This window comes from Abrus precatorius, unplaced genomic scaffold, assembly GCF_003935025.1.
Source record: "Abrus precatorius isolate BTA unplaced genomic scaffold, Abrus_2018 Scaffold9, whole genome shotgun sequence".
NCBI classification, from domain to species: Eukaryota; Viridiplantae; Streptophyta; class Magnoliopsida; order Fabales; family Fabaceae; genus Abrus; species Abrus precatorius.
Genome location: NW_020874439.1, coordinates 12,911,165 through 12,983,253, shown reverse-complemented (window position 1 = coordinate 12,983,253; position 72,089 = coordinate 12,911,165). Strand labels below are relative to the sequence as shown.

Here is a 72,089-nt window from a genome sequence, read left to right as displayed (position 1 = left end):
CAGACTCAATCTTTAATAACAATAATTGAAGGATTAGAAGAAGGACCTTTAAAAGTAGAATTTATCAAAAAAACTTAATGAATTTGTAACAAGAGAAGAACCAAAAGAAGTAGTAATTAAGCCTATAGAAATGACAAAAGTCTTTGAAAGATTTCGAACTCCTAGTCAACAAACCACTATAAAAGATTTACAAAAAAAAATAGTAAATTTAAAAACAGAAATAAAAGAACTAAAAGAATATCAAAAAGACTTAGAAATTAAATTACTTTCTTTAGAAGGTAAGGAGATTCTTAAACTACAAGAAAATCAAACTGGCACATCAGGAACAAAGAAAGAAGAACAACCAGATATATTTAATTTAGAATTATTAACACTAATAACTTTACACAAATGGTGGTGTGAGATATCTCTAATTGTAGAACAAGAAAAGTTTAACTTAATAGCTCTAATAGACTTAGGAGCAGATGTTAATTGTATACAAGAAAGAATAATTTCTACAAAATATTATGAAAAAAACTATAGAACAATTATCAGCTGCAAGAAGAAATAAACTTAAAATAAATTACAAATTATCAAAAGGAAAAATTTGTAAAAACAAAATATGTTTTACCACATCATTTATCTTAGTAAAAGATATAGGAAACAAAATAATATTAGGAACCCCCTTTCTAACATTATTATATCCTTGTGAAATTAATAATACAGGAATTATTAGTAGGGTAATACCAGACAAAGAAATAAAATTTGAATTCTTACAACCGCCAAAGATTAGAGAACTAAATTTAGTACAAGAAGCATCAATGACAAGAATAAATCAAATAGAAAGAAAACAAAAATAAATTAACTTTATAAATAAAGAAATAGAATATAAAAGAATTGAAGAACAATTAAAAAATGAAAAATTAAAAAAATTATACAAGATTTTGAAAAAAGAATTACGAGAGAAATATGTAATCTAAATCCTATAGTATTTCATCATAGGAAGAAATATGAAATAGAGTTACCATATGAAGAAGGATTTGATGAAACAAATATTCCTACAAAAGCTAGACCAATACAAATGAATGAAGAACAGTTAAAATTCTATAAACAAGAGTTATAAGAATATTTGGAAAAAGGTTTAATTAGAACTTCAAAATCTCCTTGGAGTTGTACTGGATTTTATGTAAATAAAGCTTCAGAACAAGAAAGAAGAGTTCCATGATTAGTAATAAATTACAAACCTCTCAATAAAGTATTAAAATGGATTAGGTATCCTATACCTAATAAACAAGATTTAATTAAAAGACTAATAAATGCTAATATATTCTCAAAATTTGATATGAAATCAGGATACTACCAAATATCTGTAAAGGAACAAGATAGATACAAAACAGCTTTTGTTGTACCATTCGGGCATTTTGAATGGAATGTAATGCCTCAAGAATTGAAAAATGCTCCAAGTGAATTTCAAGAAATTATGAACAATATATTTTATCCATATATGAATTTCTCACTAGTTTATTTAGACGATGTATTAATTTTTTCAAAAGGAATTAATCAGCATATATAACATTTAAATAAATTTATAGAACTAATTAAACAAAATGGATTATGTGTTTCAGCCAAGAAAATAAAAATTTTTCAAGACAAAATTAGATTCTTAGGATTTAATATTTATCAAGGTACAATAACACTAATACAAAGGTCCATAGAATTTGCAGATAAATTCCCAGATCAATTAAAAGACAAAACTCAATTACAAAGGTTCTTAGGATGCTTAAATTATGTAGCAGACTTTTTACCAAATATTAGAACAATATGTGCCCCTTTATACAAATGACTTAGGAAAAATCCCCAACCATGTAATGAAGAAATGACAAAAATAGTCCAACAAGTAAAAGTATTGGTCAAAAGTCTTCCTTGTCTTGGAATACCAGATCCTTCAGCTTCCCTAATAGTAAAAACAGATGCCTCAGACTTAGGGTATGGGGGAATATTAAAACAAAAGTTACCAGAGTCTACAATAGAACAAGTTATAAGATATTATTCTGGAATATGGCATTCTGCACAACAAAAATATTTTACTGTTAAGAAATAGATTTTAAGCATTGTTTTATGCATTCAAAAATTTCAAGATGATTTATTCAACAAAAGATTTTTAGTAAGAACAGATTGCAAAGCAGCACCATCTGTTTTATAAAAAGATGTTCAGAATTTAGTTTCAAAACATATTTTTGCTAGATGGCAAGCATTATTATCTAACTTTGATTTTGAAATACAACATATAAAAGGTGAAAATAATTTTTTACCAGGTTATTTGACAAGAGAATTTTTACAGGAAAAATGTAAAAAATGACTAGTGCTGATTATGCCCTACCCAAAAAGAGTGAACCAGAAATACCAAAAACCCCTACCAGAGATAAAGGTAAAAAACCAATGACTTGCTTACAGGTATTACAAAATAAAGCTCAGATCCAATTACCAGAATTAACCAAACAATATATAGTTTTAGCCAAACCAAGACAAAATTCCCAGACAGCTACTACCCAAACCAGAAAATTACCATCATGGGTAGAATCTGCCTACAAAAGACCCACAATAACTGATAAGACTCCAGAGTACTTTGAAAAACCATATGGCCTTCCTATAATGGAAATAGAAGCAGAATGGTTTAAATTAAACCGTTCTGAAATAGCAAAAAGAGTATTTCTTCAAGATTGTCATATAGTTCCATCATCATCAGAACAAAAAAGAGAATTTTATGAGCTAATGAGCTAATCCTTATTGATTCAAAATCAATAGAATTAACTCATAAGAGAAATGAGAAAAAAGAAATTATTTTTTCAAAATGAGAAAAACCCTTATATATATATATATATATATATATATATATATTTATAAGGAGCAGTTGCTGGGATATAATAATAATAAGCAATATTAATAATTAAGAAACAATAATTATTCAAACCCTTTTTATCCTTTTTAGAAGAAGTCCCACCTTGCCAGAAGAGAATAAGGAAATAGGGGATAAAAGTTATACAGACAAGTCCATTAAGTGCAACACTTGAAAGCACATTAGAAGGTTTGTAACTTTTCAATAAAAAATTATAAAGTTCAGTAATAAAAATTTTCTTGAATAATAATAAGTGCACCACTTCAAAGCACTTTGTAGGATTTGTAATTTTTTCAATAAAAAATTACAAAGTTCAATAATAAAAATTTTGTTTAATAATAATGGTTAGTAATTTTTCCAATCAAAAATTACAAAGTTAAAATTATAATTTAAAATTTATTAAGATTAAAAAATTTTAAAGATATTTAGGATGAATTTTATAAAATGTATCAAATTATTAATTTAAAAATTAATTAAAATTATGAATTTAAAAAAGATATATTTCTTAAAAGTTGAAATTAACTAATTTTTAATTCATAATCTTAAATTTTAAATTTTTGTATAAAACTCCTTTTAAAAATTGAAACAAATTAACTAACATTTTCTAATTAATTAAGTTTCAAGAATATAAAAAATTTTAAATTTAAAAATTAATTTTTTTAGTTTAAATTAATTATTTTTGTTTAAAATCAACTTTAGAAGTTAGAAACATTAATCACTATAAATTATTAATAATAATTAAAATAATAAATTTAAAAATTAGTTAAGATTATGAATTTAAAAAATTATAAATTATTACAATTATGAATAATAATTAAAATTATAAATTTAAAAATTAGTTAAGATTATTTAATATATATTGTTAAAGATATTTTCTTTTGATACTCATTTTAGAGGAAATTATATTTTGTTTGAGGAACTCACTTTTGAGTATTTTAGTCAATATTAAGACTATTTTATGCAATTAAAAGTTGATAGTTGATTCTGCCAACTTACAATTTACTTCTTTATCAACAAAAAAGCAGTTCACCAATCAAATCACCTTCGTAGGATCATGTTTAACTCACTTGAAGTATCCACAAAATCAACCATACTCACTCACATAATTCACATTACAAGTTAATAACATCAACATTACAAATCAGTGACCAAATACTATTTTACAAGTGTATAGCTCTCATGGGTGAATGTTTCTCTCTTTTCCACTCATCATTTTTATGAACATAAACATTGATATCATCTCTTTACTTCTTTTTTTTTTTAACAAACTATTTTTGGATTTATTTGTACTGTAACACTAGAGAAGTAATTCTCATTTCAACATTTCACAACATGCTTTTTTTTTCATTTTTCTTTTTTTTAAACAACCCAGTCCTTTCACTCCCCCCAACTTAACCCAAATTTATTTCCATTATACTCTCAAAAGTTCAGTAAAGATGAGGAAATTTACAGTGTATAGGCTTTAAAGGTTGAACAAATTATAAGGTTCAAACAAGGTTTAAAATGGATTTTTCACTTTTATAGGATAGTTGTTTGGCTCTATGTTCAAAAATTTTCAATAAACACAATAAAATGTTGTAATCCTTTCCAAAATTTCTTACAAAAGCAACCATTTCAAGACTAAACAAATGCAAACACATATACTATGATGATGGCTCTCAACGATGTCATAATATCTATCAACTTAAGTACCCTCACTCACCAGCTTAACTAATTAATTCAATCACTAATCTTTCATGTCAAGTTAATGAAATGCTTATGAACTCCCCATGATCTCGCACAATCAATCAGAGTGCAACCACAAGATGAGCATTAAAGATGTTTTTTTTTATTTTTTTATTTAAAAACAAAAATTTAAAATTGCAAAAATGTAAATGGTAAAACTCTTTCTCAGAAGTCTCTGGTGGCTCAAAGCCTTCTTCCTGATCATCTCCTTCCTCATCTCCATCTTCTTGAAGGCTTGGTCTTCTTATTCATCCTCTACACCTTCCTCCTCCATCTGATCTCCAAGTTGTACAGTGTGGGTTTCATGATCTTGTGCTCCATGTTGTGTTCCACCTCGACAGTTTATATTGGATGGCTTATAGTAGTTGAAGGACGTGAGTATAGGATTAATCTTATTAATATCCCTATGGTGAGTTTGGATGTAATCCTAGGCATGGATTGGCTAACTGCCAATCATGTTGTGATCAATTGTGCCCAGCGATGTTTAATTTTCCCCGAACAGCATAATTTGCTAGAGACGATTCTTGTAAGTCGAGTGGAGGCGGATATTGAGGAAGGAGCCTCATGTTTTGTTCTCTTAGCTGTTATAAGTGTAGAGCGGAGCAGAAACTTCGGTTAATACTGGTTGTGCAGGATTTTCCAGATATTTTTCCTAATGGCCAGAAGTTCAAATGGATATTTTAACTCGTACCCCTACTTTTTATTGTATTGTTTTTATGGAAACCATAAACTATGAGCTCATTCCCTTGACTCGTATTGAAGATGATTTGAGTTTCCAAGAAATTGTAGACAAAGCTTTCAAAATAGGCAGATTCGTGGATGTACCCGTTTTCTTGATGTATCTGCTTTATTGAGGAGAATTTGACTCTACTAGATAAATTGCACAAAAAGTTGTAGAATTGTCCTATTTCTTGTGTGTACTGATTGAAATATTTATAGATGAGACGTTCTTTGGTTTCGAAATCTGACTATAATATTCATTACCTGAATTACTCCTTTTGATGAATACACAAAAGAGCACTTCGGGTAATTGCTTCGAATCTTAGCAATTGAGATCTTTTGAAAAAGCAGAAAAAATTGGGTTGGTAAGTAATATTACTCCTGGACTTCCTAATATAAGACCCGATCCCAGAAAGACTAAAAGAAAATCATGTATCGGATTAAGCAAATCCATTATATGTAAAATAAGAGATAAATAAATCAAAATTTCATGACCTTATTGACATGACCAGGAAAAAAATTATATACTAAATACTAAATTTCTCTCAGCATTGAATTCAATCAAATTCTAAGATAATAAGTGTGAATTGCTATAGGTACAGTTATAAGATCAATGTCATTCCATTCTTTCTATGAAAGAGTAGTTTGAAACTATACGAAAACTAAAGTATATATATATATATATATATATATATATATATATATAATATGTATATAATATGTATAGAATATTTCTACTAATAGAATATCTAATATAAAAATATCTACCTCTAAGATTTATTCTTTTTTTTTAATAACAATTTTTTTATTATCCAAATTTATATTATTTATATATATTATTCAAATACATATATTTATATATAGAAATATATAGAATATGATTTGATTTATATAATCTTTATTTTTAGAAAAAGATTTTATAATTATATTATAATTAACTTAATTTTATTTGAATTATTCGAATTGTATAATCATCAATTACTGACACTGGTAAACGATCCAAAGCAATTTGATTATAATTCAATTCGTGACGATCATAAGTCGAAAGTTCATATTCTTCAGTCATTGATAAAAAATTTATTGGACAATACTTGAAAAATTTCTACAGTTACGACAAAAATTAATACTAGTTGTGCAGGATTTTTCAGATATTTTTTCTAATGATGTTCCTGGAGTACTTCCATTTAGAGAAATTGAGTTTGGTATAGAAAATAACTTATATTTCTAAACTTTTATCTTAACAAAAATAATATGTGATAAAATTTAATATAAAAATTTAAACTCAATGCACTGTATATATATAATGACAATAATAATAACTATTAAATTAAAAAAATATTTATAAATCATTTAATTTTATTTGTTTTATTAATTTTCTATTTTAAATTAACAAACATAAGTAAAATCAACTATATTATTACATTAATATAATATAGAAAATCTTACTGATACAATACATTAAAACATATATTTATTTACTATATATAAATTGATAAATTATCAAAAAAATTATTTCAATAAAATTAAAACACGTAATAAGGTATAAAAAATATATATTATTATATATAATTTATTTAAAATTATATTATTTATATTATTTACTATATAGTCTTATTATATATATATATATTGTATATTAAATTTTTTATTTTATTTTTTATCATTTTTTTATAAAATTTTAGTTTTGAATAAAATATATTTCATATTTAAATAATTTATGTTTATTATAAAGAAAAAAATTAAACATAATATATTAATATAATAATTAAATAATTAAATATTAATAATAATAAAATTAATAATATAAAAAATATATTAATATAATATTATTATTTTATTTATAAATTTTATTTTGTTTAAGTTTTATTGCGTCTTGTTTCTGTTCAAAGTCTTAACCACTATTTAACTTTTTTAAATGTAATAAATATGATAATTTATTATATAAAAAATGTAATTATGTATAAATATTTTTAATTTTTAATAGAATATAATTTCTATTTATTTTAATTATAAATAAAAAATTATAACATAATATATTAATTTAATAATAACAGAATTAAAAATATATAAAATATATTATTAAATAACTTTATTATTTAACTATGTTTTGATAGATTTTTTTTAAATTATATATATATATATATATATATATATATATATATACAGGCTGGCCTGTCAAGCTTAACAGGTTTTGTAAACAGTTCAGGCCTAACTTATTTATTTAAATACAGTAGAAACTCTTTAAATTAATACTCGATAAATTAATAAACTCTCTGAAATAATAAATTTATCCAGTCCCGACTTGGGCCAATATAAAAAATTGAAAAACTTGATAAAATAATAAGATAATAATTTTTCGGGAGATCCCTTTATAATTTTTGGTCCCAAGAAAATCATAAATTAATAATTCATAGAAACTAAAAAAAATATATTACACTCTATTAAAATATGATTCAATAGTTGTTTATTTTCCTTTAAAGTTCAAGTCTATTTGGAGCTCATCTCTAACTTTTCTTATTGCATCCAATAGCTCAGGTGTTGTATTTTTGTATTGTATCATAAAGTTGTGAAGAGTGTTCGACGCCATAAGTGCTTCCTTTCGCATAACAGGCTCCAAAGACACTATATCATCTTCGTCGTTATCCTCTGCATTGTTCTCAATGATAGTACCCACAATATCTTCTAAACTCTGAACCTCCGAACATGCTTCATTTTCACCTGGGTAGTTCATTAGATTGTCGATATCCATCTTATTATGATAGCCACATTGATTGATCATAGTCTCGAGGTCTTGAGTTTCTTCATCAAAAGTGGATTCATCCAAATTTCTTGCAACGTCACTATCTGAACGAATTTTACAGTGTCGGAAGCAATTCGCTATTGTTTCTTTTCGAACATCTATCGTCCAAGCTGGGATTGCCAAATTGATAGCATCAATGACATTTATCTTCCCTGGATCAGATTGTCCTACCTCATAACCTTCCAATATTTTGCGATAAAACCTTCTACGGTAATGCATCTTGAAAGCTCTTATTATCCCAGCATCGCAAGGTTGAATCTTTGATGTCATGTCGGGTGGCAAGAAGAGCAACTCAACGTTTCTTAGCCCTTCAATATTTCTTGGATGTGCTGGACAATTATCCACCACAAGTAGAACTCTTCTACCATGCATCATTTGGTCAAATGAACGAACATATTCATCAAAAAGCACACTAGTCATCCATGCTTTTTTGTAAGCTCGATACTGACAATTCAAGCTATTCATGTTGACATTCTTGAAGCAATGAGGCTTTGCATATTTCCCAATAATCCATAGAGGGATTTTTTCATAGTCATCTTCATTGCAACAAATAACTACCGTCAGCCTTTCTTTATCTTGTTTTCTTCCTTCAAGTTGTTTTGTTGCCAGTGAATGATCAGCTTGTAGCCTATAAAACAACCCAGTTTCATCCATATTGAAAACATCTTTCATAGGGAACTGATCAATTTTCTCCCGAATCGATACCAATTTCTGCTCCATGTCTTGTATATCAACAGACCTACTCTCGCCAAAACGACGAAATGACTTTATGCCATGTCGGTGCTTGAATTTCCCAAGCCATCCTATAGAGAAGTTAAAATCTGAATCATCATGAGGGTACACGAGTTTCATTGTATCTCTTGCCTTCTGCAAAATTAATTCTCCTATGATATTCACACGTTCTTGATGCTGGAGAAACCACTCATAAACAACCTTCTCCATGTCAGGATATTTTGCTGGTTTGTGTTTTTTGATCTCTGCTCTTCCTTTTTCTATTTTAGCAGAGATAGTTATCTGACCGCTTAAGTGTGTTTGATATTGTTCCTTGACTAACTTTCAATTGAAATTTTCCCTCAAGCCATCTTTGCAAGTTTTTTTCTGTGCTTGCAGGATTATCTCTCTTATACTCACACAACTCCTTACGTATTTGATCTGATATAGTTGATTTTGCAACACCTTTTAGATGAGAAGCCATCTTGTGAGATATGGTTTGAATACTCTAACACATTCATGTAATTTATATATGCCAAACTTGCTTAAGAATACATTGAACACATTTGTTCCTCTTGTTTACATTTACTGTACTTCAAAAGTCATTAATGATTTCCAATGCATATGTAGTGTTGTTACTAATTTACTGTACGTTGAGTCCCAAGGTTCGCTGCAACGTAATTCTAAGAGGCATAGATTAATTTGCCTTTTTGTTTGGTATGTACAGTATAATTACTTAAAAACTCTTTAAATTAATAATTATTAATTTATCGATAAATTAATAACTCTCTAAATTAATAAATTTCTCCGGTCCTGACATTATTAATTTAAAGAGTTTCTACTGTAGACCTTAAAAAAAGCTTAGGCCTTATTTGTTTATTAAAAAGGTCAGGTCCCTATCTGTGAAATATAAGTTTATTAACATGTTTGATATTTTCTCTATTGGATATAATTTTATACATTCAAAGAATGTAGAAAGAAAGAAATCAAACAAGTCTCATAATTCATGAAGAAACAAATACACATGTTAAGAACTTATTAGGTAAAAACACAACATTGTTATTCCACATTTTCCAGTCTTGGTGCCTTCAGGTTACGCAACATTCTCATATAACCATCCTCGCCCCAGGAAGTGCTCTATGAATTTTTCAGTATCCAATATTCTTTACCATTTTTTGACCTATATCCAACCACCAGTACAACGTGATTTAGAGTTGTTCCACCCTCAAATATGCCCTGAAAAATAAAAAAAAATTATAAATTTAGTGACTTTCTAAATCTTAGTAATAAATAATAATTCAAAGTATTTGAAAAAAATACTAACCGTATATCGTCAGAATTCGGCAGAGGCATCAATGCAAGCACATATCAGTTGAACAGTGACAGCTTCTTGCAAGGCTTCCTCACTGTTTTGTGTAACAAATCTATATCCATCAATTCTAACATTCTTACCAATCTGATGAGGTTAGTGAATCAGATTTAGGGTTTAGGGTTTAAAAGAGGGTGGTGAAATAGTTAGTGAATCATCCCAATCTGAATACTCTAGTGAGGAAATGAGTGAAAGAGAGGATGAGGAAGTACTTGAGGGAGACATTTTCATAATTAGGAGAATGCTTGGGGGAACTGCAAAGGAAAATGAGGAGACTCAGAGAGAGAGTATTTTTCACACTAGATGTAAAATTGAAGGAACGGTATGTTCGTTGATCATAGATGGGGAAAGTTGCATTAATGTTGTTAGTACTAGGTTGGTCACCAAGATGATTTTGAAAACCACACCCCACCCTAAGCCTTATAAGTTACAGTGGTTGAGTGAAGAGGGAGAGCTAAAAGTGGATAGGCAAGTTGAGATAGAATTCACAATTGGGAAGTATACAGATAAGGTGCTATGTGATGTTGTACCCATGGAAGCAAGCCATGTGCTTCTTGGTAGGCCTTGGCAATATGATAGAGAAACACACCATGATGGGAAAACCAATAAATACTCATTTGAGTTCAAGAATAGAAAGGTGACTTTGGCTTCTTTATCACCCAGGGAGGTAAGTGAAGATCAAATCATTATGAGAAAGAAAAGAACTCAAGAGAGAAAAGAAAAAGAAAAAGAGAGGAAAGGTTCAAAAACAAAAGAGAAAGAGAGTGAGAAAAGAGAGAAGAAAGTGCAAAATCTGTTTATGAGAGAAAAAGAGGTGAAAAAGGCTATGTTAATGAAAAAGCCAATGCTTCAATGCATGATTTTTTCTGTGTAATTGTATATATTCTAGCTACTTATATTTACATATCCTTGTAGATGAATCTAAAAATAGTTTGATGAATAACTTACCGTATGAATCTCCTGAGATTTAATTGGAGTAACGACTCCTTTCAACAGCCAATCAACCGTGGTCTGTCAAATTTTTATCACTTACTTTGTAATAATTTTGATGATGCATTTAATTTTACCCAATTCTTGATAAATCCGATCATCATTTCTAAGGCCCAAGTATCTGTCACGAAATTCTTAGTGAGTCATGTACGCAAATTGATTCAACCCAAGCTTGTAGGATGTGTTTGAGCATTCTTTTCTTCTATTGCTCCTAGAGTATCTTTGAAAATTTTATATCTTTTTTCCTTTTCTGCGGATCCATCCTGCATTCTTTGGTGCTTGAATGTCCTTTGAACTTTTGCTCTCTTTAGCAATGTCATGCATTCTTTGGCGCTTGACTGACCATTCTTCAAATATAGCCTTCATTACCTCTTTGTGAGCATCAGTGATGGTGAAGGGATCCACGCATGACATTGCTAAAGAGAGCAAAAGTTCAAAGGACATCATCAGGAGCACTGTATCTTTGACCTTCTCCTTCCTCTCTTTCTTTCTTAATCAGAGATAACCGCCATGACATGTTGTAGGAGCCCAGTGTGAAGAGGAAAGATGATGTGCTCCCTTGGTGGAAGCAGCGAGCAGGGTTCTGTATACACAGTGAGCAAGGGTGAAAGGGGTGAAGAGAGATTTACATCTCAATCTCAAGATTGAGATGGCGGTACGCCGAGAAGTGATGGTTGTACGCATGAATCTCCCTGATGGAGATGTAGATATTATGTTTCATCACAATGACAAAGATGGCCAGTGTCATATGCTTACCATTAAGTCAGACCTTTTCAGTGCAGAGGAATCTATTCGATACACTTTTAAGCATGGGCGCTGTACCATCCCTTCAATTCCTATTCAAATAAGTGATGGGTCTTTTTGCTTTGAAGCTGCTCATTCGCAATATACAGGACTATCTATGATTGTTAAGGTAGCATTATCTTCTGAATTTACCAAATTTAGCATAGCTCTAAATCATAATTGATATGAACTCTCTATAGGTTCCTGTCATCAAAATGCCAATAGTAGAATATGTTTGTCAACCTCCATCCGCAGATGGAGTATCATGCACCTGGAAGAATTACCTGCTAGAATTTTAATTATAAAATTAAAGATACCATAATTATATCTAATACACGTCGTAACATTTCAATATAATTCCAACTATATATCATTGAATAATTGTTTTAAACGCGTACTTGATGAGAATCCATGAGTCAAAGTAATCTTGATGAGAACCCATGAGTCATAAGCAATCCTTGTTTTCGAGTGAGCGTGTACTACTCTCTTATGTGATTGCTATTATCCCAAACTAGTAACTGTCTAATGGGGCAATAGTTATATAAGCCTAATTAGATGAGAACAGGAACCTATCACTAGGCACATAAAATAGTCTAACCCATCACGGACCATTCACACTAAGAGCCCAATTACAAAATCTATATAATAATAATAATTATTATTATACACATTTATTTTATGTCATAATTAATAACAATATAACTATAATAATTTAATAATGCTAATCCACAAATTAATATAAATACTAATATTAATGTTAAAAAATCTAACATTCTCCCACTTGGATAGCATCATTAAATTATTAAATTGACAAATTATGTCATCGTAACAAGTTACTAATTATCACCAAAGAAATAATAAGCTTTCAATAGTATATAATTATATCTGATTGGGATATACATCACACACTACAAACAACTTATATTTCAATGACAATATAGATAAACAAAACATAAATATCATTTCCACAAAGGTCCAAGTATAAAAAAAATTGTCATAAAAGATATGTCAATAAAAGTGACGTCAACAAAACATATATCTCATAAAGAAACTAGACAATAATGCTAACAAGCAAATACAAATTTAACTCCCACTAATCCAAAATATTAAAAAACTTGACCAGACCCATATGAGCTACATGATTCTAAAAATCTCCAATGGTCAAGCCTTTGGTTAGTGGATATGCTAACATGTTCTTTATAGCAATGTACACAATTTGAGTCTAAAACTCAAGTACTTTCTCTCTAATAAACAAATACTTTAGATCAAAGTGTTTCGAATGAGTAAAACTCTTATTATTCTAAGAGAGAAGTATAGCAGCAGTAATATTGTCGCAATAAATCACAAGTGGTTTAGATATACTCTCAATAATGGGGAAGCTAGAAATCAAATTCTTTAGCCACATAGCTTAGCGGGTAGCCTCATAACAAGTGACATACTTTATTTTCATAGTAGAAATAGCTATAACTATCTATTTGACACTTTTCCAAGATACAGTTCCTCCCACCATCATAAAATTAAAGCCTGAAATAGATTTACGGTCATTAGGGCAACCTACAAAATTAGAGTATCCAATGACCTGAAGTTGATCAGACTTCGCATAGGTCAACATATAATTTTTGGTTCCCTGCAAATATCTCAAGACCTTCTTCACAACTTTCTAATGACCCAAACATGGGTTGCTCAAGTATCTGCCCAAAGCATTAACAACATAAGCAGTATCGGGACGAATGCATACTTATTAAGCATACATCAAACTCCCAACAGAGGAAGCATATGAAACTTTCTCCATTTTCTCCATTTTAAACAACTCTCTATCATCATGAAGACACTAAAAATTAGAGAGTTTTTCACCCCTTTGAACAGGCACGACACATGGGGAGCAAGAATACATATTAAACTTCTTGAGGATCCTATCAATGTACCCTTTCTAAGATAATCCAAGAGTACCACAAAACCTATCACGACATATCTGGATGCCTAGAATAATAGAAGCATTATCAAGGTCTTTCATATCAAAATGGCTACTCAACATATTCTTTGTCTCATTCAAAGATATCATCAACATGTACGACAAAGATGATAAAATTGCTCCCACTCATCTTCAAGTAAATGCACAGATCTCAAGCATTTTCCTTGAAGGCAATAGAAGTGACCACTTGGTCAAACTTCAAGTACAAGCTTACTTCAAACTATAAGTAGATTTTATTATTATTATTATTATTATTATTATTATCAAATTAAAAAAAACCATATGCTCTAAATTATTTTCAAAATAAACAGCATGATTAAACAATATAGTTGAATATTTTGGCATCTAAGTAATATAGAATTAAATTCAAGTTATAACAAAATTTAATTTATGTTAGTCCACACATAAAATATTCAACAATTTATCTCCCACTTGGACAACATAAATCAAAACATCATATTATTCTAGATTAATCAACATTATGTGGCCATAACAAGATGCCAAAATAAGCTAACACAAACTATAAGCATCTTAACAATGCAGAATATCATACTCGAAGGAGTAGTGATATATACATTATAAGATACCTATATCATGTGACTCAACAAGTGGTAGGACAATAAAATCTAAAATCCTTGGAGCATACACAATATCCTACAAAGAAACTGTTAATTATTTTTATGAACAATAAAGATAGTAAGCCTTCTCCGTCTTATAAAATTCCTTAAGTTTCTTGCCCAGAGACACAATTAAAATTTCACAATTTTGCAACGGATTTTTGCTAAAGAATTTGTCACTAATCTATTGGCCACAAATTTTGTGACTAAACTTACTTCTTAGTATTACTCATCTCAAGAACATTGTCTATAGTGAACTTCATAATTACTAGACATATTTTATTAGAATGAGTCCATTTAACATGTTTTACTATAACGGCAGCGAAAGATTCAACTGTGGAAACTTTAGACTTATTCTCAATAAGGGCAACATTAACACTAGAAAATGGGAAGGAACAATTTAACAGAGTCAACTCAGTCCTCATAATTAGTCCTATTCAAAGTTTTCACCGAAGTGGGCATGGACACTGATGTAGGAAACAACAAAATTTAATATGCGCAATTAGTTCAAGTGCAACAATAATATATCCATTACAAAATTTATTACTTACTATGATCCCGCCCAAGGGTCCCAGATAACAATTAGTAAGAAAGACGAACACGATGCACAAAACTTCATGTCACAAGAATCCTAACACCGATAGGGTATCAATACAAAATTGACATAAGCAAAACACAATTGCATGGTATTTTCAAATCACATTAATAACAACACATCGATAGGATATAATTATTACTAATGCAATATATAATTATATAATTTACACAAGTAATGTATAAATGGTCTCACGATAGGTGGGATGACATTTATACAGAATAATCATGCATTCAAAATTAATTTAAATATGTATATTATGCATGAAATCATAATTATACCACAATTACATCAAATAATTTATATAAAACAAAAAAAAATTAACATATATGACATTCAAAAGGAGAGTGAATAGTATAAAAATGTCATAAATATTAAATATTAGTATAATCATGTATATAAAAAAATTTGGATCATATTCCATCAATACAGTAATTATTTAATTAATTTAGGCACGGGTTAATTAATTAAAAAATTATGAAAATTGTCCCAAATAAAAAAATTTAATATCAAAATCCTCCACGCGACACTCTCCCAACCTCGCGAATGGGCTTTGTACACCTAAAAAAAATTCATCAGCTGCAAAACCGGTCCAACAAATCTAAACATCCGACCTAGTTCAATCTTGCATTCTAAAGCACCAATTCACACCGTTCCAAAGGGTGTATTTTGAATAACAAAAGAGAGTTTCAAAGGCTAAAACCCGCACAGCCATGGAGGTTTTGAAGTGAGAATTTGAGCAACCCAGACAGTTTCTTTCAAAGAGTAGGGTCCAATATGTTCTTTGTGATATGTACAACAAAGGCCATATGGCTATTTATTGAAAAAGGTTTTTGTTTAACGGAATTGAATCAAAACAAAAATAGGGCAATGATGAACACAAAAGGAAAGAAAGAACAAATTCTCAATCTAAATTGAACGAAATAATGAATTAATTATTAGGTTATGCTCATGTTCAATTTATTAACAAAAGCCCTTAATCTATTTTCAAAAAAAACTTTGCCCCTTTGAGAGAATTTGAAAGAGAACAATTTTAGGATTCATAGTTTCAAAAAATAAGAAACTGTAAAATTCTCTTTAACATACTCAATGAAAATTAACAATATTTGAATATATTTATGAATATAAGAGGAACAAAGCCCTAAATTATTTTCCAAATCCATACATAAAATTATAGCGTTTTGATTACTCAAAGTTGAAAAATTACGATGTGTATTAAGTTGGCTCTGATACCATTTGCTGGAATTTTAATTATAATTCCAATAATTATATCTAATACACATTGTAACATCTCAATATAATTCCAACTATATATCATTGAATAATTGCGTTAAACGCGTACTTGATGAGAATCCACGAGTCAAAGCAATCTTGATGAGAACCCATAAGTCATAAGCAATCCTTGTTTTCGAGTGAGCGTATACTACTCTCTTATCTGATTGCTATTATCCCACAATAGTAACTGTCTAATGGGGCAACAGTTATATAAGCCTAATCAAATGAGAGCAGGAACCTCTCACTAGGCACATAAAATAGTCCAACGCATCACGGACCATTCTCACAAAGAGCTCAATTACAAAATCTATATAATAATAATTGTTCCTGTTAGAGAAACACTCGTCTTCAAGTCTCTGCTCTGAAACAATGACGTCCCTCTGACTGTCGCTGACGTTGGAAGGGTACCTGCAAAAGGCACTCCGATGCTGAAGTCAGGATTCGGTTTTGAGTAATAAATGGTATTTTAATAATGAAAACTCAACCCTTTACCTGTACTTCCTACCTTCCTTTTATAGGCGCTATTATGGGCTAATGGGCCTGCTGAGTCAGCCCTTGATTTTGGCCCTTTTCTCAAAGTAAATAATACTTTGATTATTATTACTTAATTGGGTTAATTACCTTGAAATCCTGCCAAGAGGTACCCAGCCAAATTGGGCCGAATAGGTACTCGGTTTCCTTTTCCTATATGTAGGACCGAGCAGTTCCCTATCCAGTACACTAGCCCCCCAAGCCCGATGAGGTACGAGGGAAGGACTTTTAAATATAGACAAGTATCAAACACGTAGATGAGGGGGGTATTCGGTTAGTTGGGAGGGCAAGAATACCAAAGGGGGATATGTAGTTTAAATGGTAATCAGGAATACCGAGGGGGTATTCGGTTTGAAGAAATGCAAGTAAGCCGAATAGGGTATTCGGTTGAAGTACTTGAAACCTTATTTGGTGGGTCGGGGTGCATAAAGGGTACTCAGTTTTTCAAAAAAGTTGTGTAGATTGAAGAAGTAAAAAATTAAAAATAAAAGATAAATAATAAATAATAATAAAAAAGATCATTCTAGGGTTTTCTTGATGTGTGTGCGTAAGATGAAGGGGTGTCCCTTCTTAACCGTTGATCTGTAAAAGATCTAACGTTTCGAAAGGGAGATGACCCTTTGTATGCCCGACCACTCATCTCCTATAAGTATCTTGTGATTCAGGTCTTTTGTTCTCCACTTTTTCTCTAAGCCGAATAGTATACATTGTTGTTCCAAACTGAAAGGTACTCATTTCTGTCTTCCAAACTGACTACTTGTGAGGTACGCTTTGTTTTCTTTTCCTTTCCTTATTTTAACCATGGCCGGATCCTTAGAATGGGAGGACTCGTTGTCGGATTCATCTATGCCGACTAGTGTCGATGGACAGAATGCTGAGAGAACCAAAGGGGGATCGACTAGTTCTTCAAGGCCGAATAGGGTAACTGAAGAAATAGAAAGTCACCCTAGAGAATGTAGTGACGAGGTCGAATCATCTGAGTCAATCGATTCTGACTCTGCTGAGCTACTGCCAAGCATGAGTTCCCCTAGGGAAAACCCAGTATTCTCTCCTTGTACAATTCCTGGATACGAGTGGGTACACGGTGAAGTGGCCGCCTACTTCTCTCGGTTTAAAAAAAATAGGAATCTTCAATCTTTCGTAGACCATTGTGAAATTTCATTATGGGAACTGTTCGATCCCTACCCTATATCCATTGAGTCGTGCCGAGGAGATGAAACCTGGAACCCTGAATTTGTTTTTCTAGGGGGTGTTGGGATGGCCGACACCTTCTTTGTGTATGAAAATATGTTTAGGGAACTAGGAATAAAGCTACCCTTTGACGATTTCCAAATGGGAGTATTGAGGGTTTTAAATGTAGCGCCAACACAACTCCATCCGAATGGGTGGGCGGCTATCCAAGCATTTAGAGTACTTTGTAAATTTTATTATATAGAACCTAGTGTAGGTTTATTTCTTTATTTCTTCTGTACTTGTCCATCAGACTTAGCAAGATGGATATCTTTAATAAGGCAACCAGAATTGCCACTGTTTAAACCTTATGCTTCATCTTTTAAGGGTTTTAAGATTGGCTACTTCAAAGTAACCGTCCACCCTATAGGTAGAAACTTGTTCTTCGTAGTGACAATAATCCTCTCTTTCCCTTCCACTGGACCCGAGTGCCTCGTCAGTATGACTGGATTCCGGAGGACCTGTTATCAACTAGGGAGTTATCGGCGTTGGATTATTTGAAGTCTCTGCCCTGAGAACTTCCTGCCCGACACGTACTCTTAGTATTAAAATCTCCTCAGCCTTGGCTGGACATGGAGGGTACGTTTCATCCCCATATTTGATTTTCAATTCAAGTTGTATTGATTTGACTTATTATTTTTATTACAGGTCTAATGGCTCAACGAGGTGTTGACGTGCCAACTTTTTGGCATACTTTAAAGAAAAGGATACCGAAAGGTACACCAATTGAGGAACATTGACACCCTCAACTTGATCATCTTCCAAATGTGTCAGAGCCTCGCCCTCCTCCTCGAGACCTAGTCCTTGTGGAAAATCAACCCAAGAAGTGCAAGGACAAGGGCAAAAGCAAAGAAACCAAGAAGGAGAGAAAAAGAAAACATGCTCACTCGGGTGGGCCAAGTAGTGTAGAGGGGGTGCGCAAGCAAACCCGAACCGCTATTGTGGAAGGGGCCAGTAGTTCCTCCCACTCGATAGTTCCTATAGTGATGCTTACCGAGTCTTTCTTGGCGTCTGGGACATATACCAGCCAGGTAGCTGCTCCTGATTTGCTGTTTGATTCAGGGAAAGAATTAGTCGACAGCCTAGACCTCGAATCTCTCTGCGCTGCTTTGCAGAGCTTCAAGTGCGATCGACAACTATGCTCTGAAGGCTGGTTGTGGATCCTATCCTTGAGATGAAGAATATGCAGAAAGCGTATTCGGCTTCTCAACAAGCTTTGGCGGAAAGCAGAGAGACCCAATCCAGTCTTGGCGAGGCTATTCAATCGCTAGAAGCTAAGGTCAGCCGATATAAAGAGCACTTCCGTATTGTGGAGGGTCGAGTCCAGGCGGCCGAGGAGGCACTGAGGGCTAAGTAAGAGGAAATGGAGGCGTTAAGGGTAAAGTTTTCACAAATAGAGGAGGCCTTAAGGACTAAATCAACTGAGATAGAAGAAGCCCTGGCACGTGAAAGGCAGAGGGCTGAAACTGACATGAAGGCTTTTGCCGAGAAGTGTTCACAGCAAGTTGGTTTTGAACATGAGTCTGGTTTCAAACCATGCCATTCGTCAATGCCATGGATTCTGTCAAGTCCCGACTAATTTCCACTTCGATATTACTAAAGACTTCTTTGGCAGCAGGTTTATACCATACAATGAAGTAGATGATGATGTGGAACCTGATGCCGAAGCCCTTAGCCGAGCTATTAATAATGAAAACGTTCCTCTCTCGAGGCCTCCAGCCCTGATGCTGGAGAAGGGGAAACTTAGAACTCCCTTTTTTTATTTTCTTTGTGTTCATAGGCCGATAACACCCAAATTTTGTAATCTTTTTCAGATATGAATACAAGTTCACTTTTTTTCGTTTTCTAATAACATTGAATACTTAAATGAAAATTTTCTTACCAAAGTACAATATCTGATTTGTTTATTATCGGAAAGGTATTTGTAATGGTAACATAATTGTTCATCCTTGACCGAGTGGGGGTACTTGGGAGGAAATTTTAATAAGTGATTCATCCTTGACCGAGTAGGAGGGAATGTAATTAATTCAACCTTAGCCAAGTAACACTTGGGAGGTAATTTTAATAATGATTCATCTTTGGCCGAGTAGGGGTACTCGGGAGGGAATGTAAATAATGATTCATCCTTGGCCGAGTAGGGATACTCGGGAGGGAATTTAAATAATGATTCATCCTTGACTGAGTAGGGGTACTCGGGAAGGAATTCAATTCAACCTTAACCAAGTAACACTTGGGAGGGAATTTTAATAATGATTCATCCTTGACCGAGTAGGGGTACTCAGGAGGGAAATTAAATAATGATTCATATGAATTGCTGAAAGAAATCTTGACGCATTAAATCCATAACTGAGAAGGAGTATTTTATTGATAAGGTGCCTTATTAAAAACCTTCCCAAGAAAACTCCTTTTCACTTTCTTTTAAGAGGACAAAACCTGGGCGAGGAAAAGAGTACACCGATTACAAATTACAAGCCTTTAACTAAAGTAATGCTTCAAATGTGTAAAATTCCAAGTTCTTGGTATAAGCTTTCCTTCCAATGTCTCTAACTTGTATGCTCCATTATCTAATCTTGCCGATACCTAAAATGGTCCTTCCCAGTTAGTCGCCAATTTCCCTTCTCGTCGATCTCGTCGTGCATCTCCGGTTACTCGCCATACCAAGTCATTTTCATAAAATTGTCTTGAGTTGATTTTGAAGTTAAACTTCCTTGCCATCATTCTTCTGCTAGCCTCGGTCATAATTGCTGCTTGGCCACATACTTCATCTATCAAATCCAAATTGACGGCTAAAGATTCGTTATTGGCCGAATTCTCAAAGTTCTCCCTTCGAAATGAAGGTTCTCCAATCTCTACCGGCACCATGGCATCAGTACTATAGGTAAGTCGAAAAGGAGTCTTCTTTGTGGTGGTTTGTGGCGTGCACCGATACGCCCATAGTACCTCGGGTAGCTTCTCAGCCCATTCTCCTTTTGCCGACCCCAACCTTCTTTTTAACTCTCATAAAATGACTTTGTTTGTAGCCTCGACTTGGCCATTAGTTTAAGGATGTTTGACGGACGTGACCCTGTGCTTGATGTGAAGCCTTTCTAAAAATTTGTTGAACCGTCGATCTGTAAATTGCAGCCCATTATCTGTAACCAACGCATGAGGGAGACCGAAACGTGTAATGGTATTTTTCCAAGTGAACTTTTGAACATTATTAGCCATGATGGTAGCAAGGGGCTTGGCTTCAATCCACTTAGTGAAGTAATCCATGGCAACAATGAGGAACTTACACTGCCCTTTTGCTAAGGGGAAAGGGCTAAGGAGGTCCATACCCCAAATAGCAAAGGGCCAAGGAGAGCTAATAGGGCGAAGGGTGTCAGCATGTTGGTGTAAGTGAGGACCGTGTTGTTGACAAGGGATGCATTTCTTTACAAACACGTGGCAATCTTGGGCGAGTGACGACCAATAGTATCCGGGTCTAAGTATTTTTGCTGCCATGGTTCGTCCACCTGAATGGGTACCACAAATACCTTCGTGAATCTCCTTCATGACATAGCTAGCTTGGTCGTCGTCAAGACATTTAAGCATAGGTGTTGAAATCCCTCTTCTGTACAAGTCTTTGCCGAGGAGGAGGTATTTAGCTGCATGCATTCTTATTTTCTTAGCCAAAACTAAATCCTTTGGTAAGCTGCTGTTGGTAAGGTATTGGATGATTGAGGTCATCCAATTTTGAGGCGTATTTTCTATGTCCATGCACTCTTGTTTAGTGATGCTGGGTTGGAGGATTTCCTGATGAATCACGCTTTGCAATTGCCCAGGTTTCCTTTGGCTAGCCAGTCTAGCAAGCCTATCGGCTCGTTCATTCATATTTCTTGGTGTGTACCGAACACATATCTCATCAAATTCATCTTTCATTCTTTTGAATTCTTGATAATATTGGAGCATAATTGTTTCCTTAACCTGATATGTATCATTAACCTGTTCGGTCACTATTTTTGAGTCACTCCAACCAGTAATGCGTTTAACTCCTATTTCCTTTGCTAATCTGAGACCAGCAAGTAAGGCCTCATACTCGGCTTGATTGTTGGACACCTTGAATCTGAAGCAAATGGATTGTTCAATGGTGACTGTGTTCGGCCCTTCAAGTATAACTCCTACTCCACTACCTAATCTGTTTGATGATCCGTCAACGTGCAGATTCCACATATCCGAAGTGGTTTGTCTTTGTGCTGTGAACTTATTAACAAAGTCCGCTAGCACCTTAGCTTTAAGAGGACGTCAGTTTTCAAAGTGGATATCAAATTGAGAGAGCTCAATTGTCTATGCTACCAACTGACCGGCCAACTCTGGTTTTCTCAAAATTTTGGCCATTGGACAATCTGTGCACACAACCACCCGATGGCTTTGGAAATAATGTTTTAACCGACGAGCTATATGGAGTAGGGCCAGTACTACTTTTTCCATCAACTGGTAGCGGGATTCAGGACCTTGGAGTGTTCGACTGATGAAATATATAGGAGCCGGTTCAGGTATTTCCTGTAGTAAAATCGAACGGATGACGTTATCTAATACAGCCAAATAAACAATCATTTCTTGATTAGGCTTTGGTTTGGTCAACACAGGCGGCGCTGCTAGTATATGCTTGTATTGAACGAAGGCGGCCTCACATTCGTTAGACCAAGCAGATTTTTGAGATTTTTTAAGCAGTTCGATGAAAGGCCGAGACCTTTCTGCCATTATTGGTAAAAATCTAGTGAGGGCTACAATCCGACTGGCCAGGCGTTGAACTTCTTTGACATTCCGAGGGCTGACCATTTGTCGGGATTAGCCTGAATGCCCCTTTCAGATAACATAAATCCCAAAAACTTTCCCCCAGCTACACCAAATGTGCACTTCTCGGGATTGAACCGCATACCTTGCTTCCTAGCCTTCTTGAACACCTCCCCCAAATGGGCAAGATGTTGTTCCAATACCGTGGATTTAACCACCATGTCATCCATATATACCTCCAGGCATTTACGTACTTGCTTTTCAAAAATTTTATTCATAAGTCTCTGGTATATTGCATCTGCATTCTTTAAGCCAAATGGCATTACCCAATAACAAAAATTTGTCGAATCTGTAATAAATGCCGTCTTTTCTTCATTTGGAGGATACATTTGGATCTGGTTGTAGCCAAAATAAGTATCCAAAAAGTTGAGTACCTTGTGTCCTGCTGCACCGTCCACTAAGGTATCAATGTTTGGCAGTGAATATGCGTCTTTTGGGCATGTTTTATTGAGGTCAGTAAAATCTATGCACATTCGCCATTTCCAACTTGATTTTTTAATCATGACGACATTGGCTAGGCAGGTGGAATATCTGACCTCCCGGATAAAGTCGACTTGTAGTAATTTATTAGTTTCCTCCTCTACTGCTTTTGCTCTGTCTCCGCCAATATTCCTTTTCTTTTGTGCTATCGGTTTGGCTCCCTTATAAACCGACAGTGATGATAGAGAAATGCAGGGTCTATGCCAGGCATATCCAAAGCTAACCAAGCAAACAAATCAGCATTATGTTGCAGTATTTTTTGAAAAGCTTGCTTCTCTTGTATAGACAAACTGACTCCCAAATAAGTAACTTGTTTCGGCTTCAGTCCAAGTTGGAAAAACTGCTTGTTTTCGTTAGGCTCAACCCGATACCCCTCATCCATTCTAGGATCAAGTTCAAAATCCAACTCCTCTCCCAACTGAGGGGATACAATGTTGACATCTCGGCTGCTCCCATGGAAAGGCTTAAGACACAGGCTTGCAAACTAGCATTCTCTAGCCGTCTTCTGGTCAGCGTGGACTGTAACGATTCGGCCCCTTTCAGACGGAAACTTCATGGTTAAGTGCGGAATGGATAATATGGCCTTCAATTTGTTTAGGGATGGTCTGCCGAGTAGTATATTATAGGAAGTATTCGCATGTACTACAAGATAAGTGACTTTTATACATTTTCTCTCATGCTCTAACCCGAATGAGGTATACAGGTCAATACAACCCCGAGTCTCCACTTGTTCCCTCGAGAAACCCACCAGCGGTTCATGATATTCTCTAAGCTCTTCTTCTGGAATGCCTAACTGCTTAAAAGTATTCTAGTAAACAATGTCGGCTGAACTTACCTGATCAATAAGCGTTTTTCGTACGATGCAGTTATCACCATGGGATCGTCTTGCACTGGGTCAACTCCTTGAAAGTCTTCGTCAGTAAATGTAATAGGGGGAATCCAAATCCTACTACCCAGTGAGACATTGTTGACTGATCGGACTTGCCTCAAATGTCTCTTTCTGGCCGAATGGGTAGGTCCTCCACCGGCAAACCCTCCAGCTATGGTATTAATAACCCTTTTGGGATACTTCTCACGTTCCTCATATCGTCTAGTTGGGGGTTCCCTAGACCTACTCCTCTGTCGTTCAAGTCGTTTGTCATCATATCTCCTCGATGGTTCAGGGCAATGGTCTCTTCCTCTATTGGATTGACCGACGGGGTTTGTCTGCACAAAATCCTTTAAATGTCCTTCCTTGATTATTTCTTCAATTTTATCCTTCAACGCTATACACTCCTCGGTAGTGTGACCCCTGTTCTGATGATAACGGCAAGTCTTGCTTTTATTTGCCCGAGGAGGGGTGTTGGCGCGTCTAGGCATTCTCAGTATTTCTGTGGCTAATCCCTGATCAAGTACTTTGGACCGATTAGTGTTGAGCGTAGTGTAGGAAGGGCACGTGGGTCCCCTGGGTGGCCTTTCAAGTTTGTTCCTTCTCTCTTTATTTTCCTGCCTAGACTTAAAAGTTTCTTTCTTTTCTATATTTTTTAAATTGGACCCCAGGTCCATCCGTACCTGATTTCGGTATTCGGACAATTCTTCCATCTGCATATATTTTGCAGCTCGACTTCTCAACTCGTCTAGGTCAATAGGTGGTTTTTTGCAAATGTTGTTAACGAAAGGTCCTGGCTTAAGGGCCGTTGTGAGGTGGTGCATAGCCACTGCTGGTTCCAAGTTATGGATCGAAAGGGTCACTTTGCCAAAGCTTTCCATGAATACTCTAAGTGATTCTCCCTTTTCTTGCCGAATATTAACCAGCGCTAGGGATGTTAAGGGATGAGGTCTACTTGTGGCGAACTGCAAGCTGAATTGTCTTGTGAGAGTTGCAAAAGAGTCGATGGATGAAGGGGGAGCCAAGTGAACCAACTGAGGGCTTGTCCTCGGAGCGAGGTAGGAAAAATTCTACACCATAAAGAATCGTTCTCGGTGTACAAATTGACCTGGGTTGTGAATACATCCAAGTGTTCCCCAAGATCAGATGTGCCATCGTATTTTTCTATTGTTATGCCTTTCCAGTTATCGGGTAACTTTGCCTCCAAAATATGGTGAACAAATGGGCTTCGACTCAGAAGATCATCTCAACCGTTTTTGGCCTCAGATTGGTAAACCTACTTTGATTTCTCCTGCAAAGCCGAGGACTCCCCCTAATCCTGGACGATGGGTGTAGTTTGGGAAGGGATGTGTGTTCTTATTTCTTCTCTCAAATTAGTATTTTCCCTTCTCAAAGCTGAGAGCTCCAGGGCATCTTTTTCTCGCTCCCTCTTCATCTCCATCATTTCTGTTTTAAGCTGCCTTAGCACAGCTAAAAGGCTCTCGTCAGTTCCTCGTTGCATCACAACTTTAGGTATTGGTTCATCAGGTGTGATACCCTCCAACTGTTGCCAAGAGGTTCCTCCCTGTTGCGCATGTCCTTCCTGCTGGCTTCTCGTGAGTAACATAATGAATCTGAAAAATGAGGCTAATCGGGCCCCACGGTGGGTGCCAAAATGTTCCTGTTAGAGAAACACTTGTCTTCAAGTCTCTGCTTTGAAACAATGACGTCCTTCTGACTGTCGCTGACGTTGGAAGGGTACCTGCAAAAGGCACTCCGATGCTGAAGTCAGGATTCGGTTCTGAGTAATAAATGGTATTTTAATAATGAAAACTCAACTCTTTACCTGTACTTCCTACCTTCCTTTTATAGGCGCTATTATGGGCTAATGGGTCTGCTGAGTCAGCCTTGATTTTGGCTCTTTTCTCAAAGTAAATAATACTTTGATTATTATTACTTAATTGGGTTAATTACCTTGAAATCCTGCCAAGAGGTACCCGACCAAATTGAGCCGAATAGGTACTTGGTTTCCTTTTCCTATATGTAGGACCAAGCAGTTCCCTATCCAGTACAATAATTATTATTAGTATACATATTTATTTTATGTCATAATTAATAACAATATAACTATAATAATTTAATAATATTAATCCACAAATTAATATAAATATTAATATTAATGTTAAAATATCTAACATTACCATCTTTTTGTCACAAAAATAACTGGATGATTTCCTTTGCAAATAACGATGACAAGGTATCATACATGAGTTAGGTTTCATTTTTATTTCTTTGTTAAGCTATACATGGTTTGAATATGATCATGGGATATTTATATTTCAATCTTGCTTGAAAATTCATGATATGATAACAATAAATTTATTCAAGGATATTCCTAAAATCTTAAAATAGTTAAATCGTAAGGTGATAGCCCGAGTTGGTTTTATGCCCCTCTAAAATGTCCTCTCTTATGATGGATGACATGAAAGTCAATTAATGGTTTTTATTCTTGTGAAGTGGCAATACCTTTTTGTCACTTGAGTTTGACTTGATGTGCAATTTGATAGCATTTGCAGACTTGGTGAGAAAATTAAAAATGTAGAAAGTCGTCTTAATGAACTTAATGAGCAAAAGTCTGAAACTGAGCAAGAGATAGTGAAGTTGTTACATTACTTTCTATCAACCTAACTCTTCTCGAAGGGTTCGTCATCCTGATTCCCTGAAATGTTTGTAAGGATGAGCATCTACTTTGAAACACAATGTCCCACAATCATATATTATGATACAAATATCATACAACAATTTCATGCATATAGAACAATAAATTTCATACCAAATCATTACAGAAAACTTTCATATCACATACACACTCAGCAAATCACTCACTCATCCTCTTTTCTCATATTTCACTACGCACTCCCAGTGCACTGTGATCACAGAAACGATGCATCCAGTATTTCTGAGGTCTTACTCAACTAGGTAAATAGTCGCCGGTTAGCCCATATACAAGGATACAACATGTACAATATTCGGACCCCTTAGTAAAGGTATAGTCAGGAGTCTAGTCAGGAAATGAGTGTGAGGCCATGTGACGCATTCGCTCTCAGAAAGAGTGTGCACACAACGCGAATGTCACTCACCACCCTTATTTCCCCGAGATTCTCATCGTCTCCAGACTCTATACTTCCAGTGTATCTCTGTAACTATCCACACTAGATTTGTCCATATTCGAATCTTAGAGTCATTCTCAGTATTTCTCTCTCTCTTTCACAAGTTCGTGCTTAGTAAAGCACTTTCAGACTAAATCTTTTCCCACTCATTCGCACATGCATTTCGCATATAAGTCTAACAACATATTGCCCGTAATCACACAGAATCTGGAGGGGTGCAGCCACTCAAAACAAACTGCGAAGGCCATATCTTTCAGGTCTAAGATCTGTTTTCTGCACCGGACTCCAGAGTAAAGCCCTGGAAGAGATCTTCGAAATAAATCAAGAACCGGCTCAAAATTTGTCCCGCGGCTCGAGATATTGCCGAAACAGTAAAATAGGGATGAAAGTGTAGCCGTGTGAAACAAGTTGCGAGGGCCATAGCTTTTATCTGCGAGCTCCGTTTCCTACAAAATCGGACTCCATAGTGAAGCCCAAGAAAAGAGCTTCGTAAAAAGAAAAGAATCGTCTCGAAACTCGGCTTGTAGCTCGAGATATTGTCGAAACAGTAAACGTTGCCCGGAAATGCTCAGAATCTGGAGGGGTGCAGCCAGTCAGAACAAATTGTGAATCCCCTAACGAGATCTTCGAAATGAATCAGAAATCGGATCAAAATTTGTCCCGCAGCTCGAGATATCACCGAAACAGTAAAACGAGGCTTAAAGTGCAGGCGTGTGAAACAAGTTGCGAAGGCTATAGCTTTCATCTGCTAGCTCCGTTTTCTACAAAACCTGAGTCCATAGTGAAGTCCCAGAAAAGAGCTTCGCAACAAAAAAGAATCGTCTCGAAACTTGGCTCGTAACTCAAGATATCGTCGAAACAGTAAACATTGTCCGGAAACGCTCAGAATCTAGACGGGTGCAGCCACTCAAAACAAACTGCGAAGGCCATATCTTTCAGGTCTGAGATCCATTTTCTGCAAAACCAGACTCCTGAGTGAAGCCCCTAATAAGATCTTCGAAATGAATCATGAACTGGCTCAAAACTTGTGTCGCAGCTCGAGATATCACCCAAACAGTAAACGTTGTCAAAAACACTCAGAATCTGGAAGGGTGCAGCCACTGGGAACAAACTGCGAAGGCCATATCTATCAGTTCCCCGTTTTCTGCAAAACCAAACTCAAGAGTGAAGCCCCTGATGAGATCGTCGAAATGAATCAGGAACTGACTCAAAACTCGTCCCGCAGCTCGAGATATTGCTGAAACAGTAAAACAAGACTGAAAGTGCAGCCATGTGAAACAAGTTGCGAAGGCCTTAGCTTTCATCTGCGAGCTCTGTTTTCTGTAAAACCAAACTCCATAGTCACGCCCTAGAAAAGAGCTTCGCAAAAAAAAAAAGGAATCGTCTCGAAACTCGGCTCGTAGCTTGAGATATTATCGAAACACTAAATGTTGCCCAGAAACGCTCAGAATCTGGAGGGGTGTAGTCAGTCGAAACAAATTGCGAAGGTCATATCTTTCAGGTCCGAGATCCGTTTTATGCAAAACTGGACTCTAGAGTGAAACCCTTGACGAGATCTTCGAAATGAATCAGGAACCGATTCAAAACTCGTGCTGCAGTTCGAGATATCACCCAAACAGTAAACGTTGCCAGAAAAGCTCAGAATCTGGAGGGGTACAGCCACTCAGAATGACTGCGAAGGCGACTTCAAATTGAATAAAGAACCGGCTTAAAATTCGGCCCGTAGCTTGAGATATTGCTAAAATAGTAAAATAGGGATAAAAGTGCAACCATGTAGAACAAGTTACAAAGGCAATATCTTTCATCTACGGGCTCTGTTTTCTGCAAAACCAAACTCTAGAGTGAAGCCTTAAAAAAAAGCTTCACAACATAAAAAAAATTATCTTAAAACTCGACTCATAGCTCGAGATATCGTCAAAATAGTAAACGTTGCCCGTAAACGCTCAGAATCTTGAGGGGTGCAGCCGCTCTGAACAAATTGTGAAGACCATATCTTTGAGATCCTAGATCTATTTTCTACAAAATCAGACTCCAGACTGAAGCTCCTGAGGAGAGCTTTAAAATGAATTAGGAACCGACTCAAAACTTAGTCCGCTGCTTGAGATATCGCTAAAACAGTGAAACAGAGCTAAAAGTATGTGAAATAAGTTGTGAAGATCATATTATTCATTCCATTAATTAAGTTATTTTTACATGTCTACTTAGATATTAGAATTAGAAATCTTTTGCAAAAACACATCTTCCTAAAGAACATGGTTTGTGGGATTAATCTTTCATTTTATTTTATTTAGATTTGTTTCCTTCATAATAAAAAATATATATAAAATAATCTATAAATTAGACTACGTCTACTTTTAATTTAAAGTTAATTATATTTACAAAATAGCTAATTTTAAATAAATAATAAATAAATTCTTAAATTTTTTATTTTTAATAATGTATTTTAACATCTTAGTAAAGTTCAATTCTTTGAACTTCATAGTTAAATATTTACTTCTATCATTGAATTTTTTTATTTATTTTACATTTCAATATTATAATTCTCAATCTTATTCTATTACTTGTGTGTTTTTATTTACTGTTTTATTATTTTTATTATCTTATTATTTTACTTTTAATTAATCACAAATTCATAATGTTGAAAAATTGAAAAAGAAATTAATTTTTTTAAAATTAAGATAAAATTATTTATCTCATGAAAAAATTTATACAACCATTAATAAGAATTATAATTTATTTAATTGATGAAAATTTAGTCAATTTATGAAAATGGTTATCAAAATTTTTTCTTAAAAAAAAGATTGTGAAAGATATTACACAGGAGAAAGATATAAAACTTGTGGCTAAAGTAATAAATTTTCTTCTTTTTGTGCTAAGAAAGTTATTTCATTAAGCTTCAATTTTCTATAATTTGATAAAGGATTAAATGCATTACTTAATTAATGTAATGTTATAGAAAGATAAAAATTAATTAAATTTAATAAGGCCAAACTTATGGAAGTGTATTATTAGAAGGCGACAACTTGAAGGTTCATGAGTCATTAGATAATTGGCAAGTAATGTAAAGATATGATGATGCATATTTGAACTTCATGAGCAATACTTGATTTGTTTTTATAAAGGTGAGTTATTATCACTTATTCTCATTCATTCTCATCACCTATCAAACTTCCGATAGCCCTGCACCCACTTCACTAACATTTGAACAAGTCATCAAGGATATTTAAAACCAAGCAACTCCAATTTTTTTTATAAAATAAAATTAGTTTCGTACATTGATACTCTCAAAACATAACACTAATTGAAAAGGAAAATATTAAAAGTTATATTTGTGATCTTCGAATATAACTTATTTTTAAATAATTAAGATACTTTGTGAACATAATACAAATATAAGATAAATAAAAAAAAACTATCCTATTTTTTTTTAATATTTATTTAACGAACATAAGGTTATTTTATAAATTTAATTTATTTATCCTTCTAATGTAAAGTTAATCTATTGAAAGAGAAGGGTTAAGTTATAAATAGACAAAATAGAAATAACAAAATATTATTTAATTTATTATTTTAGTATACATTAAACATATATAATAAAATAAAAATATATCTTATTTTTAACCAATCATATTTTTATTTTACTTTTATATTTTATTTTTTATCTTATCATATCCATTGACAAGACAATAATTTTACATTATGATTATAATAGTACATAAGAGAAATCAAATTAAAAATAAGAGCTTTATTAAATATATTGATGAAAGAATAAAAAGTACAAAAATCATACTAAATATATTTAAAATAACATAAGAAATTTATTAATAACAAAAAGTAATTTTATTTATAAAAGTAAATATTTAATTCATTAATATCAATAAAAAGTAGTTAGATTTCATAAATTTATACTCTATTCTAGAAATATTAAGTAGTAATCAATATGTAATATATTAAATGAAAGAATGTGTTCAATTATAAAAAAAAAATAAAAGATGAATATTTTGATTGGGCACACTTAACACTGAATCTTCAAGTACTAGAGAAGACAACTCATTAGCATTAGAAAATTTTGATCCATAAAAAGGTGTTTATAGGAAATGCAACAACATCATTCTCATGTTAGACAAGGGGTTTCACTTTGGACAAGTTCAACAACGGCCAATTATCAATTTTCTTAGAAGGAACAAACCGAACATACAATTTCTTGCAATTATATATAGACAAACAATTATTTTTGGTATAATACAATTCATTGCTCTCATTTATACGAGAAGACAAGTATTGTTTCTGTAATGAATGAACAAACATACTTGTGCCCATAGAAGGACACCCCTTGGTATAAAAAATATTTAACGACAGGCGCACTCCATTCTTCAAAACCTACTTCAATATAATAAAATACGTGATTTCAACAACAATAGTTCTATTCTTATACATAATTATTAAAATAAATTGCACATAGCATTCGCATCTCCTTTTGTCAAATAAAAGGATCATAGTACTTCAAATAAAACTTAAAAGACAAAAAACAAACCTTGCTTGAAAGGAACAATGTTGCAAGTGCAAAGTAATTTTCCGCATGATGAGATGTGTTTTGATTTATCAATCTGTGACATTTGACAAATTGATTAGATAACAAGACAAGAGGGAAATGTGTAATATTGTTCCCTCCAAATGGAATAAAGAGGGAGACAAAACCTAGGGAAAGATAAGAAGAAAGCATGAAAGGTTTGGAAAGCCAAATTGTAGAGCCCTTAGAAACAGGGGCAAAGAGGTCAACTTGGTGATGACACGATTTTCGTTTGTAAAAAGATTTGTTGTCAATCTCATCAAAATATGTAGAATTTTTATGTAGTCTAGGATGCAAGCCTATGTTGTCTCCAATGACTTTGGTTAGTAATATACATTAAACATGTTGTAAACATTTACTATGAAAGTAATTAAAAGGGGGGGTTTGTGTGATTCCAATTTTAATGCAAAAACAAATGATGAAATTAATGAGTTCAATCAATGAAATGTACAATCCTTAGTTTGTTCATGTGATTCTATCCCTATTCCACTCAAGATTCAATACTTTTCCTCTTCCTCTGAATTAGGGTCACTCAACAAGCGAGAATTAACCTTAAAACCCCATACGAATTTAAGCAAATTACATGGACTCCAACTCTTTTTCCCAAAATTACGCAACCTTAGAAATTAACTTAGGATTAAGCAAACCAAGTTAAGAATTTCATTAAAATGAATTAGGGTTAATTAAGCAATGTCCCCCTCATTCAACCATTAATTCAATTCAAGAGTTGAAAAATGTAAATTCATGAAGGAAAAGGGAATTATATTGACATTCATACCCAGGAATTCAAGAATCCATGAACTCACTAAGGATTACAAGAAAGTTTATCCCTCCATAAGGATGGGTCTTACAAATTCAAGATGAAAACAAAAGAAATTCAATATCATCAATGCAAGAATTAAAGGAAAATGAAGAGAAATTGTAAATCAAACCCTAAGATTGGCCTTGGCTGTCACCCAAGGATCCTAAGCTCTACAAAATGCTTCCAAAGTGGCAAAAGAATCTAAAGTTATGAAAAAGCTTTGTACCCTAATTTCTCAAATTCTATTTATAGTGCAGAAATTTTCGCCCATAGTGACTACTATGCTTTCATAGTGATAACGCGTAGTGCTCCACAGTAATTACTATCGCTCCATAGTAGCCACGCGCAAGTCTTGGAATTTTGGCCTCTCTGGAGTGTTCACTTTGGTATCAGAGTGATTGCTTTAGCTACTCCAGAGTGTCTACTATGATTCCATAGTAGCTACGCGCAAGTCTTGTGCTTTTGCCCTCTCTGGAGTGTTCACTTTGGTATCAGAGTGATTACTGTTACTGCTCCAGAGTGTCTACTATGGTTCCATAGTAAGCACGCACAGGTCTTCTTCAAACTGGGTCTCTGTAGTTGTTACTATGGGTTCATAGTAATCACTTTAGTCTACCCTTCTGGATTTAGCTTCCTGTAGTGTTTACTATGGGATTCAAAGTGATCACTTTCATCTCAAACTTTCTCAAATGCTAAAAATCCATGGAATAAGTCTAGAAACTCATGCACAATTATTCAAATGATCAAAATTGCAAATTATATCTATGTAAATCAATGTAAATTAACCAAAAATTAAGAAACCTATAAAATTTGACCAAAATAATGTTTTTATATTATTTACACTTCCTAAATCTATTTTTTTCTATTAAAGAACACTAAAAAGATAAGTAAAAATTCAATAAATTGTGGATTCATCACATGGGCGATTTTCCTGATAATTTGGAGATGAATGAATGGAACTTTCTAAAAGCTTCTTTGGATAAAGAGGTAAGTTGTTCTGACAAGTGAGTTTGAGATGGTTATTGCTGTAACTTTAAGATTAAGATTGAGTGTGCTTGTGATTGCTTCATTTTCTTTTGCTTTGAAATTGAAGGCATCTTAGGCTGTCTATAATAAAACATCATTATAAATAGAGTTGTCAAAAAGTTCAACTGTTCTATCCCTATCCTTAGTTTATGTAAGTTAGGGACAAAAAGTTTTATGGGCCAAAATGCCCAATAAATCAAAAGTCCTTGGGCTTTATGTGCCAAAAAATTTACTTATGTTATAAAGGTTTATACAAATTCTGACTAAAGTTAATTATTGTGATAAGTTTCATAGGATTTACAATAGTTAACTAGTAACTACACCTTAACATAACACAAAACTCTGATGCATGCATATTACACTAATCTCAATAATAATTAATATATCATAATTCAATCACAAAGTATAGAATTTATGATGAATTTAAGGTAGAGTAAATTTAAAAATTATAAATTAATTTGTAAAATTATAAAATACGAAGTAGAAACTCGATGAATTTAAGGTGTAAATGAATTTATAAAATTATGAATTAATTTAAAAGAATAAAGAAGAAAATCATGGTAAAAATAGTAGTTTAACAAGAACTACTTAAAAAGAATATATAGAAAATTTAATAAATAATAATTATAATTTAAATCCTTTTATTTTTTAAGTAGTAAATTAATACCATTTTAAAAAAATAAATTATAAATGTTATACATGTTTTATGGAGAAGAATTAAATAAATAAATAAATAAATAAAATTTATATTAATATAAACACTTTGGTGTGCGTTAATAAGAAGGAGATGAAGAAATAATTGACACATTTCAATTTGTGAGAAAAAGGAGTCAATTTTTACTGTCTATAAGTTTTTTTAGTAGAAGAATTCTTAAGAAAAAATGTTGAACACTTACAAACTTCACTTTATAAAGGGAAGGGTTCAAACATGCAACTTGTTATATGTAACCCTTAACCTTCTAAGCCAATTCTTTTATTACGGTAACATTTCACTGTAAATTCTCTATATCTACTCCCAAATGTTTAATTACTCTCTGACTCTAATACAAAACGACTTCAGCTCCAACACCATATTTTCCTTCTCAAGCCTTATCTGGAGTTATCCTAAGCCATGGCGTCACTGCTGCTAGCATCACCTCTTCCACTCGCCAATCAATCTCACACTTCCTCTTCTCACCTTTCCTTCTCTCACTCCCAAACTCTCTTCTCACCGCTCTTCACACCCCTTCCTTCGCTCTCAGTCTCTGCAACCTCCACTTTTTCACCAACCCCTTTTGGTACTTGCTTCAAAAAAAATTTCAAACTTTGCAATAATTTTGCTTTATTTTGTATAATTTCTTACACCCCCTTTCACAATTCTACCTTTTCTTTCTCTCCCAGTCTACTGTGGCAGAGGCGACAGGAAAACTGCAAAGGGAAAGCGCTTCAACCATTCATTTGGAAATGTATACTTCTCCCATTTTCTCTTTTGTTTTCAATTTTTTTAATTACTTATTATTATTATTATTATTAGGCAAGGCCAAAGGATAAGAAGAAGGGTAGAGGACCACCGAGGCTTTATGCACCACCGGCACCTTCCAAGAAAGACAAGTTCGAAGATAATGAGGTTGTGAAGATTGAAATTGATGAGTCCCTCTTTTCTGGTTGATATTTGTGGTGAAATTGTAATTTTTTGCATTTCATGGTTTAGTTGTTGATATATGGATTCCACTATGACATGTACGATTTGGATTTGGATTATGTTATATCAGTTTTTATTATTTTCTTAGTTGAGTTCACCGTGCTTTATTTGTCTTGCTTTAGCATTTTGGAATTGGGGATTGGAAGAATAGTAATAATTTAATTAAAGAGAATAAAGAAGGGTGATCTTTTTTTCTTAGGATTTGTGCTTCATTGGATATTATCTCATTGATCCTAAGCAACAGCTGCTGCTTGTGTCAATGAAAAGTATGCGATGTTAGTAAAATGAGACATAGGAGAAGGAAAGGACTAGGAGCGCATCCATACCATTGGAAATGTTCTGTTTTACCAAATTAAACTGTGCCATGAAACTGCATGAGTTGTTCTTATACAGTAATTCTGCTTTGTTCAATAAGGCGCTTGGGTATAATGTTTTTTTTTTGTATGTTCATCTCCAAAAGGAAATTGCGATCATCTTAACTATTTTCAAATGGTATTGGCCCTCTTAGTTTTGTCCATTATGTTAGATCTTTCTAAAATAAAAGGAGTAAAGAAACCTTTCAAATTTATATGCTTTTTACTTGCACTACGCTTAGGCATGTCATCTACTTAGGAAAAGTTGTGGAGGTCCACTGGTTTATTGCCTCTGAAGACTGAAGGAGTAGATTTGGCAGATTATAAAACACCAGAATTCCTTGTACATGTCTCCATCTTCTTTGTTATCTTCAGCTGCTTCCTGATGATCTCTCTCCTTAGCTTATGAAAGTAGATTTTTGCTATCGTTGATGTAAGGGAAAAATAAACACCCCTGACGAGATTATTTGAAATGGAGTATGCTGTCTTGGGCATTTGGCAAACCACTGAGTATTATAGTGGCTCATTATGACTAATCCTTAATATTTGTGGGGCAATGGTTCAGAGCCTTCAGAGCATGAATTTCAGGATCCCTGGGTGGTTAAGGTTATCAGGAGATTGCCAGGGTTCATTCTGTAAAATGTGGAATATTTAGATTTTAACAAGTTTAGATTGCTCTGGGGTTTTAAATTGCAATTGCATTTTGGTTGTGTTTCGTTTACAAAAATTACAGGGAAATTGCAATTAGTATTGGATTTTAAGCTGTTGGTAAAGGTAGAAAATCAATATCACGAAAGAAAATTCCTGCACTACTTGTTGAGTTAGTTATGGTTTACTACAATCAGAGTGCTTCCAATACAGTGGGAATAGTAAAATTTTGGTATTCAAAAGAGAAATTCTTTTCTTGATAGTCTTGCTCTTCAACAGGTTAATATGGCTCCCAAATGATGAAATCTCTGCCTTTTTAATGTCATAAACTAATACTTACAAATGTCACAGTAATGACTTCGTCGTAGTGAGCTACTCAGTATCATTGGGTCATCTCTCTTTTTTGCCGTCTTTGAGGTTCTTACAAAACTTGTACACATACATCCCACAGTTGTATTGGACTGTAGCCTTGACAATTTCGTCCCTCACATATAATGATGTAAAAGTATATTCATTCTCTATCCTCACCACAATTTTTGTTGTCTGATTGGTAATTCTCACACTTATTTTCTGGTTTACACTTCCTTTTGTACCAAATTACATTCTTGTTTGGTAGTGTAGGTTAAGATAGCTATTTCCATTTTTAGTCACTTCTCAGTTACTATCCCCTAAGTGGTTTTAAAGTAATTAATTGTAATTTTATCTATTACCTACCCTTATTGTTTTTCCCCTCCTTGTTAACCCTTTTTACTTAGAACTTATCTTGTCTAACCTTAGGTGTCTCTCGGTTTCTTTCCCCAAGGTAATTTGCAGGATTTTTTTTAATGTTTTTAAGTAGTGTATTAGTCTCCTCTTTAGTCAACTATGGTGTTTCTAGGGTGAATTCCTAAGTCTTTGCTGTAGTCCACCCTCGGTCACTTTTAAGTACTTGCCAACCCAACTTTGATTTGGTTTTGTTGCTCTCCCTATTAGTCCAACTATGTTTTCTTAGATCGTTAGCAGGATTCTGCCTAGTAAACACTTCCTTCTATCAGTCCTTACCCTTTGTGCCTAGAGATTTTTAAGGGTTTTAGTGTTCTAAGGTTACTCATAGTTCAGGGTGATAGAAACAACCCAAGACACAGCCAGAAAAATGTCTGGTATTAAGGACTGGACATCTGCACGGGTGGCTCAACAAGACTAGACATTTGTGGATAAACTAACATTCAAATTGAATAGACTTTGACTTTGATACCATGTTAAGAAACTTAGGCCTAATTCACTCCTAAAAGTTAAGATTACCATATTCTTTATAAAGAGTATTTTGGTTCTATTTTTAGTCAATGTGGGAAATCTTATCAAGTAAACAACAGCACAGAGTTAGGTGACTATACACACATTAATCTAAAGGTTGGTTTAGCAATCTGCTTACTCTCAGCTTTTGGTACAGGTCTGAGGCTTGTGTTCAGGGTCAAAAGGAAATTGATGTTTCTTATTTTAATGATATAACTTATATTATCAGCTACATAATTTAAACATTATTAGATACCATTCTTGCATTTTTTTCACATGCAAGGGTTCTCGGTTCAGCCAAGGATTTCAAACTGTCATAGCTCAAAAGCTGCTTCAATCAAAGAAACTTTCCTCTCAGCCTTATGTGGTTTTCAACAGGTCAGCCATGTATTATATTTCTAAAGTTTCCGAACTGATCCGAGACTATCAAGGTACCAGACATGACAATCAGAATTTATGCAGCATTCCAAACAATAAACACATTTCCAGATCTCAGTGCTCATGGTTTCTCCATATCAGAAATTAAACATGTAACTTTCCACTTAATCACAGAAAACATATAAGTTACAGAAATTGGTAAAGCATAAACACTAGTTCAGAAACATGCATATCACAGAATAGTAAAAGAGAGCACTTTTCTTAATTGCAGGGGTATGCAGGTTGCAGAGACCTTAGTACGTCATTCAGACTCAAAACACGCATATTTCAGAGAAATGAGGAAATTACATCTGGTCATCAGAGAAAATGCATCAGTTCACCAGCAAGAAGTCATGATTATGGATTTAAGATAGCACTCTACGGTAGAGAAATTAGATGAATGATGAATCGTGTTATTGTGATGTAGCAGCACACACGTGGCAGACTTAACCGAACTCCATGACTCACTCCAGATTCCACGCATCACAGAAGGACAGAAGAGAAGCAATTTACTCAGCACATATCATATTGTAGAGATCAAAGTCTCAACACATTACTATTTGAACTTGAGGCTATGTACTTTGCAGAGAGAGAAGGAAATCATTTTTCTGATTCAGAAATGCATGCATAACAGAAAATAGCAAAACATCAAATCATGCAAATCTTGGACGTGAAGAAAGACACTCTGATTGACATAGAGAACACACATACAAAGCAGACCACAATAGGCTTAAAATTATAGACATCACAGTGAATAAGACCAGACACTTACCAACACACATACTAATCATGCAACTAAACTCAGAAGACATACATTTGGACTCCTCCCTACCTTGTTAGTCGCTGTTTACAGAGAAAGAAAAGAGGTGCAGGAATTAACTTCAAGCCCACAGTCTCCTCAGATGCAGAAGATGGAGTGCAACAACAGCAAGCTAGAGGAGGTTGTCGTTGGCTCTTGATCTCAATTTCTGAGGGACAAGGAGGAAAGCTCTAAAAGAGTTGAGTGGCCGGAAGAATAGAAAGTTTGGAGTTTCAAAAAGTGAAGAATTGTGCTGCAGAGATCAAGGGAGGGAGTGCAACTATGGTTTCTTTCTCAGAACATGTAACGTGCATAAGGAAGAAACAATTGGTGGGAGAGTTAGTTGGAGCATCAAGACACGGGGCAGATGATTCGGAAATAGTGGAGACCAGGCGCAGCACTCGTGAAAGGAAGCCCAACTATAAATGGAAAGATTATGAACTGAATTGAGCATGAAAAATGGTATTTGGCTTCCTTCTGATATAGTTCATTCCCTCTGATTATCAGATTCTCTCTAATTCTCTAATCTAATCAATTCTCTTTCACTGATAAGTTCTCAATTCTTCTATTCTTCGATTCTCAGGTTCTAAGGCGTGCTTGAAAGCTCTGGAAAATTTCTCTGAAGTATTTCTTCTTTTGTTTCGTTTTGCTCTGTTTCTGAATTTAGGGTTACTATTTCCATTCATAAAAATCTATATCTGTGATAGAACTCAAAAGGGGAACAAGGTTCGTTGTCTCTCTCAGGTTTCCCTTTTCTCATAAGAACTCAAAAGGGGAACAAGGTTCGTTGTCTCTCTCAGGTTTCCTTTTTCTCATAATTCTCTCTTCTTCCTACAAGCAGAATGGAGCAAAATGGCACGTGAAAGGTCTCTCTCTAGTTGTAGAAGGTGACGTGAAAGAGAAGGTGGGTAGAGTACGTTCCCAATGATCGAATATTTCTTCCACTAGCCCCGTGTCAACTATTTCCTAAGAGATTTTCTCTTTTGACTTTCTGTAACATGCAGCCTGAATCAAGGCCAAACCAAACCCTCCCAGGCTAACAAGTGGAGCAGCAAAATACGGGAAAGTATTTATGCATGAAGGTGACGTGGCTAAGGATTCGGGAAAAGGGGTCACAAGGAAAAATCACGAGAGCAAAGTGGAGGAACATTTTATTGGAGGGCTATGCTCATTGAGAAGGTCGTGTGTGTTGAGCCTTTCTCTCTGATGATTCTCTTCTTGTTGATTAACATTTCTATTTCTGAAATTCTGATATGTTCCTTATCTTCCTTCTCTGTGCTAGGTTGCTGGTGTTGATTATTAAGCTTTCAGCAAAGTTATTAAATTGCAATGTCCTTATTGTTGATTATTTCAATCAAAAATTATTTCCATTTGATTGTACCTATAATAGTATATACAAACCGCAAAGTTTCATTAACATAATTTTCATTTCAATTCAGTTCTATTTTGCTTGTGAATAATGAGCTGTTCCACTTTCATTTTCAACCAAAAAGAACATCAATATTGGAAAATAGTTGATCAATGAACATTGTCTTCCGTAGCTCCTATCAAGGTGTTTAGAGTATGAAGGGCTTTATGTCATGCCTCTTTTTTAATTGAAAAACCGGAAAAGAAAGAGGGTTCACTCTTGGCCTATTAGTAGGCTTAGCAGATATGAGCTTATATAGTCTCGGTCCAGTGAATTTGACTCTACTTCCCGAGCCCAAGGGTCAAGCTACGTTAAGCTCTTCTAATTAGATTTTGTTATAGCCGTCAACGCGAACTGTTGATGCAGCTGCTGATGGTTCTCTCATTTCTTTTTGTCTAGTGCTTGACTTAGGATGGCATTGTCTCCCGAACCAAGAAATAAAGTGGCTAGGTCTTGTGTTCCCTAGCTAGGATTTTGTGGTAGCACTAGAAGAGCAGTTGCTTCTATTCAACAAGGATGGACTATCATAGTGGATAAGGGCTGGGGAGTTATAGTCTTTATTACCTTTTATCCTTTCTTAGTTTAGATCACCAATCAAAAGACTCTCCTCCTCAAAGTAACAGCCTCCAAAAAATGCCATCTCCTCAACGCGAACTGTTGATGCAGCTTCTGATGGTTCTCTCATTTCCTTTCGTCTAGTGCTTGACTTGGGATAGCACTGTCTCGCGAAGCAGGAAATAAAGTGGCTAGGTCTTATGTTCCCCTGCTAGGATTTCGTGGTAGTGCCGGAACAGCAGTTGCTTCTGTTCTGCAAGGACGGACTGTCATAGTGGATAAGGGCGGGAGAGTCACAGTCGTTATTACCTTCTATACTTTCTTAGTTGAGGTCAGGAATCAAAAGACTCTACTCCTCAAAGTAACAGCCTCCAGAAAATGCTATCTCCTTAACTTTCAGTCCTGGTAAGCAAGCCAAGGATGTTGCATCTACTTCAATTGATCTCAACCTATTCACCTCTAGCCTATCTATATATTATGTTATATCAAAAGCTGATGGTACATATATTGAAAGAGAAGTAACATACAACTATAAATATAAATTTGTATATGCTTTAATATATATTTTTTTAAAATTTACTTTGCCACCACATAAGAAGTTTTGTTCACAAGCACACTACACAATTCGCATATTATATGATGCTTAATGCAAGTTAAGTATGAATCTTTTTCTTATTTAATAACGAAATGCATGGAGATTCCAAGATACAATGTCTCTACAGAAAATTTCATTCTTTACTCCATAAAAGTACATATATTTCATAAAATAATTTGTCAACAATATCATACTTTAAGAAAGCTATTTGGGAATGGATATACTATGATCTTGATAAATGATTTATCCAACTCAAGATTGGCAAGAGTTTGTTGATCACGTGACTTAATCATAATGAATTACTCTACACCATTAGATCAACTCTTTCCTTTATTCACCTCCCAAGATTTTCTTAGAACTTAGGCACCTGCATCCCAAGATTGTGTTGAACTGTAGTATCAACAATCCTCTTACTCATGCTTATGATGCATGGTAAATAATTAATTAGTTAATGTTTAATTTCATTACTATACGTATAAATAACATCCTTTCTTCATTTACAATTCACACTGAAGTACTTTTTCATACTTAAATAAATTGTTGTTAAATTATAAAATTTAAAAGTGAATAATTGTATTTGTAATTATTTTAAATTATTATTGTTAATTAATGTGTTTTTTATCATTAAATTGCATATTTACATACTTAAATTATAGATTTTTAAAGTAAATATTATAGTTGTAATTCGTTTTAATAAATCTGATGATTAATTAATTATGCTTATTTATATTAATATAGTATAGTTGTCTTATAATTTTTATTTTTTAATATTTTTAATTTGTATTTGAATCATAAAAAATGTGATAGAGAGAAAAATAGTGAAAATTTAAAAATTTAATATACACAAATAATTTAAAAATATGATAGAGATAATAAATTAATTATTACACTTTAAATTTATTGAATTAAATATAATAAATAAATTTAGGTGTAAAAATTAAATAACAAATATAGATATTGGTCTTATAAATTAAATTTTTAAAATCTGTATTTATCAATAAATATTAACAAATTATTGTTACAAATCATTAATATTTTGTATTATAATTGGTTTATGTATATATTTTGTAATTGTACTATTATGATTGTAATTAAAATTTATCTTTACATGGTATTTTAATTTTTGTTGATTATTTGTGTAAATAAATTAAAAATTTATTTATTTTAATGCTTTACGTTTGTATTAAGATTTTTGTTAATTATTTTATTCTTAAAAATATTGAAATAACACATATACATTTATTTTTAGATGGCTTTATCTTCAAGTCAAAGGAGAGTAATTTATCTTGAATCAGAGGATCTTTCATTATTGTGATTCTAGAGCATTCACGTATCTAAAAAAATTGAGATGGTCGAGGTCATTTTATTTTGAAAGTTAGGAAAAGGCAATTTATTCTAGCAGGTTTGAAAGGTGTTTTAGTAAAGATCCTTCTTCATTTAGAACTTGCAGGATTTTTTGAAATTGCTCACACATGTCAGTTCCCACTAGACCTTCTGTAGTGGAGAGATAGAGACTGTAACACCTTAATTTTACTTTCCAAAATAATGAATTTCACAAAAATAGGGAGAATAAACTTTTTCATTCAAATAAAATCCTCATTAAAATGTTTCAAATTTAAGGAAAGGGGTTACAAAATTCATATCAAATCACTGCTACACGATTAATTCAAATACATTAATTTCAAAATGATATCATAAGTCCTATAGCAGTTCCATCCACCCCTTCACTGAGACCGGTGCAGATCGTATTGATTACCTGAAAAATAAATGTAAGGGTGAGTACTCTACACTACTCATTACACAAACAAACACAGAGTCTCACCCTGCGCATATTTTACATTATTTCTAATAAAATTCATATAAATATATTCACAGGCAGCATTACCCCTCAATTCATTTTTTTAAATCAACTCTAATGCACTCACGGCACCAAATAGTTTGCACACACGTAATTATCAAACAATAATCTCGTGCATTCACTGCATGTCAGCCACGCTCACTATGGCACTATGATCACAGATTTTCACTATAGATGGTCACAGGTTACCCCTGCCTCACGGATACCATGTGGGCAGTCACAGGTCGCTTAGCAAAGGTAGTGGTCAAAGGTTTAGTCAAGAAGAGAGTGTGTGACCCGTTGTGCACCCACGCTCACTGTTGGTGTCACTACCACTCTCTCTTTCCCAAGGTATTTCTACCGTTCTCATCTTCCACACCCCCAGTATATCGTTGAACCATTCATAGCACAATACACTGCACAAAGCCCACAGTCATTTATTTTACACGGCTCTTAGGCCCACATTTCTTCGCAATAATTGTTCTCAATATATGGCATAAGAGTGCCCACATGCATTTACAACATAATTCATTTCAACCACACACACAATATTCACCATTGTACAAGGCTCTCGGCCCACATTTATTCACATTGCACGACACACATATTGCTCTTATTTACTCACACAATATTTTCAACATAGTTCACATTTACATTCCTCATTCATCAAGTATTAGCATATTCACACCACATAATCATCCATCATGGGTTTCCACATGCTATCACACCTCACAACACAGCAAATTCCATCAAATACATATTTTCTACCCTCTATCTCAACTACATTGCAATATTCATCAAAATACACAACAATCAAACCCAAAGAGATAGGGTAGAGTCTCCCCTTACCTTGGATTGAAGACCCACACTCGATTTAACCACGGAAGTGCTCCCCACACAGATTTTGGCCTAAATACATGGAAGAACTCCATGAGAATCCAAGGAAACCGAGAAATAGAGAAAGGGGATGAAAAACGAAAACCTTAACCATTAAAACTCACCTCCAAGCGTTACCAACACGAATCCAACCTTCAATCAAGCTCCTAAATGGCTTTGGAGGTAATTTAATCGGTGGGATAGGGTTTCAGGTTGAGAGAATCGAAGAAATTTCGAAGGAAAGATGAGAAATAACCTTTCTCGAACCCTAACCCCTTTTAAATCCTCTCTGGTCGCTATACTCCCGCTACAGCAAGATATTCTCCCCTCGCTGCAGCAACTCCCTCCCTCGCTATAGCGAAAAACTCAGACAAAACAACACTCTGGTTTCTGCAGAATATCGCTACAGTGAGACTGCACTCAGAAATGTAATCTAAATTGTGGCTTTGTTGCTATAGCGAGAGACCTCTCGCTACAGCGACAAGGCAACAGTTTCATCCTTCTCTTTCTAGTGCCTTCTTGCTACAACGAGAAAGATATAGTTCCATGCCTCACACCTAGGGCCCTCTTGGGAAGTTAATTAAACGATATTATAAAATCTGGGGCGTTACAGAAACTTCAGACATATACATTTCACTTGTCTCTTGGGAAGTGTACGATTACAGGACATTTCTATGCTGTTAGGGTTACAAATTTGATGAAAGGTCTATAATAACACCCATTGAAAGTAATTGTGCTGATATGGTTTAGAAAAACCTAAGGATTTGACCAGAATGTGATATATCTCGGATCTATGATGACCTCGACTCTGACGACATAGCGATGATAGAAGGATGACATAGGTATGACTAGTATATCTTGTTCGTAGGACGGATAGACTGCTCTTTAGGACTTGTTTTATTTTGAATCTTGTAAATGTTGGAAAAATAGTCTTAATGTATTTTAATGAATATTTTGTAAATGTTAATATCTTGTATATTATGAGAACGATGTATGTTTATGTTATTTTGATGTATTTTTTCTCAAAATTTATTAATAATTATTGTTTTATTATTCAAAGTTGTCATACGTTTGAATAAATTCACATAATACGTTATGATTTCATTTGATATATTTAATCGGTATTAAATTTAATTAAATTTTTATATTATTTCGAATTCTATTTCTTATTAAGTTAAATAAAAATAAGGATGTTACAGGAAGGACTTTTCTTATTGTAGATATAAATTTAATATGCTTAGTTGTGAGGAAGTATTAATTTTTTGTATAATAATTATCTTCATATTTAACTTATTTAATTTTTTATAAAAATAACCTTAAACTTTGTTGATTACTTAAGATTATTTAGTAACCATATACTATTGATTTGATTATTTTATTGCCACCTATGTGTCATGAGAGAATGAATTTGTGGAGGGTTGTAATGCACCTACTATGTTTCAAAGCGTGTGAGTGACACTAACTAAATTGAGTCATGCACCAATTTGGTATGATGTCTATAAGATATTAAGCATAATCATGTCTTTGTTGTTACGTGCACACGAATAATTGCCAAAAATAAAAGCTAGTGGAAGGACACAATTATTCCCATCTTGTGTGTATGACAATACTTACAATAAAGTTCCATTTACCTGAATAACTAGTTTGCAAAAGTTGAAAGTTTTGTTACATTAATTAAAACACCAAAACAATTGTTCAAAAACTCTAAATTTGTTATCCACTAAATGCCCAACAATATACTCTTTTATTTCAATCTTATAAAGAAAGCCAATAACATGGAATTGCATGTACTCTAACCATCTTGGCAATGTAGCATACGATTAATCTCAACCAGCAAAAATATTTACAATCACCTTTTGTTTTGTCTTCCAAGTCGTTTTATATGAAATTTTATATTCAAATTGAGTGGTCATCCTTTCTTGAATTAGACTTATAGGCCATGGTAGTTCAAGATTAACCGTACTTACACAAAAAACAACATATAACATCTATTCTCATAAGGCTTTGTCAAATTTTTTTTTTTAAAAGTATTTTATTTATTTATATATTTACCAATAATGCATAAACAAATCAAATCTAAATCAAGTATAGTATGATCTTGAGATGTTGTAGGATTGAGACATGTATGTTTACCTCCACACCTCATTATTATAGTTCAAACACTTCACATGCAACTTTATTAGTATTGACTCAACAACAAAATAACTTTGATGTATTTTTATTGCATATTGTTTTAAGACATTTTTAACTTCATCTTTTGAGTCAAATAATAAACCAACATATAATAAATCTCTTTGAACTCAAGAAATGGCTATAACCTTCTTCTATTTCTTGATCTAGGTATTCCTAATTAATGTACTTGTAGTGTGGACTTAAATTTCAAATGACAATTTCAACCTCACTTGCATTTAAACTTTATCCATATTTATCATCACTGAAAATTACTATATTAATTAATATACAAATAATTAACAACATTTCCAAGACTTTGTTATAGTAAATTTAAATTTGAATCAAAATTATCGTCTAAATCTGTATCAGACGAGGTGTCTAATAAAATAAGTCTTTCATCAACATCATCTCTATCAATGTCTTCAGTTTCATCTCAAGATCCTTTAAATTACAATTAGTTAATAATTATATGTGGTCACTAAAAGTAAACCATAAAATATTATACTAAACGTATTTATACCTTGTGTAATTTCTATATTCACAATTTTTATAATATTATACAGTAATATTTATAAATTTAAGTGTAACATATCTTATCTAATTCTTAAACTCTTATCAAATGTAATATCTGAATATAATTCAATAACTCTTATAATACTTTATTATTATACGTAATAATCATATGATTAACATCTTCATTGTTATATATATATATATATATATATATATATATATATATATAATGGACTGAATTGTTTATCAGTCCAATCAACCAAAAAAATGTGAAATTAATATTAAAATTATTCAGCTGTTCCCTTTCCTCTCCTCTTCGTTGAAATTTCTCAGCTCTCCGCCCTTCATTTGGTCCCCTTCTCTCCCTCCGTCCTTTCAAATTTATCCGTTCCTTGAATCGGAACCAAAGAGTGCGCGTTTATGGTCCGCCAGTTTACCGCATCACAATGGGGATCATTCTTTAAACGGCTTGTCCCGAAAAATCACGACAACAACAACGAACAAATGATCTGCGAGGTATCTGCATAGCTACTTTCTGGTTGATTTCGTTTGTCGTCAAGTTCTTACTTGGTTAGTCGGTTGACTCGAAATTAAATTAATTCATAATTAGTATTCTGTATTTTCACAACTACTCGAAAAGTCACTCAAATGTAATTTGTTATTTCACTGAAAGGGTTGATTTAAATCTAGAGTCTGTTCTGCCGTTTAAACGACAAATCTCTTTCAATGTTACCTCACTTACCTGTATTTTCAGCAAATGGATCAAGAAAGGCGAAACAGTCTTTAAATGTTTTAACTCGATTGGGCTGGGCAATATTATTGGTTTGCAGTTCTGGTTCTGGATCTGATTTTCTATGTTTGAAAATATTTGCTTCGGAGTGTCATAGGCTGCTGGTATAGCTTCTTATCCAGTTACAGTCCATTCCAAATTCAGCTTTTGGCCTCTGGGTTACTTTTATTTGTCCGTGGTCATTTTAGCCATGTCATTTTGGCTTTTTAAATTCAGCTTAACTAATACCTGAATTAAAGTTATAACTGTTGAATACCTTTTGGATCAGCAAGGAAGGTTCGTCAACATCATCACTCACTGTCCTTTCTTCTCTATGTATTAATGTCATATCTTTAGAAAATGCACATAGACTTGTTTCTTTTGATTCCAGCAGCTCTGTTAATTGCTAAACCATGCATTAAAAGTGAAAGAGAGAGAGAATTGATTCTACGATAAACTTGCTACAGGAAAAATGGTGCCAATAAAAGCTTGACAAGTATAATGGGCTTGGTGGCAATCACATGGCCAAATTATATAAGAAAGCGTCTTCCACTAACAATAAGGTTTCTTCATACCATGAAAGGTCACCAGTTAGGACAAATTTTACTATCTCCTCCTCTTCCATCTCTGGATCTTCCTGACATCTGGAATCCTAATTCTTCATGTCAGAGTATTCCGACAACACATAGTAGCTGTAAGTATTTTATTCCTTTGGTTTGACTATGCTGTTATTTATATTTGTCTGGTTCTTAAATTCTATCATTTTTTATGTTTTTATGCTGTATAAGGTCAATTCTATTTGTTCAACTTTAGTTTTTACTTAATTGAGCAAAAGCTGGGTTTGCAGTCGTTTGTAGACTCCTCCAGACAATATATAACTTCTAATTCTCTTCCAATGTTTAACAGTCTTGTCATTCATCATCCCTTCGTCAAAGTATCAACAGATCAAGGGGGTCTATGTTTGATTCCATGGTCCATTCAATTTAATCACTCATCAGTGTCTAATAACCATTTCTTCAATGAATGTCAATAGCTAGAAGTTATGTTATTGAAATCCTTGAAGGAAATGAGAACAAAATAAACCTCATGGTGGCTGAAGGTATGGTTTTGCACGAGTCACATGCTTAAGAATACAATGACTTCTATCGGATTAATTTATTTATCCAATATCACATGCGAACAAACTATAAGGCTCTGTATGTTAGCACCAAATTAGCTGCTTGGGTACTCCCTTGATATTTTTTTTATATCAGTGGTGACTCCCTTGATTGATGGAGATAATAGGATAGGAAATGATAAAATATGGGAGTTGGATAAGAACAAGATAGGATATGTGCAGGAATAGACAATTATCTATTTCACGATTGATTCATAATAAATTAACAGATTAGCTACATTGTCTTCTGTCCTGTTTGTTTCTAACCCAGCCTCCCTCCCCATGAGATAAAATTTACAATAAAGAGTAGGATAAGGACGTAAGATAAACTTATCATATCCTATTAGTTTAACAAATGTAAAAGATGAGATAAGATAGGAAAATATATTCTATTCTATTCTTTTTTCTTGTTCACCAAAAGAACCTTAATTGTGTAGCACTACACAATTTCATTCAAACTCTTCTGCTTCTATACATATAAATAGTTTGTTAAAATGTTTTATATACAATTCATTCTGAATTTCCTTCTTTCCATTTTATTCCATAAGATACTGTATTGAAATTGATGTTTGCCTCAGTTAAAGAACAGACTGCTGTAGTTCTTGATGGAAAGTTGATATCAATGGAAATCAGATCTAAAATAGCTACTAAGGTAAGGCAAATGAAGAAATGCCTAGGAAAGGTTCCTGGATTAGCGGTAATTTTGGTGGGCCAGAGAAGGGATTCTCAAATTTATGTTCGTAACAAGATAATGGCATGTGAAGAAGTTGGAATCAAGTCTTTGGTGACTGAATTACCTGCTGATTGTGCAGAAACGGATGTTCAAAATGCTGTCATGAAATTTAACAAGGATCCATCCGTCCACGGTATTCTTGTGCAACTTCCTCTACCACAAGTAATTTCTGAATCTGATTTTTTACAATAACTTGGACGGACTTTAGTATCTGTTGAGCTTTTATTCAAGAAAAGGGGTACTACCACAGACTTTTCAAAGCTTCCAGTGAAATGCTAAAATTAAAAAATTATTCGTTTCCTACACTTTTCTCCTCACACTTGTTTAAGCAGCTTTGGTTCATGCATACCATTTCTTACATGTCAGGAATATGGGGCTAATGCATTCTGTTTTTTCAAACCTTTAATTGTCCACGAAAGGATCAAGAAAACTAGCATTCATAAAGACTTCGACCAGATGTTTCTGGTGTGATTTCAGGAGTATCAACTGCAATGAAGAGGATGGTAAATCCATTCACCATGATATGGTCTGCAAAAGGGCAAGTAGCATTGATATATTGGTTCAAATCCAATTCTTGAGCACGTTACTTAGCAGTCAAACTGTCCTTGAGCACATCAATATTGTAAAATCATCTTTTCTGCATTAATTCATTTTGGTTTCTTCTGTTTTCTCTCAAATTCTTTCATGTTTACAAATTTTGACACTCACTAACAAAACAATTACATTCTCAAAATACAACAAACACCCCTTACATGAATCAGCAACACACAGCTTTATCACATGCAATGAGACTTCTCATGGTATGATCTTTGGAAACAGAAGTTGATGCTATCATGAAAAGGAACGAGGAATAACATTATAATTTCATCAATAGCATAACCATTTGGTGTACACGAGTTTGATGCCATCAATAAAAAAGTTTTGTTAATCTAAATTTGGTTGTTTGGAGAAGTAATGTGAAGGTGAAATATTCTTCTGTCACTGTTTTCTGAATAACTAGTTGTTCACATGGCTACTGTACATTTATTGCTAATAGTTGAGCAATTGAGGATTAGCTCACATTCAGAAATAAATGATTTAGTGTGTTTGACTTATTGCAACCTTTGCGACAGCATCTAGATGAGGAAAAAGTTCTTGACGCTGTATCCCTGGAAAAAGATGTGGATGGTTTTCATCCTCTTAATATGGGGAATCTTGCCATGAGAGGAAGGGAACCACTGTTTATTCCGTGTACTCCGAAGGGTTGCATCGAGTTATTGATCAGATATGGAGTTGAGATTATGGGGAAGAAAGCCGTAGTGATTGGAAGAAGCAATATTGTTGGGTTGCCGGCATCCTTGTTATTGCAGGTAAACAATTTTTTCAGTTAGAAGCCTGAAATCACCTATCTACTCCCCCCCCCCCCCCCCCTTCTCTCCCCTTCTGCATTAATTTGCAATATCATTATGTTGGCAGAGACACCATGCGACAGTCACTGTCGTACATGCCTTCACAGAGAACCCTCAACATATCACCTCAGAAGCTGATATTGTAGTTTCAGCTGCTGGAGTGCCTAAATTGGTCCGTGGGAACTGGATAAAACCCGGTGCAACTGTGATAGATGTTGGAACAACACCGGTTGAGGTGAGTTTCAGGTTACAACAGAAGATAGCTTTTCTTAATTTCCTTGCTACATATCAACTAACCAAGTATAAGGATGAAGTGTTGCAGGATCTTAGCTGCGAGGATGGTTATCGTCTCACAGGTGACGTGTGCTATGAAGAAGCCATAAAGGTGGCATCCGTCATCACTCCTGTGCCTGGTGGGGTTGGGCCAATGACCGTTGCTATGCTACTATGTAACACATTAGATTCTGCAAAACGCATGCTCAATTTTACGTGACCTCTGCCCTATTTTGATGCTACAATACTTCACTCGGTCATTCTTTATGCGAATTGTGTTGAGAAACGAGATAAATTTCAAGTAATGCGTACTATGGTCGATGGTGTAACTTCTTCCATGTGAATTTTATTTTAAGCCTTGGGTTGTACTATTGCAAGATAGATGTTTTATATTTTAGGCAAATTAATTTTCCTGCTTCACTTCTACGGATATCGATAAAGGTTAGTCAGTGCTGCTTTGGGTGCTCAAAGGTATAATGGAATTTTCTTGTGCTCTTTTTTTCCCTCGGCTCAATGCCATGTCATTTAAATATGATTTAGTTCTTGCTGAACAAACTAAATCAGGTAGGTAACTGATTCTAATCTGCACGACAACTTGAAACAAGAGCCATTGTAACAGATTCTTACCTATCACCTGTATGGTTTTCCACAACAATTATACCAGCGACAATACGCACGATTACTTTTTGTCACAGCTTGCTAAAGGAGCCATGCGTAACTGATAAATTTTTTTTACTAAAGATTAATTTTTTATCCAGTTCTTTGTGTCTTCCTTTAACAAATAACTAGGGCGGGGATTTTGACATGAGTAATTAGAACATGTGCCTTTGATAAGAATAAAATTACTAGCAAATCAATCAGCTATCCTGCCTCATCCCAAAGGCCTTTAGCACTCTTGCTTCAGTCAGACTGCGCTGATTCAGTGACAGGAGGTATACAATCTATCTTGTACCGTAGAACCTACAATCCAAATATATTAATGCACATCAGAAAATGTACCATTTTCCATCGCGCTTTGTCATATCCTCTTGTCTTCCTAAATAATCTTTCAACATAATTCATAAAATAAGCATTAAATGAGAGACGTGCATGCATTTATTATCTTGAAAGCATAAAACATTTAATAATACCTTTTCTATTTAGCAATTAGGAAGATTAGTAGGAATAAAAGGTAGGATTTAAAGTTATTGTTTTTAGTACATGGTCAATGACCCAAAGCAAACGTGAGACATGACTATTGGCTGATCAAATACTTTCATAGGAAGAAATGAGTGAAGAAAACAAAATAGTCTGTAGCTCACTTAATCAGTCAACATGCCTACGTAATACCTTTCTGAAAAAGGTTGAATATGTGTTGTCCCAGATCAGTTTATAGCTTCCAGCCATTAACGTGCAGAAGTTCCCCTAACAGTATAGATACAAAATGTAAGATGAATATTTACATATCAAATGCCTAGTAGAAGCTGCAATAAACGACACTCACTTGGTCAGATTCGTAACGGCGGTAAGGTAACATCAGCTATGTTATAACCAATCAGCCACCATAAAAATGACAATTGGCAAAACAGATATATCAGGAAAGAGAGCAAAACACAAAACAGAACAGAAAAATAGTGAAAAAGGCTGGGTGAGGGCCAAACAAATTGAAGTTGAGAATGGCTGTTGCAGAGGAACATGAGAAATGCTTCTGAAGAAACCATTTGAGAATGTGATACAGATAATAAAAAACGAAATGGCATTCAAACTTACAGTTTTTTCCCCAGTAGGACTTGCAAACTCCAAACTAAATCCAATATCCTACAATAACCAAAATAATGTTCACTACAGAGATGCCTATGGAAAAGTATCATGACATTTTGAAATAAAGGCAAAGCAACATAGCAGTAATACCATATTTATCTTGCCTTGTACCAGTGAAAAATCCCATGCAATGTATGAGTTCACAGAGTCAACAGAGAGTAAAACCTGAGGCGAAAAAATGAAACTTTAACATATAATATAAAACAACACAAAGCAAACTTTTTATCAAGTAATAACAAGTTAACTAAGTCGGAGTTTCATTCAATAGGAAATCTAAAATGAGATAACAGTAACACTAAATTATGCACATTTTAGTGCCTGGATCTAAAATGACAAAGGGATTAAAATAATTTAGTAATTTTGAAAACTAAATTGACTGTTACTAATAATTTTAAGGACTATTTATTGGAGAGACCCATCTATTGGATTCACTCCAATCAATCTAACCTCTTCCTAAAGCATCATCATCAAAAGTTGCCAAACCATGGATTACCATGTGGACCCTCACTGGAAAAGCTTTTTCTAGAGCTTGTAGGCCGCACACAGCCATACAGGTGTTATCTTTCTTCTATCCATTACTTCTACATGATTTTGGATATCATCTTTGTCGAGAATACTCCCTACTTCACCTCTCCTGTGGTGCCAGATTTGTGTCAGGTTTTGCATATTCCTTGTCTTACTCCACGCACTATCTGTCAATTTCTGGTCCTCTCATTACCCTTATCACCATCAATGTCTTCCACAGGAAGAGGGACAGCATGCCAAAGGTTAAGCGACTCATCTCCTATCTCAGTCTTCACCTATTTTAGATATTTTGGAAGAAACCAAAATGGTAGACTACAAGTAGAGTGACATTCCTCTGGATTTGAATGTTAAGCTCTACCTAATCAAGGGTAGCCTATCCAGATCCAAGGCAGTACCTAAGATTGGTTGGGAGGTATGATCAGGCCAAATATTTCATCTGTTGTGTAGCTAGACAGGTTCTCAATTCTCCTACTGATTGTCATTGGGAAACTACGGTTAGAATTTCGAGTTAAACTAAGAGGATCCCTTGGCAGCGGTCTAGTTTATGCAAATTGAGGTCACTATAATATTGTAGTGTACAGAGATGCAGATTGGGTATGTTGCCCAAGTGACAAATGATCAACTTAGGTAATCTCATTTCATGAACAGATAGAGAGCAGAATATTAGTAAACAAATCTCTCTTTCTTTTCTAAGGCAATTTCTAGATTATTTTTCTGTTGCAATTTTTGGATTATTATATAATGATCTTTTAACTTTCCATATATATATATATATAGAAATAAAAAGAGATGGACTAGAAATGACATCTCTGATCTTAATTTTGGATTTTACTTTTATATTTGAGCATTTGTATGTGTTAATATAAAATACTTTTTGTATACATAATCTTGGAATAGTGTCCATCCCACTACAGTCTTCCAGGGTTGGATCCATGCTGCTATTTGGGATTAAGAACTATGCATACCCATGCCTTTCCAAAATTTGGGTTCCCATATTTTGAAAAGGAGGGCCAGATGCAAAAAGAAAATAAACACAATGAAATCAAAACAAAGACAAAGTCTATAAATACCGCAAGCCTTGTCAATATACCTCATATGTTTTCCCAGCTGGAACACTTATCTCTTTGTAGTCATCATTTTGCCTGACATGGAAGAACTTAAAAAATGACTTGAAAGTAGACAAAATCATAAAGAAAGCAAGATTTGATATTTACCTGGTTTCCAATGCACCAGCAACCTCTGCTGAAATGAAGAAAGGCGAATTTGCAAAGACCTCACTGATCAAAATAACTAGCAGGTTATTCAACAAGAATTAGAGGACTAGCAGTAGGAGTGAGAACAAAAGCAGATTTCATATTGCAAACTCTGAACAACCAGTTCAACCTAAAAGCTTATGTTGATGAGAGGAGGCACTTGCAAAGCAGAATATAGAGAAATGGGAATAGTAACATGTGAACATGTATGGCTAAGACAGTTGCTGATAGAGTTGCACATGGTAGGACATTTATGTGATGTGTCTTTAGGCATTTACTTAGGAAGTTATGAATCTGAATTATTAGTGTTTGTGTAGTATTTATTTAGACAGTTATTGATTTGTGTGTCAGATATTGTCTGGTTTTCCATATGTATCTGGCATGACAGTTTCTGTAATCAGTAGGTAATTGGTAGTGTTTTTGAGAGAGAAAAACTCTCCGTTAGGGTTTGGGCCTATGTTTTATGTATCGAGAGAGGTCTGCGAAGGACTTTATTGTGTTCTTCCTTTGCCATTTTGATAGGTTCTCAGATTATGTAAAACAAAATAAAAAGAATCTGAACAAAAAGATAGAGAATTGAGAAAGGAAGGATTCTTTTATTCAGATGAATAGAAAAGACACTCAGGAGGCAGGATCCTCTTAGCAAGGGAAAATCCCCTTATCACAGAGAATCACTCAGTTTGCATTATTTTCTTTCCTCCCCCTTTCCTTTAGAATTTTCCCCTATAACTCCAAAAAGAAGCTCTTGTAACTGACTCATTAACCACATATTAACTCCAAATAAAACCAATTGTAACTGCTGCAGACATTTTAAACTCCTAATATAACTCTTGTAACTTAATAATAACATATTAACCACCTATTATTACTGTTTTCCTCCTAGAATAAACCCTCAGTCTCTGCTCCACCAAAAGTTGAACCACTTCCTTCACTATCCCCATTAGGTTGTTCATTTGTAGGCTCATCCTCCAATTCAATATCTTGTTTCTGCATCCACTTTCCCAGAAGTTTCTTGATTTCTTTCCATCCCATTGACACTTCTCTAGATCTCTGAAAGTTGAGTGCCATGATCGCTGGTCACTTTCTTTAAGAACTTCACTGAACTTTCCAATACTCTGATTCTTGACTTCATTTTGGCCAATCAATGATCCGGTCAGACCAAATTGATAAGTTCTCAGTTTATGTAAAACAAAATAATAAGAATCTGAACAAAAAGAAAGATAGAGAATTGAGAAAGAAAGGATTCTTTTATTCAGATGAATGGAAAAGACACTCAAGAGGCATAATCCTCTAAGGTAAAATCCCCTTATCACTGACTCACTCAGTTTATTTATTTTCTCTCCTCCTGCTTTTCTTTACAACTTTACCCAATTTAACTCCAAAAAGAACCTCTTGTACTGACTTATTAACCACATATTAACTCCAAATAAAACCATTGTAACTGCTGCAGACATTTTAAACTCCTAATAAAGCTATCATACCTTGTAACAAATTAACCACCTATTATTACTCTTCATTCCTCCTAGAATAAACCCTCCAAACCTTATTCTTCTCATTAATTATTGGCATGGGGTCATATCTAACACATCTGGTATCAACATTATTCTCACATCCATTGGTGAAGCCACTCATCCACACCATTTGAATTTGTACTGGGTAGATCTAGAAACTCATCTTGATATCGTAAATAGCATACAGATGATATTTGGAGAAGCCATGGTCAGTTTGCACTCATGATGGCAATGAATTAGATGAATTAGATGGCTTCAATACATGCAACATCCATCAATAGTAGCCACTAAACAAGCAGTCAGAGCATGTTTGATAACCAAGTTGGGACAAAATCAACTATCCCTCAAAATAAAATTTGTTAAATACAGTCCCATGTCACGGAATTCAACAAGCAATGGATTTGTTTTACCCAAGAAGATTTTAAGGGAGAGGAGACCTGATTTGGGACATATAGTAGTTTATTGATTAAGAATTGGTGCAGAAGTCAATGTCTAAAATATCATCTAACCACCAAACTTCAAGATGTGTGTACCTTTTTCTAACAGTCCATAGATCCCTTTCTCTATAGTTGCTACATTTATTTTGATAATTGGTCATCATTAAAACTTGAGATGTCCTATATCAAGTTATCAACTAAGAATATAGCTAAAATACTCCATGAGGCTTGAGCAATCCTCATTCCTTCCCCCATGAGCTAGCTTTGGGGGTTGAATTGGTATCAAAGCCTCTATAGTCTTGATGTTAGTCTAGGCATGAGGGATATATGTTAAGATACCCACATTAACTAGGAATATAGCCAAGAATAGATACTCCTTATAACATTTGAGTGACCTCTCCTCATCCTTTGGGATTGAGCTAGGCCTGGTCCATTCTAATAGTGGCAACAAGGTAAATCTTTTTACACTAATGACATCTAGTGTTTATATTGAGTTGTTCATCAATCTTTGCCAACAAGGCATGCCAGTTCCTTAGTTTGTTGGTTAGATGTCCTCCATTATCGCCGAGTTCAATGCTCACTTGTTGGTAAAATTGCAGCTAAAGACCTACAACATGACAAGCTCTATACAATGTGTGCATTGGCTGTCGTGAGTCCCCATCTTCAATTCAAGACTAAATCCTTGGTAGTTCAACCATTACTACCTTGCAGGAAGTCTTTTGTCTACTTCATGAGACTTTGTTCCTTTACTAAGGTAATCTAGATAATAGCATTGCATTGGTCTCATCTCAATGTCTACATGGTCCTAAGGAATATGGTGGCAATCAAGATTGGGCACCATGTCATTGATGGAGACACACAAAGGACAAGTGGTATTAGTTACATGGTTGGCCACATCATGTTACCTAGTTCACATTGATGAGACTCAACAACAGAATTCTATACCTCTTATCGGCTCGCTATAGTGATACCTTCTCTCCAATTGCTAAAATGTCATATGTCTGTCTCTATCTTCCCATAGCAATTTGGTTTGCAAATTTCATTGACCTCTTTAAGGATTAAAACAGTCTCCCTGTCCATGGTTTTGAAAATTTAGTATGTTCTTCATGAACTTGGTAAGGTTCAATGTGAATAAAATCATACTATTTTTGTTAAGATGAGAGAAATCGAGAAGGCATATAATGAATTCCATGTGTTTCAACTACATCACAGGTTGTGTATTTATATTAACAAAGGCAATCAATCACAATCATAACTACATAATTAAAAACAAATAAATGTTACTTAATTATTATAATTACACAAATACTATTTCACTAAATAACATTTAACACTCCTCCACATGCTGGAGCATATAAATCATATGCATTGAGTTTCTCACATATGTACTTATTATGAGGACCTCTTACGAACATCCTGAATACATCTGCTAATTGATTATGTGAATTGACAAAGCTTGTAGTGATAACTACAGATAATATCTTTTCACAACGGAAGTGACAATTAATTTCAATATATTTCATTCATTCGTGAAAGACTTGATTTGAGGCAATGTAAGGCTGACTAGTTATCACAAATGAGTGTCATTTGTATATCTTCTCCAAATCTTACTTTTTAAACTAGTCATTTCAGCCATATAAGTTTACATGTGGCTGAAACCATAGCTTGACATTCTGCTTCTGCACTAAAAAAGGAAACCACATTTTGTTTCTTACTTTTTCAAGAAATCAGATTACCTCTAATAAAAACACAATAACCAAGAAATAGACTTCTTATCACGAGAGCTTGCATAACCTACATTAGAATAGCCAATAATCTTATCATGACCATTGTCCTTATACATGGGACTTTTTCCTGGAGCTCCTTCGATATACTTTAAGATGCGAATTAGTCCATCCCAATGTTCTTCACAAGAGAGTTGAGGAGCTAACTTACCACACTAAGAGCAAAAGAGATGTCAGGTCAAGTAATTGTTTGATAATTTAGCTTTTCAACAAATTTCCTATACTTTTCTGGGTCAACAAGAGGCTCCATCTTGGTAAAAGTTTAGAATTAGGATCCATAGAAGTATCTATAGATTTGGCTCTCATCAAACTTGTTTCTTCTAATACATCCAATACATACTTCCTTTGAAAAATTATAATACCATGCTTGGATTGTGCCACCTCTATTCCCAAGAAATACTGAAGTCTACCAAGGTCTTTTATTTGAAGATGGTAACATGAATGATTCTTCAATTGTGTAATGTCATAATGGTCACTACCAGTGATAACAATATCGTTTACATACACAATCACGTAAACGCATCCTATAACTAAATGGTGATAAAAGACCGAGTGATCAACTTCACTCATAATCATAACAAATTGTTGAACAATGACGCTAACTCTATCAAACCAAGCTCTTGGAGATTGTATAAGACTATACAAGGATTTCTGAAAACAACAAACTAATCCTGAAGACTCACCTTGAGCAACAAATTCAAAAGGTTGTTTAATATAAACTTCTTCAGCAAGGTTGCCAAGAAGGAATGTATTCTTTATCTCAAGTTGATGAAGATTCCAATGGCAGATGGTAACCATGGACAAGATCAAGCCATAGTAGTCAATAATGGCCATAGCGGTCATTTTCGCAAAGGAGCAGAGCAGAGTGGCAAGTTGCCACTATGAGGAGCTTGTAGCGTCGTGTTTCAATGGAGCAGCCATCGAGCCGCGAATAGCAGCCAAATCACGGGAGAATCACAGCCATAGCAGCCGCTATTTCATCCTTGGCCAAAACCTAATTTTGCCCTCCCTTTTTCAACGTTGGATGACTTTAAATGGGGATAATCTTGAAATTTCACCCCTTTTTTTTTACATTTTTTATCTCTTCTTCTTTGCGAGCCCTAAGTTTTCATTTTTATATCTCAGTTCCCTTGCAATTCTCTCTGGTTTATTCTTCCTATTTTTGTTCCTTGCAATATTCTCTTGCTTCCAGTGTCCATCTTTGGCAGGGCTTCTAACATGAGAGAGTTGTTCTCCGGTTATCTTCTTTATCTCCGACAAAGCTTCTGATCTTACTCAATTGCTATTCCAATCGTCTTCATCTCTAGTTGTCTTCTTCAACCCCAACGAAACTTCCGACATGACCTAGACATTTCCAATCATCTTCTTCATCTCTCACGAAACTTTTGACAAACCTGCACATTTTCCAATGATTGACCAATTTTTTGTTTTCTTATTTCCTTATCTGTTTTTTATTTCTTTCCCTGTACTTATTTTCTTACTCTATTTTTTATATTAATTTTATGTTAGGTATAATACTTATAACTTCAGAATATCGGTCATCCCGCTATCCGCTATGCCACTATAGCGTTGATGGAGTCGGCCGCTCCACGCCACTAGCTGTGATTAAAGACTATGGATCAAGCAAATAGAAGTCATTTAAGCTAGAGAATGTGTGACCATAATCCAAGCCAACGATTTAAGTATAACTTTTTGCTATAAGACGAGCTTTAAGACGACCCACTTGACCATTAGGACCAACTTTGACATTGTATATCCACTTGCAACCTACAACAAATTTACTTGAAGGAAGAGGAATGAGGTCCTAAATGCCATTGATGTGAAGCACACACATTTCATCAAGCATTGCTTGACACCAACCAGGGTGTGAGAGAACTTCTGTTGTATTCTTAGGAATAGAAATAGAGGACAAAGAAAAAAGACACATATATTGGAAAAAAGATAGACAACGATATAATATAGCAACATAATGAGAAGAGGGTGACGTATACCTTTTCAAAGTACAATAGTGAGATCAATGTCAAGTAATAGAGTCGGAGGAGGCACTTGTATTGAAGTCAGTGAAAGGTCACATGGTATGTCAATGGTGGTTGAAGAAGGAACTTGTGACCAACAATGGTACACCTGTAACAGACAAAGAGGAGGGTCATCTAGAGGAGGTTAGACCTCCGGTAGGTGAAAAACAATTGGAACTGGTGGAGAAGGCATGACAAACTCTATTCCTAATTCAGACACCGTAGAAGAACTAAAGAAAGGAATAACTCAAAAAAGTAATATCAACATAGATAAAATAATGCTTAAGAGTTGAAAAGTAACACTTATAATCATTATGAAAAGGATTATAACCAAGAAAAACACATTTGGTAGAACGCTTGTCATTACCTAAACTAAGCTTATGGACAAAACATGTCGACCCAAACAAATGAGGAGGTAAAGGATGCAAAGACTGTTTAGGAAATAAGATAGTGTGGTATCTGGTTATAGAGAACAAAAGAAGGCAACTGATTGATAAAGTAACATGCTGTCGATACAACATATCCCAAAAACAATGTGGAACACGACTATTTAAGAGTAAAGTGCAAGTAGTTTCAATAAGGTGTCTAAAAAATTAACATACACGGTTTCTGAAAAACAAAATTGACACCTATGAGCAGTTGGCACACAGTGAAAGCACGGATTAAAGTTACTTCCTTGTTAGACTCTGATATCATGTTAAGATGAGAGAAAACAAAAAGACATGTGATAAATTTCATGTATTTCAACTACACCATGGCTTATGTATTTATATTAACAAAAGTAATCATAATCATAATTATGTAATTAAGAATAAATATATGGTTACCTAATTATTATAATTACATGGATATTATTTCCCTATATAACATATCTACATATATTTAATAATTTTTTAAAGGCATGTACCTCAAGAACAATACATTTATCTGATTCAATGTGATATTGTTATAACAAAAACAATTAGGATGGCATTAATGTAACCACACTTATTCCATCACTTTCAAATACTTCAAAAGTGTTGAAGTTGCTATATCTGATTATCACATTCTCAAAGGATGTATGTGTAAAGGTATCTCCAATTAGCTAGGAATAGAGTCCAAATACTCCTTATAAGAGCTTGTGTAGTCTTTCTCCTGTGAGATAGTTTTTCAGAGTGAGTTAGGCCTTTCTTAACAGTATGCATTAGGGACATTTTTTGAGGATGCTAGCACGTTAAGCAATAGACCTGCATTCCTATGGACACCCTAGCACCAAGCTTATTCCAAGGGAATGAAAGCCTCTTGATGATCCCAAAAGGTATTGGTGACAAGTTGGTATATTGAATTATCTTATCATCGCTTGGCCAAACATCACATTTGTTGTTTCTATGATTAGCCAATTTCTTCAATTTACTTGTGATAATCAAGATAGTTAAAATTGGGATTTTACTTTAAATCATAAAGGGGAGTGAAAATTGTAAATTGTAAAATCATTAATCAAATCGAAAGATTTCACAAAATTCATATATATGCATATATTTTCATATTATGCATATAAAATAGCATAAATTAAGGGGGGAAATCTTTAATTCAGTAAAAACACTTAAATAAAGTAGCACTCACAAATCACAATCTATATTCCATAAAAAAGCCTTGCATCAGCATGAGTAAAAAATAGATTAGAACAGAAAAGATGCAAGAACAGCAGTACTAGACTCAAACTCATAGCAGTGCCACACACAACATTAGGAATCAAAGCTGCTAGAGGCAAATAGGGTTCGATGACAAAGAGATATGAAAGGTGTCAACTACATTAAGGTTCAAAAGAAGGATTTTCGAGGAATTTTCAGAATCAAAGTGAAATCACAAAATTCCACAATTTGAGGGATTTTGTGGGATTTAACGATTTCAATCAGGATTTTACGATTCAAATCGAGATTTTAACTACCATGGTGATACTCATTGGGATGTTGCCTTTCAAATTGAGGTATGTTAAGTGATCTCTTGACCAAAGCTTATGTATGAGAATAAGGATCACCCTCCCATGATCACTTATTCAAATGCTGATTAAGCTAGGCCCCCTATTGATACACATTCTATCATAGGATATTGTGTTGTTGTTAGAGGTAATATCATCTCTTGTCAAATTAAGAAACAAGAGGTTGTGACTAGATCTAGTCAATAGAGGTATTTTTTGGTTGTATCTTCATTAACTACATCAATACTAATGACCATTTAGCTAACATTTTCACTAAATCTCTTAAGGCTCCCTGTATTAGGCTACTTTGTAACAAGCCAGGTGCATATAATATATATGTTACAGCTTGAGGAAGAGTGTTAATGTATATGTTTTTGTCTTCAATAGCATATATGATTTTGAACACATTTCATTATTAGTAAGAACTTAGGAAATTTTAAACCCCAAATTCTGGTTTGTCTCCAATTTAACAGTTGTTTTGAATTATACAACACAAATACTGCAAGCAAAAGCGATGTTGATGCCAGTGCATGCCAGACACTGATGTTCAACACAAACATTTGAGTTCCTTTAGTAGTATGCTAAACAATCAACTTATACCATTAAGCAAGCTGGGCCAAAGTTGGGACAAAAAATACCTGATAAATGTCAAAAACCTTTCCAACTCCGTGGTATAGACATCAACAGCTTGCTCTAAGACAGCTATTTGTTCCCTTTTTCTATCAAATTATACCAACAAAGAGAAGAGAGTATTACAAAAAGTGCTCAACATTGTTAAAGATTACAAGAACAACACATCTTCAATGAAAGGAAAATAAAATGCCTCTCAATCTCTCTAAACACCAAGACTTCCCTCACAGCCTGTGTAACAGGCATCAAAAGGAAGCAACATGTATAGTTCTGTACCATGATAAAATAATCTTCAAACTCTTGATTTCTAGAACATCACTGAACCAAAATACCAAATAAAAGAAAACAATGAGATCCAATCCTCACCTTACCAATAGTAGAAAGTGTGTTAGAAGGTAAGTTAGAAAGTGTGTTTATAGTTATATAATTTCTTCAGTAGCTAAAACTGCTTCAATTAGCTATTGCTTACAACAGCAAGTTGGCATTGCTGGTGTTATATCAGCTAGGCTTTCAAAATGTCTTTTGTCAAGGTGAGAAATATACACGAGGGGCAACAATTTTGTTGCAAAGGGAGAGTTTAGCTAGGTTTGTAAATTAGACCAATCCTTTTATGGTTGAAGCATTCTCCACGAGCTTAATTTGGTATATGTTTATTATCTTCTTCAGGGATTTGGTATAACACACTGTTCAATTCAATTTTTTGTCAACATACTTCACTTAGTCAATGTATTTATATAGTAGTTTATATGGATGATAGAGTTATTACGGGTAATGACTATGAGGGAATATCATAGTTGAAGGAACACATGTTGAGTCAGTTGTAGACCAAAGATTCCAATAAACTCAAAATCAACCATAAAACCCAACATTAAACTACCAAGGATGCACAGTATCTCACAACTCCTTATATCGAGCCCATGATATTGAAAGGTAGAGTCGAATTGAAAGAATCATCAAGGTGAGGCTGTATAATGGTGGTCCATAGCGATGTCGTTGTTCCTCCATGGGCCTGGTAGAAGATAACAGTAATGATGACGACATGCAGATATGAAGAAACAAAATTTAAACAACATTGAGAAACAATAATTTCATACCCGTCATCATCATTTATCTGCCGAATAAAATCAAGCAATACCTACAACTCAAACAGAAAAATGTTTTAGAATATAAACAAATCATAAGAAAAAATAACCAGTACTTGAAGACAATAATCCATGACAAATATAGCCCAAATACAAACAAATTGATCAGAAATAGCAAGGTGATGATATCAGTCATGAATTAAGATGATCAGAAAAATCTGACAGATAGAGTAAGCCCCATAATTTGAAAACATTGAAATAAAGTTATGTGTAAGGTAAAAATAAAATAAATTGCATAAGCTGATTTAAGATGACCAAATTAGAGAATAGATGCCAGATAGGAAAAAGAATGGAAAAGAAAAAATAGGCCAGCACAGCCATGCGTTCACAATTTAAGATAGCCATACCTGAGGAACCCCAACCAGGTACTTCACAAGTGTTTTATAGACCCCTGTTGCAGAACCGAGCTGAGCTAATTGCCTTCTCCTGTGACCCATAAGTTGTTTAACATATTTCTCTAATAAATTTACGCAAAACAAACCAGACAAGGGTTGAGCTTCACCTGTCCATTTGTTGTTTCCAGAGAAGAGCATATCGATCATGTATGCTACCACCAGAATTTACCAAAGCATCAACCTCAGCTTGCTTATTCCTCTCTGAGCGTTCTCGTTGTTGTCTAAGGAGAGTTCCTCGAAAATCTTGAGGCAAATATGTCATAACTACATATAAATTTTGTTGAGTTAGAGAAGAAAGAGGAATGTTAGAATATAAGAAAAATATCAAAATATCCATCCAATAGTACATTGATTATAATTTAAGAGAGTTTAGAACGTCTTAGATTATCACTTTAAGATTAGTTTCCATATTCCCATACTATCTAAAAGTACTAGTTCCCATATTTCCTAATTATCTCATTATTTATTTCCTTATCTAGTTAGGATCTTTGAAGCGTGGTTCCCTCCTATATCTCAAGAGTGTGGGTATTTATAATGCTCTCAAGTAAGTCAGTTACATTTGTTTAGCAAAGAGAGATTTCTTAATCCCTACTTAAGTCTAGAGTAAAATGCACTAAACACCCTCGATGTTTTTTCTTTTTTTTTTGCTAATAACCACCCTCAATGTTTAGAGTATAACACTCCAGCACATTTTTCAACAATAATCACGCTCTACCATGAAGGATCTTTTTACTTGCTGGATACGACTTGTGTGGCCAAATACCAGCCAAAACAACACTATTAAAGAAAAACTAAATAAATGTAGGAAATGGAGTACAGGCAATGTCTTCTAATAGCTATTCCTCCTTCTCTTCATTGAGTTGATCATCACTCTCATTCACATTAACACTCAGATGGGCTGGAAGAGTGGGCAAGCAATCTTATGTGGTCACTTCATGATGGTCACGAGTGAAAGGTGGGTCACCCAAGATACTAGGATCTATTCAAAGATGTTCAACAATCCTCCTGAGCATGGAGGCATATGTTCAAAGGAGACAAATTCAATCTTGAACCTCCAATAGACCTCGTGCAAAATTTAAGCTAGGCCTCAATTGCTGATAGTAAATAAGATGCCCAATCAAGGCTTCATGCAAAATCATACAGAGATCTTGCTCACTAACAAAAAACAACTCTTGGGAGGTTTTTTGAAGCAAAGCCATCCTAGGAAATGGAGTATAGAGTAATACGTTTCAGTTGCAACTAATCTCCAACCAGGTTTGTGTTATGTGTTTCAGTTGTTGATTGTCAAGTTCAATTCAGTTAGTTAGCCGTCACATGACACCAGTATAAATATTATTGGATCTATTGTATTTTGCATGTGATTGGCATTACTTCAATTATAATGTTTCTGTTTTTCTCTCAATTTCTTTCATGTTCACAAACTTTAACATGGTATCAAAGAGCTCTATTGAATCCTAAAACTTGTTTCAATGGCTTCTACGTTGTCAAACTTACCTATCACATTTTCTCATATGGTTTCTATCAAGCTTGATGAGAAGAATTTTCTTGAACGGTTTCAACAAGTAGATGTTGTAATTCAAGGTCACAAATTGCAAAAGTTTGTTGCTAATCCAACACTTCATGTTCACTATCTTTTTGAGGATGATCGCAATAGTGATACCGTAAATCATAAATATCTTGAGTGGGATGAACAGAACTCATTGCTTCAATCATGGTTTCTTTCATCCCTTTTAAAGTCAATTCTAGCTCGTGTTGTTTGACATCATCACTCCTATCAAGTTTGGGACAAAATTCATAACCATTTCCATTCTATTATGCAAGCAAAATCAACCCAATTTCATTTGGAACTTCATACAATGAAGAAAAGGTCAAAGTCGATTATCGAGTTCATACTTCGTATCAAAACACTCACTGATTCATTGTGTTCAATTGGTGATCCAGTTTTAAGTTGCGATCACCTTGAGGCGATTCTTGGGGGTCTGTTTGAAGAATATGAAGCCTTTATCACCACCATCACTAGTCACTTGGAACCCCTCTCTGTTATAGAGATTGAGTCCTTTCTTGCTCAAGAAGCGTGTCTTGAACAAAACCAGGCCAATGTGCTTCAAGAATTGGTATCTGTCAACCTAGCTCAACACCTGTCACAATCTCAACAAGTTTCTCATCCTTCTTTGCTCATTACCACATCCACCTTTCCTAACCAAACTATTGATGTGTATGGCTTTCCAATTAGGACTTCTTGTTTCAGCAATTCCTCTCATGGTCGTGGCATCATGGTGGTTGTTTTCGCAATTGTGGTGGTGGTCATTTTGGTCAAGGTGGAGGTTTTGTTCAGTGTCAATTCTATCACAAAACGGGTCATGATGCTCCAATCTGTTTTCAAATATTTTTTATTGGTAGTACTTTACTCAGCCCAATTATGACCCTTCTAACTGATTTTGGCATCCTGAGAGACTTTCCTACCTCAATCATCATGTAGCCTTATACAATGCCATATCCTACTGGTTCTTCATTCTTTGGACATCCTATTGTGCATCCTTCTCCTCTCCCTCTCATGGAACTCCCAAAACCTCAATGCTAATTCAACTCCGCCAAGGCATTCATCTACAGCACCAACAATGTGCTTCTAACACAAACCCCATGCAAGCCTAGTATCCAGACTCAGGTGCTACACACCATGTAACTTCTGATCCACAGAATCTGATGTCCATACTCCTCTCAATGGTGGTGACCAAACTCTGATGGGCAATGGAGAAGGTTTTCCCATTTCTTCAATTGGTTCAGCATCATTTAAGTCTCCTCTACATTTTAAAACATTTTAAAACTTCACTTACTCTCAAAATTTTATTGTTAGTTCCTAATATTACCAAAAATCTAATCAGTGTCAGCAAGTTTGCACGAGATAACTCTATCTTTTTGGAGTTTCATCCCACTTACTGTGATGTTAAATCTCAAGGCTCCTGTGAAGTCTTTCTTAGTGGCACTCTTGGAGCTTATGGTTTGTACAGATTCTCAGATGTTAAATTGTCTCACCAGTTTCCCAAAGTTGCTGATTTGCATAAGACCAGCTATTGTATAAATACTTCTTCTGTACACAATGCTATTACACCTAGTATATGTGATGTTTCCATGTACAATGTAATGGTACCTAGCAACTACAAGTTTTGGCACTATAGGCTTGGGCATCTCATCATGAGGCTATGAAAAAAGTTTTTGAACTTTGTAACATCTAGCATACAAATAAAATAGCAAGTAATTTTTGTTCATCATGATGTTTAGGCAAGGCACATAGACTTCCCTCTTCTTTGTCCTTTATCACTTATTCTTCAGTACTTGAACTTGTGACAGTGATACTTGGGGACTTTCTCCAATGGATTCTACCCGTGGCTTTTTCTATTTTTTTAACAATTGTTGATGCACACACTCGATATTCATGGTTATATCTATTGAAAGAGAAGTTTGATTCCCTCGACAGTCTTTAAAGAGTTTAAAACAATGGCTGATTTACAGTTAGGGTCTTCTCTTAAGTAACAAAGCTCGTTATCAATTCAAAATAAGCATTCAAGTCAAAGGCAAGGAGGTACCTGTATTAAATACATGTTCAGCATTTTTAATTTGGAAAGACTCCAAAGCCTTCAATGTATTATGAAGTTTATCTTTCAGCTTCCCAAGCACAATGGAAATTTCAACACTGTCAGGTGTGGACTGCTGCTTTAGCTGCATCCAGAAATTAGTTCTTTTAACTTTCAATTGTTTTGTACGAACTTCATACAAACTACATAAAGTTAAAAAAAGTGTCAGAATGAGAATGTTGAAGGGAAATCATGAAGTTGCCAAGTTCTGTATTCATGAGTTATAAAATAATGCATTAGTAAAGACAAGGAAAATGAATTTAAAAAATACAAATTACCGCCTCTGGCCAATTAGAACTTTCAAGTAAGAAAATAGTTTCTTCAATGTACTCTCGATTCTTCCACATGTTCTCATCAATTTTATGTGGAGGTTGCCGGTCAGCTTCATTTATTAATATGCTTTCTCCTGGAATGACATCAACTTCCAAATAAAATTCTAAAGCAAAATATTTGGACTCAAAGACAAAACAGTTAAAGAAGAAGGTGCAGACACCATATACAAGTATTTTGGTTTAATTTTACTTTTAGCTTGAAAATCCATGTTAGTTATTTTATGTATCTCCAGGGAGCTGTTTGGTGAGCAGCAGTGCAACGTTTACATTATGCTAGATGCATACGAGAATGTTCAGAATTATCGATGTTTAAATCTCTTAATGCACACTTTGAATAAGATAATCCCTTAAAACCAAGATATCAAAATACAAATTTCATATCCAGGGAGTATTATTTCACAACATCATAGCTTCCCAGGAAGTTTCCAACAATGTAAGATCCCATATTCTCCTGCAACCTAAGCAGAAATCCTTGCAAGCAGACAAAACACTGAACTGTGACATATAGTGAGAAGCGTCCCAAACAAAAGAACTATTCAGGCACAAAGGCAGAGAAGTAAATGCAGGCAAACATTTTGGGTGATTCGGGATCAGCGACTGCGAGTAATGAAGCACGTAATACATATAAATAAAAATGGAAAGAAAGAAACCTTCGATAGGTGGATGTTGATGGAGCAAATCACTGACGATAGAACGAATCTCAGAAGAAAGGCGAGTTACATCCGCAGAAAGAGGAGTAAAAGAGTGTTTGTCGTAATAAGACGCCAGAAAGGCCCTAGTGATGGGCACCAGACCCTCTGTAGAAGCCATCGGAATCGGATGATCTGATGAATCAGATCAGATCAGCCCGTCTCTCCCTTTCTTCTATTCGCACTTAACTTTTATTCCTTTGGAATATTCTATTCTGTTTACTCCTAAGGTCCTAGGCAAAGTCGGCGGCCGTATAGAACTGCGACTGTCAACGGTACATGGCTAGGCCTGCCCACCACAACAAATCCGCTTTTACTATTCCTTTTTCTCAGTCAAACTGAAACGTCCAAGTAAGGCTTTATTAGAAATTTAGAATTACACGATTCCTTAAATCAAATTTTATTATTTTATTATATTTTGCATACACATGTTAAAAAATTCATTAAAATCTAATATTTAATTAAACGTTTGTTTATCTAAATACTTTAAAATTAAATTAAACAATAAACCACATGCATATTTTATTTTGAAATAACTACGTATACAATTTAATGATTAAAAAAATATATTTATATAACAATTAAATGCATAAAATGAGTTTAAATATTTTAATTTCTGTAAAAACTATTTTAAATACTTTATATGTATATATTTTTTAATTTTAAAATAAAAATTTTATTTTATCGTAAATAACTATAGGATAATTTTCTTTATAGAAATTATATGGAAAAAATAATACAAATATTATTTTATTATAATTTAAAAAATTTACAATATAAAATTATACCCATTAATTCATATGATTTTTATGTTAAATTACAATTTTAATATATTATTACACATATTCTCATATCCTCTGCAATTTTGGAAGGAATTGCAACCTGTAGTTTAAATTTGCTTAAGCGAATTTGATAAAATATAATTTTTGTTTAAACTAACAAAATTCACTTAAGCGAATTTAGTAAATAAATAATTTTTATTTAAGCCAAAAAATTTGCTTAAACCAAAATTATAAAATATTTTCAAAACTTTATTTTTTTCCTTTCTAATTCAAAAATATTTGTACAAGATCGTATGATCACACTTTATGTAATAATGTAACAAAAGTTCAAGTGTTTCAAAATATGTAATAATACAACTATTTCCCAACCAATTTCTCAAAATTATCATTCCTATAATCTTTATTATCATTCTCAATCAATTTCTCAAAAGCTTGCAGTTTAAATTCGCTTAAGCGAATTTGGCAAAAAGTAAATTTTCACTTAAGCGAATTTAGTAAATAAATAATTTTTGCTTAAGCTAAAAAATTTACTTGAGCTAAAATTGTTAAAAAAAAATTTAAAATTATATCTTCTTCCTCTCTAAACTACAGAAAAGTTCAGAAATATTTGTATAAGATTATGTGATCATACTTTATGTAATAATGCAACAAAAACTTAAATATTTCAAAATATGTAATAATACAACTATTTCTCAAAATTATCATTCCTATAATCCTTATTATCATTCTCAACAATTTAACTTGATTCCAAATAGTTCTATCTTACTAATGTTTAGCACAAGTAATACTCTCACTAATACATTTAGAATATTTAGTGAGACGATATATGTAAGGGTCTTTGATAACTAAGTAGTCATTAATAAGAAATAAAGATTTATCTAGTGTGCAGCATCAAATAGAGTCATTTCAGCTACAACTTGAAACTTTATAATTGTACCATAGCTCAGCAAGGATAAATATTGATACCACCTCTTAGGAACCTCACCAGATAGATAGACATATCAAATAACCTTCCAGGGCTTTATTGAGAGCTTCAGATTGTCCATTTATTTATGGATGAAAGGTTGTTGACCTTAACAACTGAACACCATGCCTTTTATATTTAAGAACTTTGATGTAATTGAATTAGCCCTGTAACAGTCATTTGATGTAAACTTGTAATCCCTTATTATTTTGAAATACTTTAATGAGACCATGCGCTGGAAAATATTTTAAATGAAAATTTTATTATTCCCATTTTTGAGAAAACTATTTATTAAAATTAAGGTGTTACACTACCAATCCACAGTCTTCAATTTCCCCTCTAATTCTTGTATTCCTGGAGATAGTTGCTCACCTTGTAAAATGACCTGTCTTCCAGCATGCTCAAACCTCATTGTCAATTTTGCACAGTTCTAGCGTATCTCCCATAGGAGCCATTACATGCCTAAAATCACACCATAATTTGATCCAGGTAAAACCGAAAAGTCTACTACAAACACATGGTCATTAAACCTTTATTCAAATTGGTCACACCTTTTGGTAATTGATCAATTGGATTTTTATAACATTATTTTCTCTAATTCCTAGCTCATTAATCCTCTTTTGTGCCTAATTGGTTGAATTGGATCATTTTATGATGTTTGAATTTTATTTGGGCTTTATTTAATTTTTCCAGTATTTGGCAAATTCTGATACTGTTTTGGTTTTTGGACCATATCTTGAGTTGTAGAACTCCTTTAATTGTGATTCTTGATTTGTAGGAAATCTAAGAGAAAGGTGCACAATTCCTATGAAGAGGTTAGAAACCAATTCCGATGATAAGAAGCTGAAACTGGGCCTGAAAAAAGTCAAAACGCTGCAGTCGTGGATCCTGAG

General features: G+C 34.0%; 5 protein-coding genes across 8 annotated transcripts; 2 read left to right on the top strand and 3 right to left on the bottom strand.

Moving 5' to 3' along the window:
- Positions 1-7,784: 7,784 nt before the first annotated feature.
- LOC113851585 (CENP-B homolog protein 2-like) lies at positions 7,785-9,062 on the bottom strand. The gene has a single exon (XM_027482100.1). It carries the CDS (start codon positions 9,060-9,062, stop codon positions 7,785-7,787), a length of 1,278 nt encoding a protein of 425 aa, XP_027337901.1.
- Positions 9,063-20,773: 11,711 nt separating this feature from the next.
- Positions 20,774-22,915, bottom strand: LOC113850844. The gene is made up of 3 exons (XM_027481372.1): positions 22,516-22,915; positions 21,297-22,443; positions 20,774-21,176 (listed from the first exon to the last, which is right to left on the bottom strand). Exons 1-3 carry the CDS (start codon positions 22,913-22,915, stop codon positions 20,774-20,776), a joined length of 1,950 nt encoding a protein of 649 aa, XP_027337173.1.
- Positions 22,916-34,996: 12,081 nt separating this feature from the next.
- LOC113849850 (30S ribosomal protein S31, chloroplastic-like) lies at positions 34,997-35,699 on the top strand. Its single transcript, XM_027480053.1, has 3 exons — positions 34,997-35,180; positions 35,284-35,348; positions 35,417-35,699. The coding sequence occupies exons 1-3, from the start codon at positions 35,015-35,017 to the stop codon at positions 35,549-35,551; spliced, it is 366 nt and encodes a 121-aa protein (XP_027335854.1). The 5' UTR covers positions 34,997-35,014; the 3' UTR covers positions 35,552-35,699.
- An 11,707-nt stretch (positions 35,700-47,406) lies between these two features.
- Positions 47,407-51,775, top strand: LOC113849538 (bifunctional protein FolD 1, mitochondrial). The gene is made up of 6 exons (XM_027479512.1): positions 47,407-47,545; positions 48,266-48,492; positions 49,533-49,849; positions 50,800-51,036; positions 51,143-51,310; positions 51,398-51,775. Exons 2-6 carry the CDS (start codon positions 48,300-48,302, stop codon positions 51,566-51,568), a joined length of 1,086 nt encoding a protein of 361 aa, XP_027335313.1. The 5' UTR covers positions 47,407-47,545; positions 48,266-48,299; the 3' UTR covers positions 51,569-51,775.
- A 184-nt stretch (positions 51,776-51,959) lies between these two features.
- Positions 51,960-69,780, bottom strand: LOC113848861. Of its 4 annotated transcripts, none has more exons than XM_027478230.1 (15): positions 69,412-69,780; positions 68,708-68,835; positions 68,382-68,514; positions 64,905-65,061; positions 64,750-64,828; positions 64,355-64,395; positions 64,159-64,269; positions 63,269-63,349; positions 54,888-54,950; positions 54,764-54,815; positions 53,239-53,313; positions 53,098-53,145; positions 52,832-52,867; positions 52,678-52,752; positions 51,960-52,308 (listed from the first exon to the last, which is right to left on the bottom strand). In XM_027478230.1, exons 1-15 carry the CDS (start codon positions 69,569-69,571, stop codon positions 52,249-52,251), a joined length of 1,299 nt encoding a protein of 432 aa, XP_027334031.1. In that variant the 5' UTR covers positions 69,572-69,780; the 3' UTR covers positions 51,960-52,248. The 4 variants fall into 4 exon arrangements, 2 of the variants coding, with proteins under 2 accessions (XP_027334031.1, XP_027334032.1); XM_027478231.1 differs by having other exon boundaries at positions 52,277-52,393; positions 69,412-69,726; XR_003502033.1 differs by lacking the exon at positions 51,960-52,308 and having other exon boundaries at positions 52,683-52,752; positions 53,253-53,313; positions 69,412-69,726.
- Positions 69,781-72,089: the final 2,309 nt, after the last annotated feature.

Bases quoted from the DNA above. Each gene is read 5' to 3' on its own strand.
- LOC113850844 (XM_027481372.1), bottom strand. From the start codon at position 22,915: ATGGCAGAAAGGTCTCGGCCTTTCATCGAACTGCTTAAAAAATCTCAA. The intron at 22,444-22,515 runs GTCAGTTGGTAG...GTCCTCTTAAAG, and splicing joins GAGAAAACCAGAGTTGGCCG to CTAAGGTGCTAGCGGACTTT. The intron at 21,177-21,296 runs GTTCAACAAATT...GTTAAAAAGAAG, and splicing joins CTGCAATTTACAGATCGACG to GTTGGGGTCGGCAAAAGGAG.
- LOC113849850 (XM_027480053.1), top strand. From the start codon at position 35,015: ATGGCGTCACTGCTGCTAGCATCACCTCTTCCACTCGCCAATCAATCT. The intron at 35,181-35,283 runs GTACTTGCTTCA...TTTCTCTCCCAG, and splicing joins TTTTTCACCAACCCCTTTTG to TCTACTGTGGCAGAGGCGAC. The intron at 35,349-35,416 runs GTATACTTCTCC...TATTATTATTAG, and splicing joins TCAACCATTCATTTGGAAAT to GCAAGGCCAAAGGATAAGAA.
- LOC113849538 (XM_027479512.1), top strand. From the start codon at position 48,300: ATGGGCTTGGTGGCAATCACATGGCCAAATTATATAAGAAAGCGTCTT. The intron at 49,850-50,799 runs GTAATTTCTGAA...CCTTTGCGACAG, and splicing joins TGCAACTTCCTCTACCACAA to CATCTAGATGAGGAAAAAGT. The intron at 51,311-51,397 runs GTGAGTTTCAGG...GAAGTGTTGCAG, and splicing joins TTGGAACAACACCGGTTGAG to GATCTTAGCTGCGAGGATGG.
- LOC113851585 (XM_027482100.1), bottom strand. From the start codon at position 9,062: ATGGAGAAGGTTGTTTATGAGTGGTTTCTCCAGCATCAAGAACGTGTG.
- LOC113848861 (XM_027478230.1), bottom strand. From the start codon at position 69,571: ATGGCTTCTACAGAGGGTCTGGTGCCCATCACTAGGGCCTTTCTGGCG. The intron at 68,515-68,707 runs GTAATTTGTATT...TTCTGGATGCAG, and splicing joins GTTCTAATTGGCCAGAGGCG to CTAAAGCAGCAGTCCACACC. The intron at 52,753-52,831 runs GTGAGTGTCGTT...CTATACTGTTAG, and splicing joins GCCGTTACGAATCTGACCAA to GGGAACTTCTGCACGTTAAT.